The sequence below is a fragment of the Arachis hypogaea genome, chromosome 4 (genome assembly GCF_003086295.3).
Source record: "Arachis hypogaea cultivar Tifrunner chromosome 4, arahy.Tifrunner.gnm2.J5K5, whole genome shotgun sequence".
NCBI lineage: Eukaryota > Viridiplantae > Streptophyta > Magnoliopsida > Fabales > Fabaceae > Arachis > Arachis hypogaea.
In genome coordinates, this window is record NC_092039.1 from 96418297 (window position 1) to 96490385 (window position 72089).

Here is a 72089-nt window from a genome sequence, read left to right on the forward strand (position 1 = left end):
GGGCATATGAATAAACTAGTTTATGATATTAAAATTTTACTCGTTAGCTTACTGGTAATTACTCTAATCAAGAATTTTAAAAATTTTATTTATTTTAAATTTATAAAATTGAATATTAAATTTTAAAATATTCTAATAAAATTTTGAATTCCTTTTATTTTTCAATTATGTATGTGTCATATTGTAGCTATCCACAATGTTTAATTATTCAAAAATTATACAAATTTTCTAAATAATTAAGCTTAAAAAATTTTATTATCTTTATTGAATACTTAAATCATTAAACTAATAAACTTAACTCCTAAATAACTCATAATTATATTACGAAACTTGGAGGTCTTACATAACAATAACACACTAGAAAAATAACATTTTGAGTCTTGCCTGTAACACCCTACCATACAGAGTCTTATGCTTAAGTCATAATTCAGAGATGGTAAGGTATTACGACCTCTAAAATAAAAATTTAGTAAGTATAGTAGTATGAATGATTGATTATAACTAGGAGCCTTTGTCGAAAAAGGGGTAAACAAAAATCGCAACTCAAAAGCGCAACACTCCGATCGATAACGTAACGAATAAGGGTAACCAACGCGAGATTATATATATACAAAGGAGTGTCAAAAACAGGAATATCAAGACTCAAAATCCGGCTGCGAAGATAACCGGTTCGAGCATAGCAATATATACATATGATAAAATAAGGAAAACCCCAAAGGAAACCCAAAGGGACACAAATACAGAAACCTATTCTCCAAAATCTCCCATAAGAGGAGTCATCACAGTTTGTATTATTTAATGGAGATAAAAGTATCTAAGCAAAACATATAAACCAAAACATAGTCCCGAGAACAAAGGATCTTCGCAAATCTAGAAGTCTCCAGCATGCCTCAACGGGAAACCTCACGTCCTGCATCTGAAAACCACAAAAATCCGCATGGGTGAGAACCAGAGGTCCCCAGCATGGTATCAGCTTCCACATATATAATACATAATAATAGAGGAAAGCCGAAGGCAATCCTAGAACTTCCACCAGATAAATCAAAGCTTATAAACAAGCTAAACCATATAAGGGCATCTGACTAAAGATTCTTCAGTCTAACTAATACTTCCCATTCCAATTCCTTCAAACCTCCTAACCACCAGCAGGAGTATAATTTAGCAAACACAGTTATATCAAACAAGGAATACACAAATAGGAACAATTAAGTCATTTAGACAATTAGCAAGTACTATGCAGTCAAATAGGCAATCTCAAACAATTCATATAGTATGCATATGATGAATGCCTGTCCCTAGTGGCTGATGATATCATCTGTCGGTTATAGAGCCAACCCGACAAGTCTTGGCAGTTAACCATTGGGTTGTCCCTCTGTCGTGTCTCCCCAACTTGAGTCATACTCAATATAAACTTGATCATAATCATGATTCATATCCATCACCTTCACTGGTGAATATTTATGGGGGTGAGCTCATCCGGGGCTTTCACAGTGCCCGGCCACCCTGACGACATAGGGTCAAAAGAGCTTCAAGTCTCAACCTGGAGCACGTGGTGGCTAGCCACTGCTTTCTCCCAAGGAAACTCTCATCTCTGATAGTGGAAGTGCAACATTCACAATTCATTCAACAGCATATATATGCATTTATTCTTAGCCATAATCATGGCTTGGCCGTAACACGGCAATAATCCAGCCATCTGGCTCACGGTTAAATCCATAACCAGCCACCTGGCTCACGGTTAAATCCATAACCAGCCGTTTCATTATCAATCACAGCCTTTCGGCCCATGGCATAACAAGCACTTCCACCACCATCCTCCACCTCTCACATAATCATGCTTGATCCTCATTGATCATTCATTTTTCCCTTGCTTCACTCGCAAGTTACCACATTCACTAGCTCCTTTTCTAATAGCTAGGCATATCATAATGATTTAAGACATAAGTGGTGAGATTGGAGGCTTAGAAGTATGAGATTTGGCTTTTAAAACTCAAAAATCAACTTTGGGATGAAAACAGGGCCACGCGTACGCGCACTCCACGCGCACGCGTGGATGGCCTCAAAAACTCATCGACGCGTAAGCGTCATGCACGCTAACGCGTGGATTAAAAAATAGCCAAACGACGCGCACGCGTCAGCCACGCGTACGCGTGGGTGTTCTCGTGCCCCAGGCATAACCCTAGCACAATTCTGGCATAACTCTCTAGAAAGTGGCTGGGCATTAGGTGCAGCACATCGGCGCGCCCGCGCACATCACACGCACGCGTGGATGGCATTTTCGAGAAGAACGGTGCGTACGCGCCAAGTGCGTCTACGCGCGGGGGGTCATTCTGCTAAAAATTTTCTAAGTTAAAAACTGCAGAATTCACAGATCCAACCCCCAATCGTCCGACGGACATAACTTCCTCATTTTAAATCGTTTTTCACCCGTTCTTCGAACGGCGTGGACATCCCGGATCCAATTTCATTTCTAAACAGATTTGGCATAAAACAAAGATCCGTAGTCCAAGTTATGTCCCGTCAAAGTATGCCCAAAAACCATATTTTTCATACAAAACCACAAAGTGCCATTTTTAAAACAAGCCATTTTCAACTCTTTTCAAAATCAATCAAAATATGCCAATTTCATCTCTTTTCTTTGAAATCAATCAAGATATGTCAAATTCAACATCAAGCCTCCTCAACTCACATATTGACACATTACCACAATTTATCAAAATCACTATCTCATCATTTTAACCCACTTCACCCAAGTGGCTCAAACCCAAACACATTGACATATCATATACTCTTCCTCATGCCAATTTTTAACAACACCAATTCTAATAAATCATTATTGTACACAATCAATATCATACTCACCATCAATATGGTTCAACCCACAATTCAACCATAACCAATCATCAAGCATATATCACAACATGCATATTTCTCATACATCATACCACCAAGGCATCAATAATCATTATCACATATATGACCACATCATATATCTCAATCATTCAACAACATCAACCATTCAATACCTATCTTAGGGCCTCTAGCCTAAGTATTTCCTACTACATTACATATTAGATACGGGAAACCGAAACCATACCTTAGCCGATTTTCCAAGCTCAACCGGAGCACTTCTAAACCACTTATCCACAAGCTCTCAAGGCCTCAAAACCTCCAAGAACAGATTTTTCACCACCAAATCCCTTTTTCAAACTTTTCAAAATCACCAATCAAGCTCCAATATTCACATATACACAACCTGAGCCACAATCATCATACCCATACACAACATCTCAATACCCAAACATCATAGAATAACAAATTACACTAGGGTTGAGAATCTTACCACACCCAAGGTCCAAGGAGACAAGATTATCCTTCTCCTTCAAGAGAGTTGGGTCCTATAACATCAAAGAGCCCAAAATCTCAACATTTTTTCTCATAAAACTCGAAAACAAGGCTGGAATTTCGAAGAGCAAAACGTAGCTTACCTCAAGATTAATTGTATGGATTTTGTAGAGCTCTCCACAGTGAACGCGTGGCCGCAAACGGAGCGGCAATCGGAGTTCTAGATCAAAAGTTATGGTGGTTTGAAGATCAAGTGAGAGATAGAAGGTTGAGAGAGTGTTCTTCCCCCATTCTCTCTAACTTTCAGCGTGTTTTGAGTGTTGTGAGGAGAGAGAGTGCTGAAAACTAGGGTTTTGGTCTAGTTATGTTGGGTCAAGGGCCCACTTTGGGTGCGGTTGGCCCGGTTTGGCCTGTTCGATCCAATCTTAGTCCGTTTTCTATAAAATTGGTACCGAAATTCTCGTCTCAATCTCCTCTACCACATTTAGCCATAAAAATCACATTTTAGGCTTTCTAGAATAAATTCTCATTTATAGGTTAATTAGCCGTTAATTAACCAGGTTTTACATTGCCAACCTAATGTATCCTCTCGTTGACCTCTGATAACTGATGAGGATGACAGAATAAAAGGATTTTGTATTCCCAAGTTGATATTTACAAGTTTCAACGGTAGTTAGAGTGCCAACAATTTAAGAGTTTTTCTAATAGTAATAAGTATCTTAAAAATATTAATTAAAATTACTTATTTTAAATATTTTATTATTTTATATATTTTATTTCTTAAAATGTTTTAAATTTTTAAAGTTTGAATTTTGTAATACAAACTTTAATATTTAACGTCTTCGATTATTAGCTAAATTCTAAACTATAACACAAACCTTTATATTTAGTGTTTACTGTTCGCATTATAGATTTTTTTTCTCTTCTCGATCATTTCTTGTCAATATATTTATAATATATAAAGTTCATATTAATTTTTTTTATAATGAATTTAAGCTATTTTTTCTTATTAAAGATGTTACGTTAGTAATTCTAATGATTTAGTAAAAGATAGAAATCAATCAATTATTTTTTAATAATTTTTTTAAAAAATTAAAAAGTCTTATCTATTATATTATTCAATTAAAATATAAAGTACTAATTAAATGTAATAAATATACATTAATAGTACCATAATAATAATTATAAAATTTTTTAGTTATAAATATTCAAATTCTACAATTTATACATATTAAAATTTTTTCATTATACTATTTGATCTATTTATACATATTTCATAAAACTCTTAATACTCCTTTTTTTAATTTCTCATACCAATTATCAAAAAATCTTTCAAATTAAATAATAAATTTAAATTTGACACATCTTTTTATTAAGTACATTTAAATATATTATGATTATAAACCTAAATTTTATATTATATTTTTTACATTTTTCATTCTCGTTCATTCATTTTTCTTTAATTATTTGCATATTAAAAAATCCCGCATGAGAAGACAAAGTATAACGATAAACTAAAGCAGACATAAAAATGAAGAAAACAAAAAAATGAAGATATAACTTTGTATAATTCTAATATAAAAATTTCTATGTCTATTTTAAAAATAAATGAAATCAAATTCTTAAAACAATAAACTAAATTTTAATTTGTTTTATACTTTAATTGAATAATTATATGGAATGGTATATAAATTATTGTTAAATAAATATTCTGCAAAATGATTTTACTATAAAACACTTTAAATTTAATATTAGTTTATATTTACATATTATCTAATCAATCTTTAAATATTATTAGAATATACTATATAGTATAAATAATTTACACTATTCTTTAACACATTTTGAGTAAACTCAGAGAAAAGTAAAGAATTGAATATTAATTGCATTAAATGCAGAGAATCAATAATGTGTTTACAAGGTCAAGTACTTCTGCATTATATAGATGCAAAATCATGTACAATAATAATGGTGTACTTAAAGTAACGACCTCAACAAACACTTCTTGATCTTGATTTTCTAACTACTGTTATCCTACTTCACTTATGTTATCCTACTTCATTTATATCTTTTACACCCCCTCAAACTTTGGGGAAGTAAATTGTTGACTCGAAGTTTGATTTTAAAACCATTAATTAATCTGGTAGATAGTGATTTTGTTAACACATTTGCTATCTGATCATGGACAGGATGCTAAATACATATAATTCTTTATTATTAATCATTTCTCTCACCGAATGTAGATCTAACTCAAGATGTTTGCACCGACTGTAAAGTATTGGATTTGCTGCTACATACAAGCGCTCTAATTGTCGCAATAGACTGTTGGCGATACCAATTGTGGAATTCCAAGCTCAGTAAGAAGTTGTTGCAAAGAGATCAGCTCTGAATGACGCCAAGGTACGATATTCTGCCTTAGTGCTACTATAGCCCACTTTTGATTGCTTGTGACACTTTCATGAGATGAAGTTTGTCCCAAAGTATACATAATAGCCTGTTATAGAATGTCGATCATAGAGATCACTGGCCCGCCTGCATCTACAAACCCCAACAATCTATACTCAGTATATATGGAAAATAAAATTCTATTACTTACCATTCTTTTCAGGTATCATAAGATTCTTTTCACAGCCTTCTAGTGATTGTATGTCGGGTTATGCAGGAATTGTGACACCCTATTCACATAGAATGTAAGGTCAAACTGTGTCATTGTCAAATATTGAAGAGCTCCTACTATAGAGTAATACTGTTGTGGATCATGAAATGGGTCAAACTCATTCTCATATAGCTTCAAGTTTGCCACCATTGGTGTAGGCATCTCGCTTGCATTTTCCATATTTGCTTTCCGAAGAATCTCTAAAGCATATTTCTTTTGTGACAAATGAACTTTGCCACCCTGCAAATGTGTGAATTCTATTCCAAGGAAGAAATTAAGATTGCCATGGTCTTTAAGAGGAAATATTTTGTATAATAATTGTTGTATTAAGGACTTAATTTCACTTGAATTATTTCCTGTTGTCACTATGTCATTGACATATATAAGCATGTAAATGATTGATTTTGTAGTTTTTCTTACAAATAAGGATACATTAGAGCGAATACTTACAAACAGAAACCTTAGCTGCCTGTTTTAAATCATATAATGCTCTATTCAATTTGCAAACAAGGTTAGATTCAAATCCTCATAACCTTGTACTGTGTCATAAAAACCTGCTCCATCAAAACTCCATTTAAAAATGCGTTATTAAAATCAAATTAACGCAAGACCCATCTTTAAGTGATAGCTAAAGTCAAAACAACCCATACTGAAGAGGGTCTTATTACAGGTGAGTAAATTTGCTCATAGTTTATGCTTTCGGTTTGACGAAAACCTTTGTCAACTAGACGAGCTTTGTATCTTACTACCTTTCCTTGTGTATTTCTTTTGATAGCGAATACTGACTTGCTTCCAATTATGGTTGCATTGGGTGGTGGATTAACTGAAGTCCACAATTGCATTGATTTAATGCCCTAAACTCAGCATCCATAGTATCCTTCCAATGAGAAGTTTCACTACAAAAAAACTGGTATAAAATGGCATCAACAAAATGGCAATTTTAAAATACTGCCGTTATATTCATAAATTGAGGCGGTTTGTGTAGCTGCCATAATTTACTGGTGGAAAGCGGTGGTTTTTTAGTGAATTTGGCGGTTTTAAACGTCAGTATCTCATTATCTGCTTCCCTAATATAAAACCTAACTCTTATTTTACTAATAAACGCTATGCTACTCAATCTATCGAAACTCCATGGCAACGTGAGAACCAGGAAAAAACTCCATCGCAGCCTGAGATCTGCGCTCTCATCCACGACGCTCTCCTCTGGCGGCAAGCTCCTCCATCAACACTTTTCTTCCAGCTGCGATCTCCTCCATCAAAGTTTCCTGCTCCATCATGTTGTGTTCTCTGAAGCTTCTCCTTCTCCATCTTCGTTGAACTAGGTTTATATACAAATCCACATTCTCTTCTTTTAATTACTCATATTTTGTATTTGCTAATTGTTACTACTTCTATATCTTTAATGCTAGGTTTTGATTTTCTCTTTGTTAGCAGAAATTGGGGGTAAGGTCTTCATGAAATTCCTTCAATTTTTTTTTCTTACATGCATGTATACAAATTTGCATTCGTTTCGCGGTTTTGATTTGTAAATATGCTTTTGGTTGGTGATTTATTGATTCGCATAGAACGTGTTTGATGAATTGCTTGAATGTTTATCTTTTTTGTTCCAAGGCAATCGAAGATTCTAGAATTTCGATCGTGGTTTTCTCCAAAAGCTATGGGAATTCGACGTGGTGGTTGAAGGAATTGGAGAAGATAATGGAGTGTCGGAGCAGCAAAGGTCAGAAGGTTGTGCCGGTGTTTTACGGTGTTGATCCATCGGAAGCTGGGGCAGCCTTTGCATACCGGGAACCGCTCAAGGAAGCTGCTTGCCTTCCAGTTTTTGTTACATATATCAGCAGGTACTTTTAAGTTTTAAAGCTATTTGATTTGAAGAGAAAATAATGCTGAACTGAAAATCTTTTTTTGTCTATGCATTTATTTAATCATTGTTGTATGCGACATATCTCTTTTTCAGACATATCAACAAATTCTTTTATTAGCTTGAACGATAGCTACATGTATTCAGCAGTCGTCGAATGCTATGAAACTCTCAAGGATATCATTAATAACCTCCTGCAACATGAGGAAGATAAGATGTAAGGGAAAAAAAGATATCACTATCTCGCATGCTTACATATTTAGTTTCTATTTTTATTTCCTGATTTCATTTTTAGTATTCTCTGTTAGGATTTTGCGAAATCAGAAAACATGATTTTCTTGTTTTCAACTTTTTTCTTCTCAAAATGTGAAAACATAAACCAAACAGTAACTTTCTTTCTGCTTTTACCGAAATCCTCTTGATTATTCAACGTCTTCCATGTTCATTTTGCAATTATATGCCTAATTTTGCAAATAATTAACTAATTTATTTTGGCCTATTTAATTAATTTATTAATCCAACAACATACATAAATCAAAGATAATATATTTATTTACCTATTGTCCATATTCATTTTTCTTATAAATTGTAATTTGAGAATAACATATTTGCTCTATTTATTTAATTTTTTTTTGTCTCTTTTTATCTTGTAGAAAAAAATTAATTTGCATATACACAACTACTTGAGAAGGAAAAATTCACAAAGCCACTGTTACGACCACGAAATTATCATTTGAAAGAGGTAATTATAATTTTTTTATAGTTTCTTTTAGAATACTATTTAAATATTTAGAATTAGAAGTAGTTAGAAGCTGTTTAGTTAGTTATACTAGATGAATAGTTAGACTTAGCTAAGTGTAACTCATACATGTCTATTAGCATACCCTGGTAATACAGTGACCGTGCATTGATTAGAAAGCTTGGCTTTGTCATGACTCTAGATTCATTACTGAACTTTCAGTTGTAGAAATCAGTCATATGCTTATTAGTATCCATCAGTTGTAGATCATTTGCTGCTTCCAAGGTTTTTGTCATTACTAACCTTTCTAGCTGATTTATTATGATTTATTATGATTTCTTTAATTCTTTGGATGCTGAGAATGTGATCAAATTAATAACAAGTATTAGAATGCACTGTTACTGTTATAAACAAATTAAAGTTGGTTAAATTTCACTCATTCAACCTTTTAAAATTTGAGTTGTTTTGAGGCTGTGATTCTCAGCTATTTTGAGGTGTTGTGTATCTTGGTGAATATTATAAATCATGGCAAACAAAACTTTCAACTTCAGTGTTCTGATTCTTTTTTTTACAGTTGAATGATTCAAGATGGGATTCAGATTTTGAGAAACTGTGGAAGCCTCATATACAAGCTAGAGTTTGATTACCTAGAGTTTGATTTTGGTTTGTTGATTCAAAATCTGGTATTTGGTCTTGCCTTTAATAACTGAGTTCACTAACATGTGCCATGTTATTGCAAGTTCTTTTTTATTTAAATTACAAGTTCTTTTTTTATTTAAATAAATAGCTAAGCACATAAGACTTCTTTTTGGACAGTGTGAGAATGTGCCTGAGCCAGGAAATAATCCTACCAGTGGGAAGGTATATTAAAGCAAATTCCATTACCTCCAGTATAGTTATTGCTATAATATTCTGCTTAAAAATGGCATGAATTTATAACAAAGATCCATGTAAAGTACTAGATATTTACCGAGCACTGAATATTTAATAGTCTGTATCTGTTTTTTTATTTCAGAATGGATCATTCCTAGGGCTGCTGTCTGCCGTAAGGTATTTATTTATCTAATCAAGGCAAAAGCAAGTTCTCATACCTTTCACTCTCACCTTCCACGAACAAGGCAAAAGCAAGGTATTTATTTATCTGATCTTCTCCCGTTTGAACTAATCATGATTCAGAATCTATATGCAAGTTGATGGTAAGCTTCTCTTAATTTGGTGTTTGCTTTCAGAGTTGTTGATGATACGAATCCAGAAGAGATAGAGATAACAACACCTGCTTTTAACAAAGCAAATTTTGAGAGGGTTGAAAGGCTAATCAAAGGTTGGTGTCTATTTCTTCCCTCATACATATATATAATTTTGAGATTTGTTTCTTGATTTCTTTATGCTTATGATCAAATGAGCGGAATTAAAATAGAGGAAATGTACACAGACAATGAATTAGGAATGAAGGCAATGTTAGTTATTTCTCATGTCACAAAAGAAATATTTTCGGGACTGTAGACTCACTGAAGTCCTAATTCTATTTTTTTATTATTGTCAGGTTGTGCCTAATACATGCAGTAGAAGTCAACTTTGAAGGCAATGCTAGTCTTTTACTTTTTAATTCCTAGTTTGACATTGTTGAAGAGAAGGTGCAGAGAACTCAGCATCAATCGCTGGCCTCATAGGAAAATCAAAAGCTTGCATTTACTCTTACAAAATCTTATACTTATAATTATTGGGCTGATCAATGATTGAGTGAAAACTGATTATTTTAATTGAATGTAAGAGATGAGCTTGGATGATGAAGTTGGAGTGTTGGAGCAAGAAACAAAGATGTTGGAGTAAGTTCCGGGATGGAACTCACACAAGAGACCAAGAAACTAAGGCACTTATTATTTTCTTGTATATTCATATTCTAAGTAGTAAAAACAGCACTTATTAGATGGTTTAAATACATTATTAGATATTAACATAGTTTAGGAAACTCGATGGTAAATTTAACTAATTAGTGCTTATTGCAATGCTTGTATTTTGGTTAGTTTAGTAAGACGAGTTTTTGTATAGGAATTATTACTTTTGATTTCCAATAATAAAAAATTATATATTATATTAATACTTTGTTTATGAGTTATAATATTTCATTTATGGATTATGATTTTTTGTTATTGTGAACTTTTAATCACAAAATTATTTATTTAACGCGATAAAAACGTTAGGAAAAATAGCATTTTTAAACGATAAAAAAATGTCACTGTTAGGGTAAAATGGCGGTTGAAAATGTCATTTTAACCAACTAAAATGCTACTATTAGGGTAAAAATGGCGGTTTAAAAATGCCGTTTTAATCAACTAAAACGTCATTCTGTCAAGGTAATAATGGCGGTTCAAACCGCCATTTTAACCTATTCAAAAACCGCCGGTTTAGCCTATCCAAAAAACCGCCGTTTTAACCTTGGAAATAACGGCGGTTTGAACTGCCGTTTTAACCTATTCAAAAACCGCCATTTTAACCCAGGGAATTGTGGCGGTTTTTAAAAAACCGCCGTAATAACCAGAATGGCGCCCATAATTACGTCGCTTTACAAAACCACCATTCTTGGTAATAATGGCGGTTCAAACCGCCGTAAATACAAAAAGAACTGCCGTTTTTACCAGAATTTTTTTTAGTGTTTGGATTTATTGTGTGATTGTTTTTGGTATTTGTTGTAATAGATCAATCTCATTATGTGCATAATATGCTTTTGGTTTGTAAATATCAAATTTAGACCATGTTACCATCTTGTGTGTGCTTGTGGTGGATTGTTGATGTTGAATTGAGTGGGAATCAAGTCTTTGATCAATAGCCCCCTGAGAAGTACTACCTAAGGCACTATCTTGTGATGTGTGCTCATGATTTATATATTGAGTTGATCCACTTCCACCTAAAGTCTCTTCAATTGGTAGAGAATTAGTTGTCACATCATGTGGTGAACTTTGATTTTGTGAAGTAGACATAAATTAATGTGTGGGAATGGAAGACACACTATAATAAGAATATATAGAATTCATAGATGTAAAATCAATGTTAGTATTGTGGCTAGAGTGATTTAAAAACAACTCATTGTATGAAAAGGTCAATTCATCAAAAATTACATGCCTTAATATATACACCTTTCCATTTTTATTCATGCACTTATATCCACAAAAGTAAGAATCATAACCAAAGAAGAGACATTTTTCAAACCTATATTCAAGTTTATGCTTATTGTATGGTCTTAGATAAGGAAACCAAGAACACCCAAAGACCTTTATCAAACTATAATCTGATTTTCTTTGATATAATTTTTCATATGGAAATATGTGGTTAAGCACAATAGTAGGCAGCTAATTCATGAAGTAAACAGCAATTCCAAAAGCATCCTCCCGAAATTGCATAGTAATGGAGGATGTTTCCAACAAAGAGAAACCAATCTCAATAATACTTCAGTGTCTCCTCTCGGCACTACCCTGTTGTTGGTGTGTATAGAGACAAGAAAGTCTATGTTGTATACCATGCTGAGATAAGAAGGTAGTGAAAGCATTTGACACAAACTCTCCACCATTATCCATTTGTAAGGCTTTAATTTTGTGGCCAGTAAGGGTTTTAATTTGATTTCGAAAAGTTTGAAAGGCAGTAAGTGCTTGTGACTTATTAGTTAGAAAATATAAAAAAGTATACTTAGTTGAAACATCAACAAAACTAATATAATATCTCATACCATCTCTAGAGATGATTGGAGATAGCCCCATATGTCGTGAAAATTAACTCCAAAGGATTGTTATACACAGTATATGAAGCATTAAAGGGCAAAACATGCATTTTAGAGATAGAGCATCTAAAATCTATCTGATAAAGATTAAAAAAATTGATTAATTAAAACTACGTTAATTGAGATTAAGATATGCCTATTTGACTTATCTTCGATGTAAGATTGACAAAGTAGGATTAACTCTTTATAATCATCATGTGTTTATGATCAATGGCTAGGATATGTAACCTTAGCTCTCAATCCATGCCAAGAGGTTTCTTTCATTTGCATTTTCCTTTCCTTGCATTTTATTGCTTTGACTTTTACTTTCTTGCATGTTAAGCTTTTCACACTCTTGGTTGAGAAATTGGGTGTTTGGGTGGAATTGAGTTGTGGTGGTCCATTTTTCATTTTGTAACAGTCCAAACCACCTGCTAGCACGATATTGTCCGTTTTGGCACACAAGGCCTCACGGTTTTACCTTTTATGATAGGGATGCTAGCCGAGGCCTCCCACACTCACTCATCAAAACGCGTCATACTAGGGAGAGGTATCCACACCCTTATAAGGCATGCTTTGTTCCCCTCCCCAACCGATGTGGGACCTTACAATTCACCCCCCTAAGGGAGCCCACGCCTTCGCTGGCACATTGATCCGGGCTCCAGCTCTAATACCATCTGTAATAGCCCAGACCACCCGCTAGCATGATATTACCCGCTTTGGCACACAAGGCCTCACAGTTTTGTCTTTGACGATAGGGATGATAGCCGAAGCCCCCCACACTCACTCGTCAAAACGCGTCATGCTAAGGAGAGGTATCCACACCCTTATAAGGCAAGCTTTGTTCCCCTCCCCAACCGATGTGGGACCTTACAATCGGATAGTGAGGGTGTTACACATTGGATTGATATGCCTCATGGTATGGTTTTTGTTCATAGTGCATTGGTGGAGGTTGTTGCCAAGAGGATTGATCACAAGCATATGGCTCCTCCCACCTTTGATTGTTCCATCCTTAATGCATATTCTCATTGTATCTCCTATTTTCTACAACATAGTTAGAACCAAACTCATAGCCAAAGTGAGAATTCATGGTGAAAATAGAAAATAAAAAACAAGAGCTAATAAGAAATAATGAAACTAAATTCCTAAAACTAGCAAACTAACAAAGAAATAAAAAAACATTATTCACAATATTAACAGATATACAATAACCAATAACAAGCACACATTGCAATTTCCCGGCAACGGTGCCAAAATTTGATGTAGGATTTTATGTCGGTAAAGAATTTCTCAATGAAATCTCATTGCAAGTATAGTTCTAAACCAACAATGAATCCTCACATCAAATTTAATATGGTTGTCACTAGTTTAACCCCAATAAAATAACTGAGAGTATTAATCCCGAGTCGTTCTCCCTAAGAATTACAATGAAGTGCTTTATTATTGGCTATGAAGGAATATTTTTGGGGGATTCTTAATAAGGAACAAGAAATGTAAATAGCAAAAGAAATAAACTAACAACTAAGAAAGCTCTTGGCAAGGGATGAGAACTAGAAGTCCTATCCTCATTATCATCATCAATTGTGCCAAGAATTGTCCATTGCTCCCACTTAGTTAACCTCTAACTATGAAGAAAAGTCAAGTGGATACAATCAACTTGAGTCCATAAGTCCTAGTCAAATCCTAAAGAAAGACTAGCTTTATTGGCATTCAAATAATCAACTTGCAACTTTCAATTATCAATTAACAAGATAGTTTGATAACTCAAGCGTCTCCAATTACTCAACTCAAGCCAAGAGGAGAAAAATCTAACTCATAACTAAAAGAGACATTTCATCAAACACACAGAGGGCAATAAAAGTAAACATCATAAATTGCAAGAATTAAAGGAAGCTATAACTACAAAGGCAAGAGATCAACAATAGGAAACTAAAGCAAATATAAAAAGGCATGGAAATTATAAATTGCATTAAAAGGAAATGAAATAAACAAAAGAGTTCATAAACTAAAACTGACAAAATAAAGGAATTAACAAAAGAAGTAGAATGAACTAAAGTGCTAGAACAATAAAAATTTAAAGGAAAACTAAATTGAAGAAAGATTAAAATCTAGATCTAAGAAGAAATGGAGATGAGAACCCTAAAATCTAGAGAGAGGGTAAGCCTCTCTCTCTAGAACTCTACATCTAAAATATCATAAAACCTAAAACTAACACTACTTGGTTCATCCCCCTTTAATCCTTGGGTTCAATAGCATCAGAAATGAGTTGGATTGGGCCCAAAATGAGCTAGAAATCGCTGACCACGAGTTGCTTAAAATGGCCCACGCTGATCCTGCGACACGTGCGTGTGGATCGACGCGTACGGGTCACTAAACGTCTTGGCAACTATGACAAATTGCATATCATTTTAAAGCCCCGGATGTTAGCTTTCCAACGCAACTGGAACTGCCTCATTTGGACCTCTGTAGCTCAAGTTATGATCGATTTAGTACAAAGAGGTTAGGATTGACAGCTTAGCAATTCCTTCATTTCTTCATGAGTTCTCCATTTTTACATGATTTTTCTTCATTCCCTCAATCCGATCTTTGCCTTCTAAACCTGAAATCACTTAACAAATATATCAAGGCATCGAATGGAATCAAGGTGAATTAAATTTAGCTATTTTAAGATCTAAAAAGCATGTTTTAACACTTAAGCACAAATAAAGGAAAATTTACAAAACCATGCTATTTTAGTGAATAAATGTGGGAAAAGTTGATAAAATCCTCTAAATTTAACATAATATAAACCCTAAAAGTGGGGTTTATCAACCTCTCCACACTTAAACAATAGCATGTCCTCATGCTAAACCAAGAAAGACAAGAAAAAGGGGTATGAAAATTTATTCAATGCAAATAACCTAATAAATACTCCTATCTATATGAATACAACTAAATGCAAAGTGATTCTACCTACTTGATTAAAAGTAAATCAATCTCCAAGAACATATATGAGCAAGTAGGGCTAACGTAGCCTCAAACTTCCAAAGCCTCAAATTAACTCACACCAATGTCCAAGTTCAATTATAATAAATCCACCAAATCAAGCTTCTAATTACTTAATTTAACACCATATCATACAATTTGGTACAATGTCAAAATTAGGGCTCAAATAAATCGATGAATCAAGAGGGACAAAGGGATATTTACCTTTACCCACTGAATTTAATGATGGAAACTACCAAGAACATAAAATAGAGAACTTCTATAACATCAAAATCACCGAAAATCCTTAATACCCAAGCTTAAAATGCAAATTCAGATTTAAATGAGAAAATGGAGTTGGGATTTCGAGTTACTCATCAAAATAATCAGATAGAATTGAAGAGGAAGAGACAAACTTCACATGACAGCAAATGGTGTAGCGATCGGAGCTCCATAGCAAAAGTTATGGTGATTTGAAGGTGGTACAGAAAATTTTAATACCGATACGCATAAACTATGTAAAAAATAAGCCAAGCATTTTATCAAACACTTAGTGTGCATAAAAATAAAATAATATTAAATTACATTAAAATAAAAGCTAACTACCAAAAGCAAGAAAATGATAACAACAATTAAAGGAAGCATTAAAGGAGCATAAAACATAAATTACATTAAATGTAAATTAAATTAACAAGAGTGTGCATAAATATAAAAGGTAGCTAAAATGAGAAACTAAAGAGATAAGCTAAGGAAATTAAGACAAGATAACCAAAAATGTAGAAGAAGATAGATGAAAACAAGAATAAAAGTAGAAATTACAAAGAAATTAACTAAAAACCCTAAGTTCTAGAGAGAAGGGAGAGCTTCTCTCTCTAGAAAATAAACTACATGACAAAAATCTAACCCTAATTGCTCTCTCCTTTCACATGGAAGGAGGCCCTCTTTGATATAGCACTCAATCAACTTCAGAAGGTCCAAAACTGGGCCCTGGATGCCCAAAAATCGCCCCAGTGATTTACATTAAATGAGTCACGCGCTGGGACTTGTGCGTACGCACACTTGCTGATTTTCTTCTTGTGCGTACGCACATGATATTGTGCGTGTACACACATGGCTGTGTGGTTCTTGTGCGTACGCACAGTAGGTTGTGCGTATGCACACGACAGTGTGTGCTTCTCCTTTGATTTCTTCATATTTTCTCTCTCTTGCATGCTCTTCTTCCACTCTTATCAAGCCATTCCAACCTATTACACATGAAATCACTCATCAAAACTATCAAGGTATTGAATGGGATGAAAGTGGGGTAAAATTGACTAAATTAGGCACAAAATAGCATGTTTTCACAATTAGGCTCAAATTAGGGAGAGAACACAAAAGTATGCTATATAGGTGCATAAATATGGGTTTATGTGATGAAATCCACTCAAATCTATCCAAAATATATTGTCAGATTTGGATTCATCAGCCGTCCATCCATATTCACTATTACCACTACCACTGTAAACTCCGTTAAATTAGTAAATAATTAGTCGATAAATTAGTTTTAATAAAAAAGATTGGAAATGCGAATATTATATTAAATTAGGATAGAGCTCATCGAAATGAGAATTTTGACACTAATTTCAAAGAAATCGGCCCAAAATTGGACCGAGCGGATCGAACTGGTTGAACCGGACCCAAACTGGACCGTCGGTCCAACCGGAGCGACCTATTAAATGAACCCATGCCTTTCTTCTCCCTCATTTCAGTAGAAACGAAGCTGAAGCACTCACAGGGGAGAAGAGAAAGAAAAGTTTCCCGAACCCTTACGGTATATTCAATTTGCCGTAACTCCTCCGTCTGAGCTCTACGTTTCTACCAGAACAATTTCATAGGTAAGTCATTAAATACTCCCAGCCACTCCTTTCCCCCAATTCTTGAAAGTATGGTACGGGTATTGAATTTCTTTACTTTTTGATGTTTTAGGATCCAATTAGCTTGAGCAAAACGCTCACTCTTACTTATGCGAAGCTTGGGTAAGGTGAGAAAACCATAATTCCATTTTAATTTCACTGAATTTGAGCTTTGAGTATTAAATTGGGTATATGTATGTTATAAATGTATATTAGGTTGTGAATAAATAATTAGAGCTTGGAATTGTGAATATTGGAACTTGGAGGAACCTGAGCTTAGTGTTTACTGAATTTTGGAAGGGTTGTGTTTGTTTTGGAAGGGCTGTGTTTGTTTTAAATAAGTTTCCTTGATCACTACGAGGGAATCGGCCAAGGTATGGTTTAGGTTTCTTGCATTTAATATTTAAGGTTCTGTGAAAACTTAGGCTAGATGACCATAGGATAGGTTAGAACGAATGTGTATATAATTATTGTTTAGCATATTATTAATCAGTTGATTTGGTTGGATATTTGTGTGAATTGAATAGCTTGATGATTATAGATTTGAGAATGTAAGTTTATAGTTAATAATGCTTGATGAATTAGTGGTGCTTTGGTGAATTTGTTGATGATATGAAATATGATTATGGTGGTGATTATCATGGTGATGAAGAGGGATATGCAGTGTTGATATGGTAGGTTTGAAGGTATATAAAATGAAACTTTGAATTGAAAATGAGGTTTGGATTTGTTTGCAAAACTTTGGTTTTGGACTGAACTTCGCCGGGCTGTAACTCGGCTTACGAAACCCCAAATTGATTTCAACTTGTTTTAAATAAAAATTGAGTTCGTGAAGTTTATGCTATTTGAAGAACGGAGAAAAAACGATTTAAAATCATTAAGTTATGTCCGTCGGAGATTTTGGTATGAATTATGTAATGTTGCAGGTGAGATTTTCATAATTGTGCAGCTCTTTGGTCGATTCCTCTTTTTTTTTTGAAGAACGTACATCCACGTGTACGCGTGGCATGGAACTTTTGGGGATGCGTACGCGACTGATCCCATGCGTATACGTAAGGGTTAGCAAGCACGTCCACGCGCATGCGTGACCCACGCGCACGCGTGACATGAAGTTTCCACCCATGCATATGCATGACAAAGGGACGCGCGTGCGAGCTGCAGCTTCACACTCCCACGCATACGCGTGGCCCTTATTTCAGGAAACATGATTTTCAATGTTTAAAACTGTATTTTAAACCTCTAAACCTCTATTTTCATTCTTTTAGTCATTAATGATAGTATTAAACCTGATATTCGGATGATGTTAGGAAATAGGGTTAACTTGGAGATAAAGTAAAAGTGAAAAGTGATGAAATGACTATGAAATGTTATAGATGATCATGTATGATACTTGACTTGATAATCAAATGAATGATCATGCATGATACTTGACTTGAATGATTAAATGATCTGAGATACAAGATTCCCTAGATAAAGTATCGTGGCTTGCCACCACGTGTACTAGGTTGAAAACTCAATACTCTGTTGACCCTACGATGTAAGGATGACCGGGCACTTATAAATTCCCGGGAATGTTAACCCCATTGAGCAATACTGATTATTTGAGAAAAAGCTATGCATAGACTCTTGGGGATGCACGTCGAGGGACAGTCTAAGGTTTTCGGACTTGTCGGGTTGGCTGGATAATCGACAGATGAGCCTCATCAGCCATAGGATAGGCATGCATCATATGCATACTACTTGATTTACTTATTTGTGCATTAACTGGGTGTGCCTAAGTGTACTTGACATGTTAAATATATATTGTTACCTGCAGTATTTGTAACCTTCTTGTGCTTGTTTTTATCTGTTTATTTGTTTGTGAAGTACTGATGGAGATGGAGGTATGGAGGAATGCCAGTATGGGATTTAAATTTAAGGTTAAGTTAAGTCATGTTTAGATACTCTTAGAAAACCACATTTTTATGGCTTCTGTCTAATACTTTAAGTTCTATAATCTAAGTGTTGGCGTTCTAGGATTGCCTCTGACATTTCCAGGACCTTATATATTATGTGTGTGACACCTTTACCATACTGAGAACCTCCAGTTCTCATTCCAAACTATGTTGTTGTTTTTTAGATGCAGGTCGAGAGGCATCTCGTTAGGCATCTGGACCCCTGAGGCGAAGTGGTTATTGGGTTATTTTGTTGTACAGTGATGTATATATATGTACTTAGCTTTCTCTCTCTCTGCATAACTTATTCTTCTGATCCTCTTAGATGTTTAAGGAGAGGCAGGATTTTGTTTATGTACATTTGGATTTTGGATATGTATGTATATATATATATATGTGTGTGTGTGTGTGTGTGTGTGTGTGTGTAAATATTCTCCGGCTAGTCTTGACTTCGTGGGCTGAGTTAGGAGCTTGTTATTTTGTATCTTTGACACTCTATTCCTACTTTCATAATCTTATGCTTGATGGTTATAACTTTCTTAGCACGCAAGTTAACTCGTTTCTTGAGCGTTGCGCTTTTATTTCGCGATTTTTATTTTTCCTATTCTTCAAAGCTCCTAGTATATTACAATCTTTCTGCTATTAAATGTACACATTTTATTTTAGAGGTCGTAATACCACACCACCTATGTTTTACGACTTAAGCATAAAGCTCAGTGTGGTAGAGTGTTACAACCACACAGTTGCCGCAACCAGTGAAAGACTAGCGAGAATCTTTTCGATTATTCTTCGCTGAGGAACGGATGAGGCTCTCTCTATCCTATTTTTTTGTTATTTTTGTTGTTGTTGAATTTGAAAGAGAAGTTATTTGTTGTTGTTGTTGAATTTGAAAAATTTGAAGTATGATATTATTGGTGGTGATGACCATGGAGAGGGAAGTAGTGGTGTGGTCGTCGATGTGATGCAATTGAAATAAAACAAAGAGGTATTTCTATCATTTAAAAATTATTGTGTTTAAAAACATAATTTAATATTAAACATAATCTTAAAGACTTTTTTGAACGAAAAAAAAGGTAGAAACAATTTTGATTTTTATTACAAGTTCTAGGAATCAAACAGTATTTATTCTTATAAAATAAAATTGTACTAGATCAAATTATTAATATATTTTGTATTTATTTCGAACACACTTGTTGAAAATTCTACCTCTGTGTTTCAACCAGAGTTCTCAAGATCGAATTATTAGTGTTTTCTTTTTATTTTCGTTGTAGTCACACATGTTAATATTATAATACGTTTTAGACTTAAGTTTTATTTGGTTGGAAGAAAATAATTAAATAAAAAAGAAATAAAGAAAAAAAATTAAGTGAATTTTTATGTTTTGATATATTTAATTAATAAAAACATATTATAAAAGATAATTTTTTTATATTATAAAATATATTAAAAAGTAGTATTAAAACAAAATAATATAACAAATTTTCTATCACTTTTTCATCTAACATAAAAGGAGATTAAAATACAGTTATTCCCACAATCTCTTTTATATTATTTGCCTTTTTTTATAATTTTTTTTGTCAAATAAAATATTAAAAATAATAATTTTTTCTTATTTTTCCCTCTTTTTCCTCCCTTCACTCTCTTTCTAAGTATTTATCAGTTTATGTTTATTAAATACTTTTGTTCTGTGTGTGCTGAATTTGTCATGAAAGTAGGTTTATTTCTTTTGCTTATTATGTATGAATAAATGGAATAATAATTTTTTCTTTTTTAATTTTGGGAGGCCATATTTTGTATCTAAAATTGTATTCACGTGATAATGCAAATTTAAATATTAGCATTGAAAAAAAAAGTCAATAATCATTTTTATAAGATAAACAAATTATTTTTCGAGTAAATTAATAATATAATATTTGTTAATATTAAATTTTTATCTTCACTTAAAACAATTTAAAGCATTTTTATTTTAGTTTCCACTTAAAAGAAAATTAAAATTTTACCCCTTAAAAATATTTTAAATCTGTATTAATAACTAATAAGTTCACTGTCCAGCTTTTTTACAGAAAAAATTAAAGAAGGAAGGGCTAAGGATAATGATATACTATCGATACAATAACTATGGTTTTATTTTCTCAACGCAACATCCACCTAAGAAAACTCAAACATTCCTTCATAACTATCTATGATTAACGAGATGAAAATTAAAGATCAGTTGCTTAAAGTTCAAAGATGTAAATATATTTTTGATCACTTAGAAGAACTAAGCGATGGAGCTGACGTCGATGCAGCATTGGAACCAAAAGTCTGAGGTGGTGCTTGTGGAGGCACATGCCTATTGATGAGCTCACGTGCAACTGTTTGGAGATCAACACCACCACCTGCAGTTGGGCCTATTGGGTTGGCAACAGCCATGTATTGGCGTGGGTCCATCATGGCCCGTTGATACACAGCCCAAGAAGCTTGAGCCGTTGCTAGATCAAAGTGGGAAGATGGATCAAAGGTGGCCGGCATTGATAAGGTGGCGGAGGCAACGCCCACAACCATTGGTAAGTCCGCAACTGAGAAAATAGTTGATGTCGGCACTCCTTGCGTTGGAGGAATTGGTGGCGGTTGGCGTATCTCCATTGTAGCAAGATGATTTTGTAAGAATGAGAGTTCGGCTTGTAAAGCCAACACCTACATATAAAAAAAGATATCAGAAAATATCACAAATGAAAAACATTACATTATTAACTAGGTGTTTAATGTTGTTTATATGAAAATTAGTCATGGGAGAAATAGTATGACTAATTAAGAACACAATTCTAAATTCTCTTTACTTTAAGCAAAATAAATAAATAAATAAAATTCCTAATAAACAAAAAATTCACCACGATTTTACTATTTTCTTATTATAATTATATAATCTTTTATTTATACTATTTATTTCTCTCAAAATTTATCTCGATAATACCTAAATAGCTACTTATTTTCGATTTATCCTATTATAAATTCCATCATGATCAATCAAATACTATTATGGTAGGCTGTTTCTAACTTTCTATCATGTTTATTTTAAATTTGCATATACTACCCATAGACTCTGGTTGATTAATATATACACTGAAACATAGACATTGAGACATAAATTAAAAAAAAAACATAAATACAAAATATATGTATACATATTTTATGTTTGGCAAAACAAATACATAAAACACACAAAATCTTAAAAAAATTATAATATCCTCATATTCTATTTTTACTATCATCACTCAAACTTTTCATCTACCACTACCTATTTTTCTCCCTCATCATTCATAACCAAAAATAAATCATCCAATCAAAAGATAAATAAATAATTAAACATCAACTCAAATTATTATTACCAACAAGATCTCTTTCAAAAATCAATTCAATAATTTTTATTTTTTAATTAAAAAAATAATGGAAACAGATAGAGATTTCTTTCCGTGCCACCTCACCCTTGTAAAATCTGGTCAAACTGTAATTAATTAAATAATAAAATAAATAGAAGCGAATATGGTTAGAAAATTTAGCAATCGAAATTTGATAATTTAAATATGATATGTGGACTCAGTGAATTTTTCTGAGTCGAAAAATATAATTTTCTGAATAAATACGCACTGAAAATTTGACCGGCAATACTGGCTGAGATCTATCTGGTAGTGCAGTTGAATAAGTTAATTATAAGTGAAAAAGGTTAGGAAATGAGAAATTATAATTTGGAAAGCTAGAAATATTTAAAATACGATTTAAAACTCTAATCTTAAATATTTTGGCCCAAAGTTGGGCCAACAGACTAAAACAAGTGAGCCCAAGACCCAACATATATAAACATTAGTTATGAGCATTTCAGCTCATTTACCCTAGAGAATGAGAGAGGGGACAGATAGAGAGAAGAGAGAAAGAAAACCTAGCTTTCTAAACTTCAAATCACCATAACTTTCTCTCTGGAACTCGATTGACGAGCTATTTGCTGCCACGCATCGCTCTTCTCATTCTCTACACTTCTATCTAAGTTTTGTGGTGAGTATTACACTGTCCTCTACCCAGTTTTTATTTTTCTCTTTAAATTCAAATTTAATTTGAATTTTGAGGAAATCTTGTGATTTTGGTTGTTTAGGAGTGCTCGAATATGAGTCATGGGTGATATACTGATATTCATCACAAACTTCAGTGGGTTAAGGTAAAAAAACCCTCCAACCCTTGTGATTTATCATTTTTATGAACCCTAGGTTGATTGTAAGTTTGAAATTGGTTATGTTATAGTATTGGTTGATTTTGGTGTACAATTGGAAGATTGATATTGCTTGTGAGACCTTGGTGAGGCTTGGAGCTAAGAGTTGGTGGAGACTTCCAAGAAGAAGCTCAATTATTTTGGCTAAAAGAAGTACGGTTTAAGTTTTATTTAAGTACCGTGTGATGTGATGAGAATTCCTAGGCTAGATGTCCCTAGGATTAAGTTTGGATTGTGTAAATGGTTGGTACTAATATGTATAATTGATATGTAATGTAAATTAATGATTGGGTTGAGAATTGTGTGAATTTGTATGTTTGATATGTTGAGAATTTGATGAATTGGATAATAAATATTATTTTGTGGAATATGCATTTAAATTGTGAATTTGGGCTAGAGGCCAGAAAGAGCTAAGGAAGGTAAGTGATGTGTGTATTGTGTGATGTCATATGAGATTGAATGGAATTGTGATTGTTGTTATTTGGTTACAATGGATTATAGGAACTATGTGGTTATTGGTTTTGAGGGAGGAATTGACGTCTTTATTGATAATGCATGTGAGTTGTATATGATGATATGGATTTATATGTATTAGGGGATTGATGGAATTAGTATTGTTGGAACTTGAGATGTGGAATGAAAAATATGATATGGTATTTTGTTTGAAATTGAGTTATTTGATTGAGATTGGTCAAAATGGTGGATTGGTTGATTGTGAATTTAATGAGAATGTTAAAAATATGAGTTGAAGAGGGTTGAGGTTGATTTTGGTAAGTTTTGGTTGGTTTTGAAAAGGTTTAAAATTGGTTTGTGTTGAAAATTTAGTTTTTGTTGGTTTTTATGAAAGTTGTGATTTTGGTCTACTTTGGCAGAGCATAACTTGGTCTCCGGATCCCTAATTTGTATCAAACTTATTTAGAAATAAAATTGGATCCGAGATGTTTATGCCGTAAGAACGGGTGGAAAATGATTTGAAATGAAAAAGTTATGCCCGTTGGAAGTTTGGGGTTTGAAAATGTAATCCTGTAGCTTTTTAAACTTAGTAAAATTTTTCGTAAAACGTACTCCGACGCGCACGAATGGCCGACGCGCTCGCGTCACTCATGATTTTTACTTTCTCACGCCTGCGCCTAGCCAACGCGTACGCATTGCTGTATTGATGCAGGTGCGTGGTATAAATTCCAGAGATAAGTCAATTTAAGTCAATTTAATACCCTCTTTGAAGAACAACTTTGTTCTACACAAAGATCCGCAAATAAAACCACCTTGAGATAACATAGTCATTTCTTTTGGAGGTATAGTACATGGCTCTGTTTCAAAATCAAAGATATTGATTGGAACAAGAAGAGATACATAACTACACCAATAAAGTAAAGTAGTGAAATGTAAAGAACAATTAGGTAAGTAGAGGCATGGGCTGGTAGGCAAACAATGATTTGAAGCAACTATTCTCCTAAGAGTTAAGTCTCGAAGTGGTCCTCAAAATTATATTCGAGCCTTAAAGTGTCCCTGAAGTTAATAGTTACATATATTCATCCCTTGAGTTGCATTTCAGGACCCAGAATACAAGAATTTATATTTTACTTGTAGTTTTAAAAATGTTGTTGAAGATATTAAACCTGATATATATCCTTTTTATTTATAAATAGATAATCCTCTCTTAGATGAATTCATTACTTTAAATTCTACCTTTATTCTTGTCAATACATTTATCTACTGTTGTTAAAATTATTATTATCTTAATTTGCATATCCTATCTAATGGCTAGTAATATTTGTTTTTTTCTAATAATTTGAAATCATTTATTCCTCATTCAATCATCGATTCATCACAGATTCTGATTGACTTATTATCAAAGTTCTTAATATGTTACTATTACTATTATATGAAACTAAAAATATTATTGATATTTGACTTGGTTTGCTTTTTTGGCAGATAGATTACTGTGTATTTTATTTTCAAGCTATGAAAGTTGAAAATATGTTGAAAATTAAGGAGGATTTTGATTATAAAATCTTGTCTCAAAAGCTTGAGGTACAGTTGGATAAGCTTATTGCAGAAAATTAAAGGCAAGGAAAAGCTTTTGATGATGAATTTGAAAAAGAGGTTGAAATGTCAGATAGGGTACATGGAATTGGTAAAGGAGTTGGAGTAGAAATTACTATTAAATCAAGAAAGACATGCTCCATTTTTTGTGGTTCTCCGAGCATCGCTTCCATTAAAGCGTAAGTTGTTTGATCTCCCAGCTGCGTTATTCCTACTAGCCATTTGAATATGTAGAATAGAAGGTCTGCAAAATAACTACGAAGAAAAGAGAACAATAGGTCTGAAGAAAGAGAAGTCAATTTGGGGATTAGGGATTTTAAAATTGGTTTAGGAACCAAAATGTCATAAAAAAAAGGTTTCATATTCTATCGAAATAATTTGGATTTTATTTCAAGCCACTACCACCTGTCCACCACATGTTTGGCCAAGGTTCTTAGGTTTCTAATGTCGAAACATATCGCAAAGAACTACTATCATTTCTCTAAAGTGTTGGTCATATTATATTGTAAACGTAACGTTCATTAAGAAGGTTGTGTGAAACCCAAGGTAGGTACTTCCCCACCAACTGGGGTAGTATTTTCGCCACCCAGTTGACAACTTGGACTACCTTTTTTGGATTGCATGACAATGCGGCACAGCTGGATGCTTCTGATCAATAGAACAGGAAGATGAGTCAGCCAAAAAGAAAGAACACCAAAAGTAACGACCACTAAGATACGATAATGATTCGATCTTTTGATCACCCATTTTTGGAAAACCATTTTTGGAAGCTTCTGTTTTACACACATAAGATTGGATTGCCTGAATCATGAGTCGACCCTCTTGTGATACATATCCATTCCATATTTTATGAAATCACTTAGATAGAAGCATGTTGGATGATAGAATGATGACTGAGTGCTATACATATGGATTTTTCTCAAGCAAGTAGAAACCTACTTCAAGTAAGTTCTCTCAGACTTCTCCTTGTCAGTCAAGCAAGTGAATACCTATCTTTAACAGTCGAAGTACCATAACCATTCCCTATCGGTGTCAATCCTCTCTCGTAGGCTTGAGAAAATATTTTTTTACACCATAACTAAATCAGATTTGTTTTCTATCCATTCTAGATCCAGATTTGGCAAAAAATAAACATTAAATACATAATAAAAATATATTATATTCACAAAAATCCAGAATAGAACTAAAAGAATGCAAAATAGAACATTTTCATTGTTCTCAAAGATTCTTCTTTCTTTTCCTTCCAAAGAGATGTGAACATCTCAAATACTTGATTAACTAAAAAGATTGAAATTTTGCATAAGAAGAAAGATAGGAAGAAGGAAAGAGAAAAGAAAAAGAAAAAGATTGGCAGAGAAAATGAGATGAAAGAGGGAACAACCAAGACTCGACAATCTACAGGAAGCGACAATTCACAGGCAGCGATGTTGCTGGAAGCGGCGATGAACAATGCGATGTAGAACAACATTGACGATAAGAGTAATGTGGTTGGCTTGAGAAGGAGAAACAGGAAAATGCTGACAAATATGAGGTTGAGGAGATGACAAGATGAGGTTGATGAGTGGAGACTTTGATTTTGTAAGAGTGGAATTGAGAGTAGGTGAATATGTGATTATAGAGATTGAGAGTAAGGGAGGGGCGGTTGCAAGGGTGATGTTGTGAGGCAGATAATAAAATCTAGGGGTTTTTAATTGTATATATATATGGTGTTGTCTCTAATGGCTTGGGAAAAGCCATGGCTTTGGTGGCTATGAGTGATGAACTTGTAATAACATAACACGTGGCGGTTTGACTTTCACAAAAAAATTGAAAAAATAGATGTGAATAATAAACTTTTTCTTGTCTTTTTTGTGTTCGGCTTTGGGCTAAAAACTAGTCCTGAGTGAAACAGATCAGGTTTCGACCCAAATCGAGAGAGCTTACCCAATCCCAACCCATTTCTTCTACTGAACCACCATGGATATACTCCACCTTCTTTGTCGGCCTTTCCTCTACATTTGCTACAAGAACGTATCCACCCATTCCATCCCACCACCGTTGATGCGCCTGGATCCGACCTAGTTCGCCTCAGCAGAAGATGTTGCTGCATGTGTCTATGCTGCTTGTCGCTACCACTTGATCTCTGGTATGCACTAGAGTTTCATGGCTCTGTTGGTGGTTTGGACCGCCACTGCGCTGACGAGGTCCTCAAGCCTCCTCTCTGCCACCCTCGAGCATGATTTGCAGTGCTTGATATTCTCTTCAAATAAAAAGCTTCGCTGTCTCTATCATTCATATGCCTCAGGTGCTTGATGTCCTTGAAGAAGGGAGATGATGCCGCTAGAGTGATTAAGCCCACAAAATTTGACAGCGAAACCACGTGGCCTTCCTCCATCGCGCGTTGATTTTCTCTAACAATGTCCATTGCACATCTCGCCCATTTTTGGTGGTTGCTGGCCATGCCCTCAATATCTAACAGGCTATTCCACTAATGACATCCATATCCCTTGGCTAATAACTTATTTACACCACTAGCCTTACGAAACTAACCAAGATTTACCGAAATTAGAAAATTAATACAAGACTTGAGGACAATATACCACACTCCAACTGTCAGTTTCTCATTGGTTGGTCAACTTATAGCCACTACTAGCCACTGAAACCACGGCCACCAGAGACGCATATATATATATATATATATATATATATATATATATATATATATATATATATATATATATTGGAGATATTATAGTAATTTTATACTAATGGGTATTAAACAAATATCCACGAGGAGGATGCTTCTTCTCCTACCTTCACGACCCCGTTTATTAATCAGATATTCGTCCTTTGTTTCTATGAGTAGAAAATACTCTCCAAATCCATCTCTCGACAGGTAAATCCTCGCAGATACCCACTTCATCGAGAGAAATTATTATTGTTAACCAATACTCATAAGTAGCATAAGCAAGTTTAACAACATTCATTATAGAAAAATCTATCATAGCAATCAATATGCAAGAACGGTTATTGTTCATACTTTGGGTCGAGTTGTACGACTTGGGCTGACCAAAGACACAAGTGACCGACTTCTTCAGGTTGGGTCCCCACCGACCTTTTCTAAAAAGAGTTCGGCCAAATCACCATAGAGGCCCAAGTAGGCCCAAACAAAGGAACCAACCCATTCTAAAGGCGGCAAAGCCAAGAAAGATAAGGTGGTTTCCCTAAAAGATAAGATGACTTCACCCAAAGGATAAGATAGGATAACTAACTTATCTCCAGGAAGATCATTCCACATTATTATAAATATACTGGAGCACCCAGGTATAACTTATACTCTGATTCTACACAAAATCCTACCTAAAGCACGTACTAACTTAAGCATCGAAGTCTCTTGCAGGTACCACCCCCCTCCGATGACGAAGGATCAGCGGTACCACCAAGTGCAACAAGTCGGATACGGCAGCTCCGGCCGCAACAGCAGATCTTGTCCAAGATCGATCTTCAGTTTCAGGTAACCCTCAGAACAGTTATATAAACCAAGATCTTTATACAAGAAAGACACTTTGATAATTGATTGTAATATGATTATAGATGAAAATTTAGGTATAGTTAGAATTGATAGCTGAGAGTTGTTAGATGATAATTTAGTCAAACCTGTTAAATTATTTAATGAATTTTAATTATCAACTTTATATGAAATTAACTGTACCTGAATTTTCACCTAATTATATTATAGAAGAAAAAAAATGAAACTATGAATTTGAATTTTGTATAGTAATAGCTTTTTGATACTCACTAATATTATACTCTTAGAAACTTTTTTCCCTTTACATCTTTTATTATTCTCTCTTCATGATTCATTATTAGAGAGTTTCACTTAATTAAGGTCTCATTATGGAATATGTCTATGTGTCAAACTTGCAATAAGTTTTACGTTTAATTTGATAAATATTTTACTTTTCATAAGAGGTTGATTAAAGTTGATTTTAAAAAAATAATTTTTTTAAATATTAGTATTTATATTTAGTAAATTAAAAATAATTTTCAATAAATATATACAAACAACAATAATGTATTTAGAAAAATGATTTTAAAATTTAAAATAATTATAATAGACATAAATAAAAAATTTAATTGCAAATAAAATTTTACATCAATAATTTAATTAAGAGTAAATCTAAATATTTATTAATATATAAGATTTTATTAACTTTTTAGTTGTAATAAACACAAGTTAATTTAAAAAAATATTTTTTAAATATCTTCAAACAAAATATTATGTACACATAAAAAATTAATTACTAAATTAATATTAGATATTTATATATAAATACATATATTATTTAATTTATTTTTAATATTATTTCATATTTTAATATGTATTTTATACCGATAACTAATTTAATAACTGATTTTTTATGTACACACTTAGAACATCCCAACTTTTCAAAATCATAAAAAAATGTGTTAACTTATAGAATAATAAATTTGAATTATATAACTTTATTCAAAAGAAAATTATTATAAAAAAGACATACATGCTATGAATCATCATTTTCCAAAGTTTAAAGTTTAAACGGATAATTTATAACATGAATAGTCTTATATATTTAGTGCGCTCCTTTTATATAAGAGCTTTTCACATGGATGATTTTGTATCTTTTAAAACCCAACTCAATTTTTGTGGAAAAGAAATTTTAATCTACAGTTAAGCCATCTCATGCAACTCGAGTATGGACAACATTAATTCATGCCATATTTATATGTGTAATATACAATCCATACTAATGTTCATTCAGAAATTGCATAATACATATCTAAAATTTATCAATAACAATTTTTATATCGGATTAATTAATTAATTAATAACAATAATAATAATTTGATCTCTATTTTTTTAAATATTAGATATTCAATTATAAATAAAAATGAAAAAGTAATTAATCTTTAATATTCTTTTTAAAAAAAAGTATATATCCAAATAGTAAGAAATTTTAGATTGGAGAATTTTGTCTCAAAAAAAATGGTAAGTTAGTCAGATTTAGGGGCGGAGCTTAGTAAAAAAATGGGGCCATAGTTCTCCCAAATTTTTTATAAAAAAAATTAGTAATACTTCTTTAAAAAAATAAAAAGTAGTTCAATTGGCTCAAATACTTTATTATGACTTAAAGCATTTAGGTTCACTTGCAGCTTCTCTATTTGCATTTTGCATCTCTTTATTCAACAAGCAGCTCTCTTGATTGATAGATTGATTCGTCTCATATTAACTCTTCCAGTTTGACAGCAAGCAATTATTTTCAGCAATGAAAATAATAAAAAAAGAGATTGAGAAAGAAATTACTGAAAAGTTTAGTTCTGATTTAATTATTGAAGATTTCAAATCACTAAAGATTTGAAGAGTACAATTATAAACTATTTTATTTTTTTATTTGTAAAAGTATTTATTTATTGTCTTATTAATAACAAATTTAAAGAATAATTATATTTATAAATTTTATTTTAATATAAATAATATTATTATTAAATTTTAATGTTAAATTTTTGTCTCTTATAAAATTTTGTTTCAAGTTCTACCACTGACTCAGACCTATTATTTTCAATTGGATAAATAAATTTTTGAAAGTGTGACAAAAAGATTTATATGTCTTATTTTTGTAAAATTTAAGAATCTCAACGTAATAAAATTTTTTTGAGATAAAAATATCGAAAGCAAAAATTTTTAGAGATTTATTTATGTATATACTCTTAAAAGAATTAGTTTTATATTTTTCTAGAAAATAGGAACTGATTAATTAATTTAAAGTATCACCTTAACTGTATTCAAAAGAAAAATTAATTGTTTTAGAAATACAACAAGTTTTTAACTCACTAGGTGGATCTTATTGATTAAGTGAGACTAAAGTTACGTTTGCATATCTGATAATAAAGCTAGAGTTACACATTGATTTCGTAGCTTTGTTCCAAAAAAAATGAATGTGATTAAGAGCCATGAAAGGTAATTAATATTCATTTTTATTTTTATGTTCATTTTAAGAGAAAAAAAATCAGAATACATGTATTTTGATCCTTTAAAAAAAAATAAAAAACAAAAGGAATTAAAGACAGTGACTATAATGTTGTTTAATTAAGCTCTAGAAATTAATCGATGATATATCTCCCTAAAACCAGCAAAAACCAAGAACTAAATTCATATTATATCCGACCACTCATCATTTGATCATTTTTTTCCTGAATTTGTTGTTAACCGATCTAATAATTTAATTAAGAGTTGTGCCTTAATTTCATTGAAATATGTAAAAACTCACTAATAATTTTTAAGATGCGGTTAATTTACATTTTTATTTTTATTTTTATTTTTATTTTTATTTTTAATGTTTTTATTTTTAAAATTTTATAAAAAAATAAAAATAAAAAACAAATTAAAATATTTTTTTTAATGATTTTTTTTATACGGTTATTTTTATTTTTTAAATTTTTAACGGTTGTTAACCGGTGCACACAAAGCACTTCTGATAATAAGGTATTGTGTTGAAGGAATACTAATGCAGAATAGAGAGATCTTTTTATTTACAGATTAGAATTAGGTAAAGATTTATATAAATTATCTTTTTGTGGAATTAATAATTAAGAATTATTAGATGATAATTTATTTAAATTTATTAAATTATTTAATAATTTTTAAATATTAATTTGTACGTGAGTTTTCATCTTAGAATTAAAACATAAATTAAAGTTCGTTTATTAGAGGCTTTCCTAAACAAATTACTATTCATCAACATATACAAAATTAAAAGTAGTAGATTTAATTTCAGTCTCTCCTTTCGTGCTTTCACTTAATTTGTGAAAAAATGGCACGAAAACCATCCAAAAGCGGTGTGAACATCTGAAAATGGGGGTTGTTAATCCATTCTCATTTATTTGCTAACAAACAAATTAAAATGAAAGAAGTTACAAGACTACTATAAATTTGGTTTTGTTTTCGTATTCTTGAAATTTAATGTATATTCAGAAAACTCTTGGTAATTAACAAGCAAGTATTCTAAATTTGAATTCTTGAATAAAAAATATAAATTAATTATAATTTTTTTTAAATTGTTCATGCGTTAAATGTATTATAAAAGTTAATGGATAGTTTGTATTTTTATTTTTTATTTTTAGAAATTTATTTCCTTATTGTAACTCATCATGTCCTTAAAATACTTTTAATTATACTAAAATGAATCGAAATATATAGCATTAAAAATAATATTTTTTATACACTCAATATATTACCTTGTAAATTAAATATAACAATTTTTAATTTGTGTTTTCTATCATAATTATATATTTTGTACGTTAAAAATTTATTTATTCCCGAGTCAAGGGAAAAAAATACATAAAAAGATGAGATTACTAAAACCTAAATATTTATTTAATTAGCTTATTGTAGAATTAAGATAGCTAAAGGAAACAAACAATGAATATTATGGATATATATATATGCATGAACTATGAAAAACACAATCTCAGATGGATCACATAATCATCTTAATTTATGTTATATGATGGGTAATCTCAATTGAAAATTTGAAATACGAAAATGTTTAATAACAAAAAAAAAAATTAACCAAAATCAGTCATAAACCTATTTTATTTAGTATTCATTAATTGTTGTAGCATATAATGAATGCTAAATAAAGTAAGATAAGTAATCATCTTAATTTATGTTATATGACCGGTAATCTCAATTGCAAATTTGAAATAAATAGTACCTGTTGTTGAAGGGTAAAGATTTGACCAACACATCCATAAACAGGATCTCTCATTCGTGCTTGTGCTTCATAACAAATAGTAATAACAGCATCAAGCCTCTTATGAACTGGAATTTTCGAAAGAAGCTTACCAACGTTGCTAGCCCCAAAAACCTTGTGCACCGACGCAAAGTAGGTTGCACCTTGATCTGGATCAAAGTACGGCGCAAAGACGCATCCCGGAGCACATTTCCTCCTCAGAAACTTGCAAGCGCCGCAAGGACCGCCACTGCCACTACCCCTACTTTTGGTACCACTCCCACTAGCGCCACTGCTGCTACCGCCGCCGCCGCGGCTTGTGCTTGCACTCATGTCTAATGGGTAAACGTCCTCACTACTACTCTTTTCTTTTGATGACTATATATATATATAGATACCTCTATGGGAAAAGCTAGGGTTTTAATGCAAGCATAATAATATTTGATAAGGAAAGAGAAGAAGAGAAGAGGGGTATTAATATGTATGAAAATGGGGCTGGTGGGGCTAGAAAATTTATGAGTGGGGGTTTAAATGGAAAAAAAAATGAAGGTGGTTTTATAGCCACGCGAGGGAGAAAAGCCTTAATCTCCAAAGTTGGTCATTTGCGTGAAGGAAAACATGAGTTACATGGCCACCTTACAAACATTTGTATTATGAAAAATATAGGTAAATAATTAATAATTAATAATTTTATATTTTTTAAAAATTAAAATTTAAATAATCATTAATTAATGATAATTAATAAATATGAAGTTAAGTTTAAAAATACTTGTTAGTTTGTTATTGATTAGATTTTTGTTGATTATCTAACGGAATAATTGTTAATTTGTTATATTATATATATACAAAATAAATAATATATAGATTATACATAATAAATAATTTATAATATATAATCTATTATATATCTTCTTATTTATTATATATAGTATATTCTATGATGATTATAATTATAATAATTACAACAGTTATGAAACATTGACAATATTTAAAAAGTATATATTAGCTAAACTTAATAGCATACTTCAATAAAAAATTATTATATTTTTTTTTACTATTTGATAATATTTTTTAATTTAAAATACAAAATGTGATAAAATTAAATTAAAAAATGTTGTTAAAAAGGTAAAAAAATTTACCTTAATTTTATAGTTATATTTTATAAATTGTTCATATACCCTGCCCTAACACTAAGGCTCACGATCAAATAAGACAAAAAGGCCCCATCCATAGATTAGCCTCCCCACGCAACCGACCTCCATCCAAGAGGTCGGATTCTACAAAAACTCCACTAAAAGGAAGTCAGGAGTCAGATTAGCTGGCAGATAACACTTATTCAAATGAGTAACTGCCCCTAAAATCTCTCAACCCACTTCCAGGAGTCAAATCTCAACCTCCCTAAGATAAATGGACGGTTATCCTTCTTAAAAGGTGAAACCACTCCAACGGTGGTTATGGGTTCACCCCTATAAGTACATTGACAACCCTCAGGTATCTCTAAATTCCCATACTCTCTCAACCTGATTAGACCCTTGTTGACTTAGGCATTGGAGTGTCTTTGCAGGTACCACCCCCCATTCTCTCACACACGCAAGTCGGGCGAAGGCCTCAAACGCGAGACCAAGCCTAAAGACCTTCTTCCCCAGACGATTGGGCCAACCTCGCGAGTCCAGTTCATCAATCTCCGGTTACCCAACGTAATATTAGCGCCGTTGCCGGGGACCCGAGAGATCATCAGTCAATGGCGGACAACTCACCCGAAGATGGCCACGCCACGACCGATTCAGAACAAGAAAACCTGAACACAGCAAACAATGAGGCGGACATGACTTTCCACCAGGAATTGAATGACCAACAAAAAGAGGGTACCTCTGGGATAAAAAACCCAAAGGTAAATTTCTCTGAAGGGCGTGAATCAGGAAAGGAAGGACCGCCCCATGCAGCTGAACTAATGGGATTGGTCCACGGCCACCAGGGACGTCTGGAGCAGCTAGAACAGGAATTACAACGACAACGAGAGGCGGAAAAGAACCTAAGGGAAGAAATAGAGCGACGAAAAGAGTTAGAAGAAAAACTCTTGAAGTTAGAATCTTTCCTTAAATACCGAAACTCTCGTAGTGACCGAGAAGATTCACCCTTAGGGGAGGACGATCCGTTTAGTGAGGACATAATGAGGGCAAAAGTTCCCAGGAACTTCAAGAGTCCTGACATGGACCTCTATGACGGGACCACGGATCCAAAGCATCATCTGAGCAACTTCAAGAGTCGGATGTACCTACCGACGCTTCTGATGCCACTCGCTGCAAAGCCTTTCCGACCACCTTGACGAAAGCAGCGATGAAGTGGTTTGATAGCCTCCCTCTAAGGTCGGTCACAAGCTTCGACGACCTCTCATGAAAATTTCTGATGCGGTTTTCCATCCAAAAAGACAAGGTAAAGCACGCACCAAGCCCCCTGGGCGTGAAACAGGAGGTCGGAGAGCCTTTGAGAAACTACATGGAAAGGTTCAACAAAGCGTGCTTGGAAATTCAAGACTTGCCCACAGAGGCAGTAATCTTGCACCTAGTAAATGGACTCAGGGAAGGCTCTTTCTCCCAGTCCATATAAAAAAGGCACCCTACCTCCCTAAACGATATACAGGAAAGAGCTGAAAAGTACATTAACATGGAGGAAAACGCTAGACTATGAGAGCCGAATTGGCAGCCGGGACACCCTCACCTGTTGAAAGAAAAAGAGAGAGAATCCAAGAAGAAAGAGGAGATTGGCATGGAAAAGCCAAGGAGATATCTCTCTTACACTCCTCTGAAAGTTTCCTTAGTCAATGTGTATAGGGAAATTTGCCACCCTGAAAGGCTTCTACCCCCTAGGCCCATCAAGAACAAAAAAGGGGGAAGTCGTAGCGACTACTGCGAATACCACAAGATGTACGGACATCCTACAAACAACTGTTATGACCTCAAAAATATGATAGAAAAGCTGGCCAGAGAAGGTCAGCTCGACAGATATCTCGTAGAGAGGTCGGACAATCATGGAAAAAAGAAGCGAGAGGACAGTGATCGAAGATACCAACCACCACAGACCTCAAAGAGACATGTACACATGATCTCAGGAGGGTTCGAAGGAGGAGGGTTCACCATGTCATCTCGTAAGAGACATCTAAAGCGGGTCTATCAAGTCGGGAATGAGACTCCTGATCTCCCAACCATCTTGTTCACCAAAGAGGATGGGCAAGGGATCATGCCTGGGCACGACGACCCGGTGGTGATAACCATGATTTTGGCGAATGCCAATCTCCACAGAACCTTGGTGGACCAAGGGAGTTCGGCTGACATCCTCTTCAAGCCCGCATTCGACAAGTTAGGGTTGGATGAAAGGGAGCTAAAAGCTTACCCGAACACCCTGTATGGACTAGGAGACATGCCAATAAAGCCACTAGGATACATCCCCCTCCACACGACCTTTGGAAAGGGAAAAAATTCCAAAACTCTAAGCATCGACTTTATCGTCATCGATGTCGGGTTAGCGTAAAATGCCTTGATTGGCAGGATTACGCTAAATCAGCTTGGAGCAGTGGTGTCAACCCCTTACCTTTGCATGAAATTTCCAACACCTAAGGGAATAGCGACGGTACTGGAAGACCAGAAATTGGCAAGAAAATGTTACAACGAAAGCTTGAACCTCCGAGGAAAGAGCAAGGAAGTTCACACCGTAAAGCTCGGAGGGGGGGATAAGAGCTAAGGAAGAGCTGCAGCCACAACCGAGGGAAAAAACTAAAGAGGTTTAAATCAGAAAAGAGGAAGAAAAAATACCAACATAGGAGCCAGTCTAGACGGAGATTTAAAACAAAGGCTGATAAAGCTCCTACGAGATAATTCCGACCTCTTCGCTTGGAAAGCTTCCGACATGCCAGGGATAGACCCCCAACTCATGTCCCACAAGCTTTCAGTACACCCCGGATCACGACCAGTACAGCAGCGCAGGTGTAAGCTCGGACCAGAACGAGCTCAAGTGGTAGAGGAGCAAGTACAAGCCCTTTTGGAGGCCGACTTCATCCAAGAGGTCAAGTATCCGGCATGCTAGCAAATGTAGTGCTAGTCAAAAAGCAAAATGTTCAAGTACACCGACCTGAACAAGGCATGCCCCAAAGACCTGTATCCACTTCCCAGTATTGACACCCTAGTAGATGCGAGCTCAGGGTATCAGTACTTGTTGTTCATGGACGATTACTCGGGATACAACTAAATTTTGATGTATAAACCAGATGAGGAAAAAACCTCATTCATCACACCTAAAGCAAACTACTGCTATGTGGTAATGCCTTTTGGATTAAAAAATGTTGGGGCCACATATCAAAGGTTGATGAATAAAGTGTTCGCTCCCCACCTCAGGAACTTAATGGAGGTCTACGTAGATGACATGCTGGTGAAAACCAAGGAGGAGACCGACCTCTTGACAGATCTCTCACATGTTTTCAACACCGTAAGGGTACATGGGATGAGACTAAATCCCACAAAATGTACCTTCGCAGTGGGGGCGGAAAAGTTTCTAGGATTCATGCTAACACAAAGGGGATCGAAGCAAACCCCGACAAGTGCAAAGCTATTCTAGAAATGAAAAGCCCAACTTGTCTAAGGGAGGTCCAATAATTGAATGGCTGACTCGCTGCCCTTTTCAGATTCCTAGCGGGATCGGCACTAAGATCCCTCCCATTATTCTCTCTACTAAGAAAAGGATGCAAATTCGAATGGACTCCAGAATGCGAAGAAGCATTCCAGGAGTTCAAAAGGTTTTTGAGCCAACCTCCAATCCTGACCCGACCAATAGTCAGGGAAGAGCTCGTCCTGTATCTGTCAGTGGTAGATAAAGCTGTAGCATCAGCTCTAATACGGGAAGATGAGGTCGGCCAGCATCCTGTGTATTTCACCAGCAAAGTTTTACAAGGCCTTAAACTAAAGTATCAAAAACTCAAAAAGTTTGCATACTCCTTAGTAGTAGTCTCACGCTGATTACGACCGTATTTCCAAGCACACAAGATAAAAGTGTGAATGAACCAGCTCATGAAGCAGATCCTTCAGAAGACGGACATTGCGGGCAGGATGGTTCAATGGGCAATAGAGCTCTCCGAATTTGACCTGAAATACCTAATCCAGACGAAAATAAAAGCCCAATGCCTTATCAACTTCCTAGCAGAGTACGCCGGAGATCAAGAGAAAAAACCCACTACATGGGAATTATATGTAGATGGGTCCTCCAACAAGGTTGGAAGCAGTGCAAGCATAATACTGGTCAGCGAAGGGGGAAAGCAAATAGAAGTCTTCCTCAAATTTGAGATCCCAGCTTCCAACAATCAGGCAGAATATGAAGCCTTGATTGCAGGGTCAAAGCTGGCAGAAGAAGTTGGTGCAACCAAAGTGATGGTATTCAGCGATTCTCAGGTGGTGACTTCCCAAATAAACGGAGAGTATCAGGCCAAAGATCCCAACATGAAAAGGTACTTGGACAAAACCTTGGAGCATCGTAGGCGCTTTGAGGAGACCGAGGTGAAGCATATAACTCGGGACCTCAACAGCAGGGCAGACGCCCTCTCCAAGCTTGCAAGTACCAAACCAAGAGGGAACAACAGAAGCCTAATCCAAGAAACGCTCCCCGAACCCTCTGTGGTCAAAACGGAGGCTGTTCAAGATGTCCTTGAAGTCGCCAGGTTAGACCTCGGATGGATAAAGCCCTTGGTTGAATTCCTGAGATTCGACATCCTCCCCAAAGAGGAAAAAGAGGCCAAAAAGATCCGGAGGGAAGCACAAAACTACACACTGTTGAAAAATATCCTCTATAAAAGAGGAATATCAACACCGCTACTAAAGTGCGTCCCGACCTCAAGGACAACCGAGGTGCTAGAAGAGGTACACAATGAAATCTGCGGGAACCATCTTGGGGCTAGGTCATTAGCTAGAAAGGTAATCCGAGTAGGATTCTACTGGCCGATCTTACAAAAAGATTCCACAGAATTTGTGAAAAAATGCCAACCATGCCAAATGCATGCAAACTTCCATGTAGCTCCCCCCGAGGAGCTCATTAGTATAACTTTCCCATGACCTTTCGCAAAATGGGGTTAGAGTTGCTAGGACCATTCCCCCAAGCACTGGGGCAAGTAAAGTATCTAATAGTGGGAGTGGATTATTTCACAAAGTGAATAGAAGCAGAACCATTGGTCACCATCACCGCTCAGAGAAGTCGAAAGTTCCTCTACAAGAACATTATCACCAGATATGGAGTACCTCACTCCATCACTACTGATAATGTCACTCAGTTCACCAACTCAACCTTCAAAAACCTGGTTGCCAGCATGAAAATCAAACATCAGTTCACATCGGTAGAACATCCACAAGCAAATGGACAAGCCGAGGTAGCAAACAAAGTCATACTGGTAGGGTTGAAGAAAAGGTTGCAGGACGCAAAGGGAGCCTGGGCCGAGGAGCTCCCACAAGTACTTTAGGCTTTTCGGACCACACCTCAGTCTGCCACAGGGGAAACACCCTTCCGACTTGCTTACGGTGTAGAAGCCATGATACCAGTCGAAATCAATGAGCAAAGTCCAAGGGTAAGCTTCTACGACGAGGTCAAAAATATACAGGGGCACAAAGAAGAACTTGAGCTACTCCCCGAAGTCCGGGAACGAACCCATATTAGGGAAGCAGTATTGAAACAAAGGATGACAAACAGATATAACAAAAAGGTCATTCGAAGAAGTTTTGCCCCGGACGATTTGGTTTTGATTAGAAACGACATAGGAGTCAACAAGTCTGGGGAAGGAAAGCTTACTGCCAATTGGAAAGGACCATACAAAATTAAAGAGGTCTTAGGAAAAGCCTACTATAAAGTGACCGACCTAAATGGCACCGAGCTACCTAGGTCGTGGCATGCTTGTAATATGAAAATGTACTATAGGTAAAAGCGAACTCCACTCCCTGATGTACTCTTTTCCCAACTTCATGGTTTTTTCTCAAAGAAAGGGTTTTTCTTAAAGGGGGTTTTTAACGAGGCATCAAAGTGGGGACTAAGGGGCAACAAAATTGTCTAAACCCTTAGCAACAAAAAAGGTACCTTTACAAATAAAACAAGATCTTTTTTTCAATATCTCTTTGCAAATTCCTTTTAATATTTTCGTTATATCCACGAAACGCACCGACTTAAGCTCGACAAAACGTGAAAAACCCATGAACTGACCTAGATGGTCGTCAGGATAAAACGACGAGGTACAAGTCGGTGCAAAGAGGTTATAAAAGCTGATCATGTAATAACTCAGAGGCCAGCGGACCTATGAGTCGAAAAACCCGAGAAGAAACGAAATGCGTCGCAAGAATAACCTAAGTTACGAAGACTCAATAAAAAAGAATTGAGTACGCAGAATATCAAAAAGAGATAAGAAAATCCATCGAAAAGCCAAAGGCGGAAACTGTCCCTAAGTCTTAAGAAAAACTTAGACAAAGGACAGTCGGCCAAGGTAAAAGTTTTCCAAAAACAAAGGGTTTTTTCAACGAGAAGAAAAAGATCAAAACAAGGCTTTGAAAAACCTAAAGAAAAAGCATGCAGGTCAACATAAATATAGCCTAAAACCCTTATTCAAAAAAGGGTATTTTTAATTTTGTTTACGGCCACAAAGGGCCAGAAAATGTTAGAAAAAAACCACCACAATAAAAATTGTTTAAAAAACGAGGGACCCACAGGCCGGGCCCCCATATAGCCATCACAAATTAATTGGAAGAAGGAAGGTCACCACCATCAAGAGGAAGATCATCGCCAGAGCCAGGAGGAGGAGCAATCGGAGTGCCATCAGGACTAGGGGAGGAAGTCAGAGTAGCACCAGCAGAGGACGGGGCAGAAGGATTGGAACCCTTCTCGGAAGCCTTCGAGGAACAAGCTCGAATAGCTCTGCTCCACTTTCTCCCTCAGACCCTCTGCCATGGCGCACCGGCCCATCAACTTCCTCTCCTCCTTCCGGAGATTATCCCTCTCCTCTTTCAACCCGGCGACCTCCTCCTTCAAACTCTTATCAGCCTCTTGATATAAAAGAATCCTCACCTCTAGCTCCTCAACCCTCAGGGATGAACCCAAAGAGCTGAAGAAAGTCTTCTAAAAAATATCCAAAAGCTTAGTGCACACCCCCACCGTCCTGACACTCCCCTGAACTAGAAGATTAAGGTGGTTTCAAATGGAAGCATCATCCATACTTATATGAGTATGAGGATAGATGTAATTCCGAACAAACTGAGGCACATCAGACTTTGCCTCACCTTCAAAAGAAGAGCTAGACCCTGAAGTCTTGTGCTTCTTCAGCTCTGGCTCAGGGGAAGATCGAGGAGGAGGGGGAAGAGAAGAGGTGGAAGGGGATATAACAAATATAACAATAGGTCAGGAGGGAGTCCCCAGGTTGTGAGGAGGAGGAGGAGGGGGAGGAGGAGGAGGTCCAGCAGCCCTGGCGCCACCAACTCTGGCATGGGACCTTGTCTTGGCCTCCTGGACTCTCTGGTAAGATTCTATGGAATTCTTCTTCGCCATCTCTGCAAAAGTCATTATTTAAAAAAGTCAATAAACAAGTCAGAGAAAACAACTCGGGTGATCATCAAGTCAGAAAACCCAACAAACAAATATGGTACTGCCTAATTGGGCCTGCACAAAGGTCGGAGACCCCTGGAGAAACTTTTTGGTATCCAGATAAGGGGCTCTCCCCCAAACTTCTCGGAGGAACCCAACGATGGCTGCCTCCACCTCATCCAAATCATCCAAACTATATTTCTCACAAGGAGAGGCCTCTAACCAATACAGGGGAAAGCGAGGAGAAGAATTTTGATCCAGGGAAAAGGGGTGGTGACCCTTTACAACTTGCACTTTGAAAAAGAAATTTTTAAAGTCATGAAAGGATTCATCAAAAAGGGTAAAAACTCTCCGGCCTTGTATGGCCTAGAAAGAAACCCATTGCTGTTTGTTATTTTTTCCACTGAAGGGCTTGGTCATGTGAAAAAGAAAAAAGAAAATCCTCAAAGAAGTCGGAAAATCCAGGGCATGGCTGATAAATTGATAAATTTTAAAAAAAACCCAAGAGTTGGGGTGAAGTTGAGTAGGGGCTATCCGGCAATTAGATAAAACGGCTATCTCAAAGTCAGAAAAAGGAAGAAGAATGCCCAAACGGGTGAAAAAACTCTCATACATAAAAATAAAATGAGGGTCTTCCTCAGAAGCTCTTCCAAAACAAACCCGGTCTTCCGGACCCGGGACTATCAGTTCATATCTGGACTCATCCCCATCAAAAGCACAAATCCTATGGCGCGTACGAAGATCGGTAACATAGTTAGTATCCACAAGGGGTTCTTCCCCAAGAACAGTAACATCTACCCATCGAGTGAGGGATTCTACAGAAGACATATTTTTTCTAAAAAAGAAAAGGATCCCGAAACCTATAAAGGGGAAAGAAAAAAGGATAAAAAACAGGGTCTCTAAGGGGCCTGGGGTTAGATCCTTGACTAAACAGAATCACTAAGTCTACGACCAACACTCCTCTCAAATAAAAAACATGCAAATAAAAGCAGTTATAAAAGAGGAGAAAAAAAACTGACCTTTACTTTCGAAGGGTCAGAGGTGCAACAGCAGTTGATCGAAGAAAAAGGAAGCTTTCTTTTCGGAACAGAGTGTGTAAGTGAGAAAGTTTTCAGACACGAAATAAAGAAAGAGAGAGAAAAGTATTTATAAGCACGTTAGGGGTATAAAGGTAAAACGACGCAACCATTTAAAAGTTGCATCGTTACCAATGTAACTGCCCCCGCGTATAAATGCTCAGACCTCTAAGAGACGCGACGTTTGATTAGACGCGACGATTAAAGAAATTTAAATCACGTCGGTTCCCAAAAATCACGTCGGCAAAAGTCTCGATCTGTATACTCGAGTCCAAACTCACGGAAGGACTTGGACTCCAGTAGGGGCACTGTTCATACCCTGACCCAACACTAAGGCCCAGGACCAAATAAGACAAAGAGGCCCAATCCATAGATTAGCCTCCCCACGCAACCGACCTCCATCCAAGAGGTCAGATTCTACAAAAACTCCACTAAAAGAAAGTCGGGAGTCAGATTAACTGGCAGATAACACTTATTCAAATAAGTAACTGCCCCTAAAATCTCTCAACCCACTTCCAGGAGTCAAATCTCAACCTCTCTAAGATAAAGGGACGGTTATCCTCCTTAAAAGGTGGAACCACTCCAACGGTGGTTATGGGTTCACCCCTATATGTATACTAACAACCCTCAGGTATCTCTAAGTTCTCATACTCTCTCAACCTGATTAGTGCAGGTACCACCCCCCCATTCTCTCACACACGCAAGTCGGGCGAAGGCCTCAAACGCGAGACCAAGCCTAAAGACCTTCTTCCCCAGACGATTGGGCCAACCTCGCGAGTCCAGTCCATCAATCTCCGGTTACCCAACGCAACATGAATATTGTCAGATTTTAAAACTACTATATATATATATATATATATATATATATATATATATATATATATATATATATATGTATATCCACCACAACTATAGTTATCATCAAATTTACTTTATATTATAATAGAAATTATAATTTTTTATTTTAAAATACTTTTTATCACATAACATTCATAAAAGATATTTTTTTGCTATTATTATTATTATTAAATAAAAATATGGAGTATTAGGATAAAATATATATCCTTTTACAGGTCAACTAGCTCTCCCTTTTTTACCCTCAAAATTTCCGTTTGGTCTTACTTATTGTTCATTCCACTTAGACAATTATTTAATGAACATAACTCATACTTCTTTTGCTCTTTCATTGACATATCTCATTTAGAAAAAAGCATACACATCATACATACCATATATAGCTGTATCACATGGTGAGTGCAACGATGCATACGTGGGATTGAAGATTATTACGATTCATAAACTTCTTGGAAATGATGAAAATTGATTATGATCACAAAAAAACTAAAACTAGAAGGAGGTTGCTTTTGGATTTTTGTTCGACAATAAATTGATGATGTATGACGTTTATCATAAAATAGAAATTTATTTATTTATTTGACAAATGATAATAAACTTGAGAGAGACACGTGTAGTGTATACGGAATTGTCACTATGCTTGTTTTAAGCGGTAGGTCCATTTTCCTTTTCTTTTAAGTTTTTTTTTTCAATCTCAGAATTGTTTGTTGAAAGTGATCGATTCATTTTTTTGTCTTTCATCTCTTCAATACAAAATGCCAAAATTTAATTAGAATCATACCTGATTATGAGCTATGGTAATTAGAGACTTTGTTTTTAATTCAATATGCATCTTTTTTTTTCTTAATTTAGATAATTTAATATAAAATAATTTTATCATCAAAAGTTGTGTATGAAAGTTACATGGAGAGTATAATAATAATAATAATAATAATAATAATAATAATAATAATAATAATAATAATAATAATAATAATAATAATTGGTTAAACTAATCTAAACCTAATATATTATTTTATATGTCAAATGAATATTAATTTAATTTATGAGATATTTAATTTGATAATTTTTTGTAAAATACAAAGTTTTTACTAAAGATTTGAGTATATAATTACTATTTTATTCATCTTTTTTAATTTTCTGTCTTTCAATTCTCTTTATCATTTTAAATCAATTGGTTCTAATCTTTTCATTTTTGAAAAAACAATTCACATTTATATAAGAGGAATTACATCTAATTTGTTTCCATTGCTGAAAATATGAAATGAATGTTTATCTAAAAAAAATCATGAAAATTTATTTAAAGATGATGCGATTATAGATCATGATAATCAGAATTCTATGAATGAAGCTCATTCTGATGATCGGAGCCAGCAACAACTGACGTAAATGAAGGACAAAAAGGAAAAGAAAAATTAGAAGGCGAAGAATCTGGATCAATAGAAGGCGAAGAATCTAGATTAGCATTCACACATGGTGCTGTTAATTCTGTTAATGATAATTCTATTTTGTAGAATATGATTAATGGGACTAGCAGCTTTCACAAGACGCAAAATCATAATAATATTCTTGAATTAAAAGGAAGAAAATTTGTATGGACCATGGATGGTTGTTAACAGGCAACAACAAAAAAAAAGCAAAAATTAGGGAAAGTAAATCAGACTGAAAAGAAAGAAAATTATTTCACCATATTTGAAGGCTTAAATGTCATAAATTATGAAGAAAAAAAATAATCTCAACCTAAAAAAAATCGCAGTCCAAAGTTAATATTAAGCAAGCCAAGACTTCAAGTGGAAAAAAAAAGAAAAATCTAAGAAAAGATTTTAACAAATTAAAAATAATAATACAAATAACAATCAAATAGTGAAACAGAACAATTTTGCTAGTATTAAAATTTTTAAAGAAAAAGAGATTAACATTACCTACCATTTGAGCTCAAGGAAGGAAGTTTTAAGTCAAAATCTCAAGAAAATAATTTCGTACTAGCTACTAATCAAAGAATCAATGAGTATCAGAGAAAAAATGTATAGTATATTCTATAATAATAATAATAATAATAATAATAATAATAATAATAATAATAATAATAATAATAATAATAATAAGTGGTTGAATAATAGTTTCTCATTTTTATAGTTTTTCAATTTGAACTAATTTGAATCTAATATATCGTTTTATATGTCAAGCGGATGTTAGTTTAATTTATGAGAGATTTATTCAATAATCTTTTGTAGAATATACAATTCTTTCCAGAGATTTAAGTATATAATTATTATCTCATTCATCTTTTCTAATTTTTGTCTTCAATTATCTATATCTTTTTAAATCAATTGGTTCCAACCTTCTCAGTCTTAAAAAAAGAATTCATATTGATATACGAGGGGGTTATATATAAGTTATTTCAATTGCTGAAAATATAGTTATAATACAGTGAATGTTTGTCCAAAGAAAAATCATAAAAACTTATATAAAGAGGATGCGATTATAGGTGTTGGTAATTAGAAACTTATGAATGGAGCTCATTCTGATGATTGGAGCCAACAACAACTGATGTAAATGAAGGCCAAAAAGAAAAACAATAAATAAAATGCGAAGAATTTGGATCAATAGAAGACAAAGAATCTAGATCAGCATTCACACATGGTGCCATTAATTCAATTAATGATAATTCTATTCTATAGAATATGCTTAATGGGACCAACAGCTTTCACAAGACGCAAAATCAGAATAATATCCCTAAATCAAATGAAGAAAATCAGGGGAGGTAAAACAGACCGAAAAGAAAGAAAATTATTCCATCATATTTGAGGTTTTAAATGTCATAAATAATGAGGAAGAAAAACAGTCTCAGCCTAAAGAGAAATCGCAGTCCAAAATTAATATTCAACATGTCAAGACTTCAAGAGCAAAAAAAAAAAAGGAAATCTAAAAAAATATTCTAACAAATTAAAAATAAAAATGCAAATAACAATCAAAAAGTGAAACAGAAAAATTTTACTAACATTAAAAATTTCAAAGGGAAAGAAGTTGACATTACCAAAGTACAATCACCATTTTAGATCAAGGGAAAAAGTTTTAAGTCAAAATTCCTAGAAAAAATGTCATGCTAGCTACTAATCAAAACACCAATGAGTATAAAAAAAATGTGAAAAATACAAAGAATATTGGAGCTAGTTTAGCAGATTAAACCAAGAAATATACAAAAACAACCAGTATGATAGGATGTACATTCCAAGGGATGGCAATTTAGATAACTAAACCAAACTCATCATTGCTAAAATGATGGGAAGGGGTCCTATAACTCATTATATGAGGTCTCTAAAAGATAAATTTTTAGAACCAGAGGAAAAATAACCAAGACGAGTGCACGAAAGACGAGAGCTGCTCTACCCATAAAGAAGAATCCTCAAGTAGGGAAGAGATGCAGATAGATTTGTCTACCAATATTATGGAAGCTTAACTGCTTCAATAGAAGGCGAAGAATCTAGATAAGCATTCACACATGGTGCCGTTAATTCTGTAAATGATAATTCTATTCTGTAGAATATGCTTAATGGGACTAGCAGTTTCACAAGATGCAAAATCAGAATAATATCCATACATTAAAGGAAGAAAATTTGTATGGACCATGGATGGTTGTTAAGAGGCAACAACAAAAAAATAAGCAAAAATCAGGGGAAGTAAAATAGACCGAAAAAAAAAGAAAATTATTTCACCATATTTGAAGTCTTAAATGTCATAAATTATGAAAAAGAAAAATAATCTCAACCTAAAGAAAAATCGCAGTCCAAAGTTAATATTAAGCAGGTCAAGGCTTCAAGAGGAAAAAAGAAGAAAAATCTAAGAAAAGATTTTAACAAATTAAAAATAATAATGCAAATAACAATCAAATAGTGAAACAGAACAATTTTGCTAGTATTAAAATTTTTAAAGAAAAAAAGGTTAACACTACCTACCATTTCAGTTCAACGAAGGAAGGTTTAAGTCAAAATCTCAAGAAAAAAATGTCGTACTAGCTGCTAATCAAAGAATCAATGAGTATCATGGAAAAATGTATAGTATATTCTATAATAATAATAATAATAATAATAATAATAATAATAATAATAATAATAATAATAATAATAATAATAATTGGTTGAATAATAGTTTTTCATTTTTATAGTTTTTTAATTTAAACTAATCTAAACCTAATATATTATTTTATATGTCAAGTTGGTATTAGTTTAATTTATGAGAGATTTAATTTGATAATTTTTTGTAAAATACAAAATTTTTACTAGAGATTTGAGTATATAATTACTATCTTATTCATCTTTTTTTAATTTTCTATCTTTTAATTCTCTTTATCTTTTTAATAAATTGGTTCTAATCTTCTCAGTTTTGGAAAAAAAAATCATATTAATATACAAGGAACTACATCTAATTTGTTTCAATTGCTGAAAACATGAGATGAATGTTTGTCTAAAAAAATCATAAAAATTTATTTAAAGAAGATACGATTATAGATGTGGTAATCAGAATTCTATGACTGAAGCTTATTCTGATGATCGGAGCCAGCAACAACTGACGTAAATGAAGGGCAAAAAGGAAAAGAAAAATTAGAAGGCGAAGAATCTGGATCAATAGAAGGTGAAGAATCTAGATTAGCATTCACACATGGTGTCGTTAATTCTGTTAATGATAATTCTATTCCATAGAATATGTTTAATGGGACTAGCAGCTTTCACAAGACGTAAAATCAGAATAATATCCCTAAATTGTAACACCCTAACTACCAAACCTCACGCTTCCGGCTGCGCAAACTCTGATAGCTCGGACATTACGACGACACTTATATTATTTAATACTAAAATATAAGCCTGTTTAAAACTTTAAACTGCAATACCGCTCCCAAAAAATACTTTTGCTATACAACGTACATCCATACATACCATACAACTTACAGAAACTCATAAAGAGTACATCCATATATATATACATACATATATATAAATAATATTACAAACATTACCCAATACAATTCCTATCCCTCTTACAGAATATATCAAGATAAATGCGAGGGTACAAAATAATAATCTAAAGCAATACAGAGCATCTTAATAACAATTAAATAAACTCTTTCTTGACTTTTGCACCCACATCCTGAAAGGGGAAAAATGAAGGGGGCTGAGAACATCATCCTCGAAAGGGTTCTCAGTAGGGGATTTTTGGGAATTACTGTAATAGGATACATGAAGATAAACCGTACCAGTGATTAATAACCGTCTTATGCCTCTTTTCAAAAACAATGGTTTACAATAAAAGTAAAGTCAGAAATCTTTTCTGAAAGAGGAACCATTCAATTTTCAAAACATCAAAAGCCTTTCAAAAAGGTTTATCTAAACTGAACCAAAATAGACTTTCATATTTTATTCCAAACCAAAAACACAAAACCGAAATCAACCATCAGTTCATCTCATTCCAACCACGGCCCTAGGCCCAAACAATCCAACTATCAACCAATCACCACAATCCAACAGAGTCCCAGATGCAAACACAGATAGGAAGTTCAAGCACAAATAAACAGTTACAGCAAGTAGAACAATTAGCAGTTAATCACAAAGGCAAACCAAGAACAATATGCACACCCAAACAATGTCACATAGACGCATATGATGCATGCCTGTTCTAGTGGCTGATGATATCATCTGTCGGTTATCAAGCCAACCCGACGTGTCTGGTAGCTAACCCGGGCACAGTCTCTCTGTTGCGCATTAATATCATTAGAGGGTATCTGTGCCCTGTCGCCATTAGAGGGTATCTGCGCCCTGTCGCCATTAGAGGGTATCGGTGCCCTGTCACTCTTACAACCAGAGAGAAAACAGAAGCATATTTGCTTATGGCATTCATTTCAGCCATTCGGCTTAAATTCACAATTCATTCAATTGCATACATGCATTTATATTCAACCATGGATTACCATCCATCTCAGCCATCCAGCTCACGGTTCAATCCATAACCAACTAACTTATCAATAAATACAGCCCTTCGGCTTAAATTTATAATTCATAATCAGCCATACAGCCCATAACTCATTCAGCAATCAGCCATAAATCAATATCATACACAGCCATTCTGGCTCACGGTTCAATCTAGAACCAGCCAATATTCATAATCATACACAGCCATTCCGGCCCATAACAAAACAGCACTTCCACCATTCAACATCATCAAATTCATAAAACCGACATTTAAGCCATAACTCACTTTTCTCAAGCCATTTCACTTTGAAATCAAATTTCAACTCTTTTCAACCTTGGCTTTAAAGATCTCATTTCTCAAATCATCTCAGGCTCATAAGCCAAATTTACTCAAAGTGAGTTCTCTTTTTAAAACAAAGCCACTCTCGGCATTCTCTTTCCAAAACTCCCAAAACCATGGCAAGTTAAGGATTTATTTCAAAGTATTCAAAATCACCCATTCAACAATGGGATTTTATAACCAAAAGTTTCCCGACAGAATCCCAAGTCTTTAGGGGAGAATAACATAACTCATTCCGCCAAATTCATTTAAAATCATTAAAACCTTGGCTTTCTGATTTGAGTAATAAAATAGGATTTAAGCCAAATCGAGTCACGTAATCATTTACTTCTTTCAAAGCAGTTTCCTTTACTTAGGCAAAACCAACTTCAACCCCCATGATAAATTCTAGAACGTTTCAACTTTTCAAAATTGTTTTAGTCTTGCAAGAATTCAAAATTCAAAGAGTACTTAAAACATTTCTCAAAACATTTTAAAATGAAACTTGTTAATAGGCATTCAGGTTCTTTCAAAGTCATTGAAACTTCTTTAATTGAAACCCCCAAGTCAAATTTAAAGGCATAAACCCTTTTCACATTCAAACAGCTTTAAAACACAAGTTTCATCTAAATAATCTTCTCCTGAAAGAGACACAAGGCCTTTCTTAGGAAGCAAGACTAAATCACAATTTTCGCTTTAATAACTCATTTCAAAAGCACGAATCATCCTTTTCTTGATAATTCAAATAAAATAGTTGAAGTCTTTAGCTCATCATTTTTCCAGACAATATTTCAATAAAGACTCAGATATTATAGAAATTTCGGTAGCACCTCCCCTAAAACTTGGACTTTTCCACCCGGTTTGGGTCCCAACTAAATCGTTTCTCATCCCTTTTCAATAGCTCAAAACCAGAAATCAATTCAAAAGCAAGCTAAATCTGACAGTCGCCTCAGTGGCATATCTCAATGTAACCATTTCAAAATCAACTCAATATCAACCGATTTAACTCATTTCCAAAGCTTTTAAAGAATCGGTTTGATAGGCAAAATTGTGACTCATACTTTTCACAACTCGAACAATTCCTAGCAATGACTCCAAAACCTTGGTGCACAATACTATGGTTCACACACATTCTTCACAACTTCCCACAACTAACCAGCAAGTGCACTGGGTCATCCAAGTAATAAACCTTATGTGAGTAAGGGTCGATCCCACGGAGATTGTTGGTATGAAGCAAGCTATGGTCATCTTGTAAATCTCAGTCAGGCGGATTCTAATAGTTATAATGGTTTTCGAATATAAAGATAAATAAAGCATAAAATAAAGATAGAGATACTTATGTAATTCATTGGTGGGAATTTCAGATAAGCGCATGAAGATACTGTGTTCCTTCTGAATCTCTGCTTTCTTACTGCTTCATCCAATCATTCTTACTCCTTTCCATGGCAAGCTGTATGTTGGGGGATCACCATTGTCAATGGCTACCGTCCATCCTCTCAGTGAAAATAGTCTAGGTGCACTGTCACCGCACGGTTAATCATCTGTCGATTCTCGATCATGTAGGAATATGATTTACTATCCTTGTGCGTCTGTCACCACGCCATACAGTCGCGAGTTTGAAACTCGTCACAGTCATTCAATCCCTGAATCCTACTTAGAATACCATGGACAAGGTTTAGACTTTCTGGATTCTCAAGAATGCTGCCAATGGATTCTAGCTTATACCACGAAGATTCTGATTAAGGAATCCAAGAGATATTCATTCAAGCTTATTTGCATGTAGAATGAAAGTGGTTGTCAGGCACACGTTCATAAGTGAGAATGGTGATGAGCGTCACATAATCATCACATTCATCAGGTTCTTGGGTGCGAATGGATATCTTAGAATAAGAATAAGCGTGAATTGAATAGAAGAACAATAGTAATTTGCATTAATACTCGAGGAACAGCAGAGCTCTACACCCTTAATCTATGGTGTGTAGAAACTCCACCGTTGAAAATACACAAGTGATAATGATCCAGGCATGGCCGTGAGGCCATCCCCCAAGGTCTAAGAACTAAACATCCCAAGATGAAAATACAATAGTAAAAGGTCCTATTTATACTAGACTAGTTACTAGGGTTTACAAAAATAAGTCTAAGTGCAGAAATCCACTTCCGGAACCCACTTTGGTGTGTGCTTGGGCTGAGCTTGAGCTTTACACGTACAAAGGCTTCTCTTGGGGTTAAACACCAAGTTGTAACATATTTTTGGCGTTTAACTCTGGTTTGTAACGTGTTTCTGGCGTTTTACTCCAGAAAGCAGCATGGAACTGGCATTGAATGCCAGTTTGCATCATCTAAACTCGAATAAAGTATGGACTATTATATATTACTGGAAAGCCCTGAATGTCTACTTTCCAAAGCAATTGAGAGCGCGCCATTTGGAGTTTTGTAGCTCTAGAAAATCTATTTTGAGTGCAGGGAGGTCAGAATCCAACAGCATCTGTAGTCCTTTTTCAGCCTCCTATCAGATTTTTACTCAGGTCCCTCAATTTCAGCTAGAAAATACCTGAAATCATAGAAAAACACAAAATCTCATAGTAAAGTCCAGAAATGTGAATTTTGTGTAAAACTAATAAAAACTTCCCTAAAAGTAGCTAGATCCTACTAAAAACTACCTAAAAACAATGCCAAAAAGCATATAAATTATCCACTCATCACGGTTCAGCAACAAATCATTTGTCCAAACCAAGTCAATTAAAGTAAACTAGGCTGAATTCAAAAGTGCATTCGACTCTTCACATCATCAAAATAATCAACTCAATTCAAATCAACTCAATCCTCAACGGATTAAACTCAGATTTCAAATCTTTAAAGAATCAGCTTTAAAACATTATATTTTACAAAACCACACAACAATTCAGCCAAACCAACATCCATAAACATTCGAGTCAATCAAATAATATATAAGGCAGATAGAATCACCACATACCCAATATCTCACATCAGTATCCATATGTAATAATTCTAATACATAAAACATAGTTTTTGGAAAGCGCCCCTACCTCAAAACGCAATTCCATAACCCAAACGCTTCATAAGTTCTTTTTGTCCTCAACTCGAAATCACCGGCAACCAAAACCTCGGCTCTGCTTGTTACCCTCAAAATCAGAAACAGCTACAAGCGGGATAAGCAAACCGGATTCTAACTCCTGACACATTAATACCGCAAGACCTTAATATACATAACAAGACATTAACGTGGAGGTTTCGAAACGTAAAATACTCACTAAATTAACAAAACAGCCGCAACTCCATATCAACCTGGCAGCGGCTCTGTCAGCCACCTCAAGCGGCAGTGGCAATGAAAGACTCCGACAACTGCGACTGCACAACAACGTCATGACGATAAAGACCCATGAATATAAAGGAATGAAGACCAAATGTAAGGACCCTTACCGGTAGTAGTTTTTCGGCGACTAAGCTGTATTCTCCGGCGGCAGAGACGGCGGAGCAGCTCGAAACGGCCAGTAGCAGTGGCGGCGCTAACCCAGCCCCAACATCCACTACCATTTTTTGGCAACCAGAGGCGCTGCAGGGTTTCATGGCGGCGGAAACGGCGGTGGCTGGCCGCGGTTCTGCCTCCTCTCCTCTGTACGACCTGGCGGCTTCCCTCTCGACAGCACAGCGGTGACATTGCAGCAATTAGTCACCACTGTTGCGCTCTCACACTCTCTCCGTGGGTCCCTTGGCAGCATCATTTCCTAGCAATGGTGGCAGCCTCGCACAGCAGTGAAAGACCCAGCGGCGGCGGCGCTATGGCTCGGTAATGGTGGCGCAAACCGCTCGCCTCCTCCTTGGCGCCACACCACCTATGTCTCTTTCAAACCCAACGTCGTTTTCCCCCTGCTCCTTCGAGCTCGACGGCAAGGGATCGACGGCGGCACAGCGGGTTGCGCTCCTCGCGTCTCTGGCCCATGTCCCCTTCCTTCATTGTCGCGTAGTCTCTCTTTCTCGGCGCCAGCAATGACGATGGCTTCAACCCACGTCTTTCTCACTCACAAGTCATCCCACTTCTTTGACGTTGGTGGCGAATGGCGAGCAGCTCGGCGATGACGACGAGACCCACTGGTGCTGGCTCGCCCCTCCCTCTTCTCTTCCCCTGGCACGACTCAAACTCCCTCTCCCTTTTCTGTTTCTGTTTTCCTTTTCTATCATGGAAAAGAAACGCTGCTGCTGAGTTAGGAAGAAGGGGGTTTCGGCTGCAGCTGGGACATGGGAAAACAATGGGTTACCGAGTCATGGGTTAGGGTTTCATTTTCAAAAATTAGGGTTAAGGGCATGGGCATTTTAGTAATTTCACTAAAAATAGGGGTAATATAATAATTAGAAATAAATTCTAATCCAACAATAATAATGTCTAAAAATACTATTTGATCATCAATTTCACACTTTATTTTCAATAAAATGTCCCAACCAAATAATTTAGAAATAATATACTTAATTTATTTAATTTCTAAAATAGCAGTATTAATATTCAAAATATTACTTATCTAATCTAAATCATATAAAATCTTCATTATTTCACAGCTACCAACTTTATAATCTAAATATAGAAAATAATCCAATAATTATAAAATTGGATAATAATCATAACTCGTCTCAAATATAATAAATTAAAATTTGCCTTAATTATCTTTAATAAAATGATTTCTGAAATTAAAGCTATAAATAAGTATATGATTTGAGACTTACTCAAAATAAGACTTTTCAAAAGTTTTGGGTCTTACATGAATCAAAGGAAGAAAATTTGTATGGACCTTGGATGGTTGTTAAGAGGCAACAACAAAAAATAAGCAAAAATCAGGGGAAGTAAAATAGACTGAAAATAAAGAAAACTAGAATGAGACCCGCGCAATTAATGATAGTATATAATAATATTAAAAATTGTCATATTTTGTAGAAATAAATTAAATATGTGTAAATTGAAGCTAAATTTAAAAGGTGTTTTATTTTAAATAATTTGTAGTACAAAAGATTTGGATGTTGGAGTTGTACAAAGTGACATTTTTATTTGGTGGTTTAATTTTTGCATTTGTTTTAGTTGATGGACTTAGTCATCTTATGTGGCGCTCGTCCTCCTTTTCTTTTGTTGGTTGTTAGAGTTGGTGCTTTCTTCTTTTTGTCGTAGGTTCTTGTGAAGACATGTTCTTTATGAATTGTTAAGTTTGATGCACTTTCTATTGTGTTATTTGGTTCCATCTTTGTATGTATGTTCTTCTTTAGAAGATGTGTCTTGAATTTGTATGGTTTTCTTTCTCCTTAATCTCTTGATGGGATGGTGCTTTAATGTCATTATTTTTCTGAAATGTCATTAGATTTGAAGCAGTTGTGCCCAATAAATTTTTTGCATCACCATCAAATAGTACAAAAGTTGTTGTAACACTTTGATCTAAAACTTTTAATTGAATTCTGAACCTAAAATAAGTATTGGACTAGCAACTAATAATTTGACAGATGAGATTATGAAAAGTATATAGAGTTACCTTATTGTTGGATATTGTAGTGTTTGATTACATGTGCCACAAATGTAGTTGTTTCTTTTTTTTATATGCTTTCTTCTAACCCTTTTTACATTTAACATAGTTCCATCCTAATTTGTCATCAATTTCGTTTATAGTTGCTAAAATTATGAAGATCTTTTCCTATTCCAATATTTAATTTATGTTATCATTAGGTATATGGTATTTAAGTAAGTATGAATGTATGATGCATGTTGTGATTTTTTTGTCATACCTGATCATCAGATTCTCATTATAGTTCAGAAATAATTTTTTTTTGCTAAATTTGATGTTATGTGAAGGAGTAGTGATAAGAGACTTATATATGTAATTTAAATGGTATGAAATTTAAATACTTATAACGTAAAATTTATTATGATTAATAATATTATTATGACATTTGTAATATGGACGTTTATTACCTTTAGTGAGTTATTTATAAAAATTAATAAATTAATTGTTGCGGTTATAAATTTATTGTATTATTCATAACGGTAAGATATAATAAATATAGGAATATGAATTCAATGTATTTGGAGGTTACAAATTTATTGGATTCTATTTTTTAGTTTTTTATTTGTATCTAATATGAAAATGTATGTCTAATATCATATATTTTTTGGTTTCGTTTTGATACTCTTTTAATAAAATTTTTTTTTTTAGTTTTCAAATATTCTTTTCAAAATTTTTATTGGTAAAATAAAATAGAATTTGTTTTTAATAATAAGTAAAAACTACAATAATAGTTCTTTGTACCTAGTGTTACTTCTAAAAATTAAAATGATTACTCTTTTTACTAAAGATACAGAGACTCAAACTCGCGACCAATTTGGGGAGACTATGCCTTTTGAGGTATAACTCATTGGCAAAAATTAAAATGATTATAATAAATATAATTAAAGTAATAAAATATAATTTTCATTTTTTAAACTTTTAATTTATAAATTAATTTTTGCGGTTATAAATTTATTGTATTGTCTATAACGGTAAAATATAATAAATATAGGAATATGAATTCAATATATTTGGAGGTTACAAATTTATTGGATTCTATTTTTTAGTTTTTTATTTATATATTTTATTTTTTTGCTAATTTGAAAATAATAGTTGATTTGGCAAAAATTGAGTGGTTGATTCTAAAATTGTGCCAAGTAAGCAATATTGCTGATATGGCATTAGTAGGAGAAAAGAAATGTCTCAAAAGTAATGTGGTGCATGCTTATGTATCTACTTTTATATATTAAGAATAGATTATTTCACCATATTTGAAGTCTTAAATGTCATAAATTATGAAGAAGAAAAATAATCTCAACCTAAAGAAAAAATCGCAGTCCAAAGTTAATATTAAGCAGGCTAAGACTTCAAGAGGAAAAAAAGAAGAAAAATCTAATAAAAGATTTTAACAAATTAAAAATAATAATACAAATAACAATCAAATAGTGAAACAAAACAATTTTGTTAGTATTAAAATTTAAACAAAAAAGAGGTTAACACTACCTACCATTTCAGTTCAACGAAGGAAGTTTTAAGTCAAAATTACAAGAAAAAATGTCGTACTAGCTGCTAATCAAAGAATTAATAAGTATTAGAGAAAAATGTATAGTATATTCTATAATAATAAAAATTGGTTGAATAATAGTTTTTCATTTATATAGTTTTTTAATTTAAACTAATCTAAATTTAATATATTATTTTATATGTCAAGTGGATGTTAGTTTAATTTATGAGAGATTTAATTTGATAATTTTTTGTAAACTACAAAATGTTTACTAGAGATTTGAGTATATAATTACTATCTTATTCATCTTTTTTAATTTCCTGTCTTTCAATTCTCTTTATCTTTTTAAATAAATTGGTTCTAATCTTCTCAGTTTTGGAAAAAAATTCATATTAATATATGAGGAACTACATTAAATTTGTTTCAATTGCTGAAAATATGAGATGAAAGTTTGTCTAAAAAAATTATAAAAATTTATTTAAAGAGGATGCAATTATAGATGTTGGTAATCAGAATTCTATGAACAAAGCTCATTCTGATGATCGGAACCAGCAACAACTGACGTAAATGAGGACAAAAATGAAAAAGAAAAATTAGAAGGCGAAGAATCTGGATCAATAGAAGGCAAAGAATCTAGATTAGCATTCACATATGGTGCCGTTAATTTTGTTAATGATAATTCTATTCCGTAGAATATGTTTAATGGGACTAGCAGCTTTCACAAGACGCAAAATCAGAATAATATCCCTGAATCAAAGGAAGAAAATTTGTATGGACTTTGGATGGTTGTTAAGAGGCAACAACAAAAAAATAAGCAAAAATCAGGGAAAGTAAAATAGACCAAAAATAAAAAAATTATTTCACCATATTTGAAGTCTTAAATGTCATAAATTATGAAGAAGAAAAATAATCTCAACCTAAAGAAAAATTGCAGTCCAAAGTTAATATTAAGCAGGCCAAGACTTCAGGAGGAAAAAAAGAAGAAAAATCTAAGAAAAGATTTTAACAAATTAAAAATAATAATGCAAATAACAATCAAATAGTGAAACAGAACAATTTTGCTAGTATTAAAATTTTTAAAGAAAAAGAGGTTAACACTACCTACCATTTCAGTTTAAGGAAGGAAGTTTTAAATCAAAATCTTAAGAAAAAAATGTCGTACTAGCTGCTAATCAAAGAATCAATGAGTATCAGAAAAAAATGTATAATATATTCTATAATAATAATAATAATAATAATAATAATAATAATAATAATAATAATAATAATAATAATAATAATAATAATAAGTGGTTGAATAATAGTTTCTCATTTTTATAGTTTTTCAATTTGAACTAACCTGAATCTAATATATTATTTTATATGTCAAGCGGATGTTAGTTTAATTTATGAGAGATTTATACAATAATCTTTTGTAGAATATAAAATTCTTACCAGAGACTTGAGTATATAATTATTATCTCATTCATCTTTCTAATTTTCTGTCTTCAATTATCTTTATCTTTTTAAATCAATTATTTCCAACCTTTTCAGTCTTGAAAAAGGAATTTATATTGGTATACAAGAGGGTTATATCTAATTTGTTTCAATTGCTGAAAATATGGTTATAATACGGTGAATGTTTGTCCAAAGAAAAATCATGAAAACTTATATAAAGAGGATGTGATTATAGGTGTTGGTAATTAGAATCTTATGAATGGAACTCGTTCTGATGATCGGAACCAACAACAACTGACGTAAATGAATGCCAAAAAGAGAAAGAATAAAGAGAATACGAAGAATTTGGATCAATAGAAGACAAAGAATCTAAATCAGCATTCACACATGGTGCCATTAATTCAATAAATGATAATTCTATTCCATAAAATATGCTGAATGGGACCAACAGCTTTCACAAGACGCAAAATCAGAATAATATCCCTGAATCAAAGAAAGAAAATCAGAAGAAATAAAACAGACTAAAATAAAAAAGAAAATTATTCCATCATATTTGAGGTTTTAAATGTCATAAATGATGAGGAAGGAAAACAATCTCAACCTAAAGAGGAATCGCAGTACAAAATTAGTATTCAATAGGTCAAGGCTTCAAGAGCAAAAAAGAAAGAAATCTAAAAAAAATATTTTAACAAATTAAAAATACTAATGCAAATAACAATCAAAAAGTAAAACAGAAAAATTTTACCAGCATTAAAATTTTCAAAGGGAAAGAAGTTGACATTACCAAAGTACAATCACTATTTCAGATCAAGGAAGGAAGTTTTAAGTCAAAATTCCAAGAAGAAAATGTCATGCTAGCTTCTAACCAAAACACCAATGAGTATCAGAAAAAAAATGTGAAGAAAACAAAGAAAATTGGAGTTTGTTTAGCAGATTAAACAAAAAAATATACAAAAATAACCAGCATGATAGGATGTACATTCTAAGGGACGGCAGTTTAGATAACCAAACCAAATTTATCATTGCTAAAATGATGAAAAGGGGTCCTATGGCTCATTATATGAGGTTTCTAAAAGATAAACTTCTAGAACCAGAGAAAGATGAGAGCTGCTCTACCCATAAAGAAGAATCTTCAAGTAGGAAAGAGATGCAGATAGATTTGTCTACCATTATTATGGAAGCTTGACTGCTTCGATTATGGATAGAGAATTTTTATCCTTAGGATTCTCTTTATTTTATCTTTGCTATTACGAATATTTTTATTTGAAATTGTAGAGGGACTTCGTCAAAAGTCTTTCACACTATTATTAAAGATCTCAGTGTTAAATATAATTTTAAGTTTTGTATGTTACTTGAAACTCACATTTTAGGGATTAAAGCCGAGAATATTATTAGAAAATTAGACTTTGACTCTTGAAGTATTAGTGAGGCAGAAGGTTTTTCAGAAGAAATTTGGTGTCTATAGATAAAAGATTCATGGAATATCAACACCATCGTTATGTATAAATAGTTTATTTAAATGGTAATACAGTAAAAAAGTCAAATCCCTTGAAATTTTATTTCACCATATTTGAAGTCTTAAATGTCATATCAAATTCCTTGAAATTTTATTTCACCATATTTGAAGTCTTAAATATCATAAATGATAAAGAAGAAAAATAATCTCAACCTAAAAAGAAATTGCAGTTCAACCTAAAAAGAAATTGCAGTCCAAAATTAATATTAAGCATGCCAAGACTTCAAGAGAAAAAAAGAAGAAAAATCTAAGAAAAGATTTTAACAAATTAAAAGTAATAATCCAAATAACAATCAAATAGTGAAACAGAAAAATTTTGCTAGTATTAAAATTTTCAAAGAAAAAGAGGTTAACACTACCACCATTTCTGATTAAGGAAGGAAGTTCTAAGTCAAAATCTCAAGAAAAAAACGTCGTACTAATTGCTAATCACAGAATCAATGAGTATCAAAGAAAAAATGTATATTATATAATAATAATAATAATAATAATAATAATAATAATAATAATAATAATAATAATAATAATAATAATAAGCGGTTAAATAATAGTTTTTCATTCTTATAAGTTTTTAATTTGAACTATTCTGAACCTAATATATCTCTTTACATGTAAGCGGATGTTAGTTTAATTTATGAGAGATTTATTCAATAATCTTTTGTAGAATACAAAATTTTTACTAGAGATTTGAGTATATAATTATTATCTCATTCATCTTTTCTAATTTTCTGTCTTCAATTATCTTTATCTTTTTAAATCAATTGGTTCCAACCTTCTCAGTCTTGAAAAAAGAATTCATGTTAGTATACGAGGGGGTTATATCTAATTTGTTTCAATTGTTAAAAATATGGTTATAATAAGTGAATGTTTGCCCAAAGAAAAATCATGAAAATTTATATAAAGAGGATGTGATTATAGGTGTTGGTAATTAGAATCCTATGAATGGTGTAAAACCCGGTTAATTAATGGCTAATTAACGCATAAATGAGGATTTATTCTAGAAAGCCTAAAATGTGATTTTTATGGCTAAATGTGATAGAGGAGATTGAGACGAGAATTTCGGTACCAATTTTATAGAATTCGGACCAAGATTGGACCGAACGGGCCAAACCGGGCCAATTGGACCCAAAGTGGGCCCTTGGCCCAACATAACTTAACCAAAACCCTAGTTTTCAGCACTCTCTCTCCTCATTACACACACAAACACGCTGAATTAGAGGGAAGGGGGGAGAAGAACACTCTCTCAAGTTCTTTCTCTCACTTGATCTTCAAATCAACATAACTTTTGATCTAGAGCTCCGATTGCCGCCCTGTTTGCGGCCACGCGTTCACCGCGGATAGCTCTACAAAACCCATATAATCAATCTTGAGGTAATCCACACCTTGCTGTTCGAAATCTCAGCCCCTATTTTCGAGTTTTATGGGTGAAATGTTGAGATTTTGGGTTCTTTGATGTTATAGGACCCAACTCTCTTGAAGGAGAAGGTTAATCTTGTCTCCTTGGACCTTGGGTGAGGTAAGGTTCTTAATCCTAGTGTAATTTTGTGATTTTATGATGTTTGGGTTTTGAGATGTTGTGTATGGGTATGATGGTTGTGGCTTAGGTTGTGTATGTGTGGATATTGGAGCTTGATTGGTGATTTTGAAAAGCTTAGAAAGGGTTTGGTGGTGCAAAATCTGTTCTTGGAAGTGTTGAGGCCTTGAGAGCTTGTGGATAAGTGGTTTAGAAGTGCTCCGGTGGAGCTTGGGAAAATCGGCTAAGGTATGGTTTCGGTTTCCCGTATCTAATATGTAATGTGGTAGGAAATACTTAGGCTAGAGGCCCTAAGATAGGCATTGAATGGTTGATGTTGTTAAATGATTGAGATATATGATGTGGTCATATATGTGATGATGATTATTGATGCCTTAATGGTATGATGTATGAGAAGTATGCATGTTGTGATATATGCTTGATGATTGGTTATGGTTGAATTGTGGGTTGAACCATGTTGATGGTGAATATGATATTGATTATGCATAATGATGGTAAATTGGAATTGGTGTTGTTGGGAATTGGCATGAGGAATAGTATATGATATGTCAATATGTTTGAGTTTGAGCCACTTGGGTGAAGTGGGCTAAAATGATGAGATAGTGATTTTGTATATTGTGGTAATGTGTCAATGTGTGAGTTGAGGAGGCTTGATGTTGAATTTGATACATTTTGAATTGATTTCAAAGAAAAGGGATGAAATTGACATGTTTTGATTGATTTTGGAAAGAGTTGAAAATGGTTTGTTTTGAAAATGGCATATTGTGGTTTTGAATGAAATTATGGTTTTTGGGCATACTTTGACGGGACATAACTTGGACTACGGATCTCCGTTTTGTACCAAATCTGTTTAGAAATAAAATTGGATCCGGGATGTCCATGCCGTTCGAAGAACGGGCAAAAAACGATTTAAAATGAGGAAGTTATGTCCGTTGGAAGATTGGGGTAAAAATCTGTGAATTCTGCAGCTTTTAACTTAGAAAATTTTTAGCAGAATCACCCCTTGCGCGTGGGCGCACCTGGCGCGTACGCGCCGATCTTCCGAAAAACGCCATCCACGCGTGAGCGTGAGGTGCGCGGGCGCGCCGATGGTGCTGCACCCAATGCCCAGCCATTTTCCAGAGAGTTATGCCAGAACTGTGCCGGTGTTGTGCCTGGGGCACGAGAACACCCGCGCGTACGCGTGGTTGACGCGTGCGCGTCGATGGGCAAGTTTGGAATCCACGCGCTAGCGTGCATGACGCTTACGCGTCGATGAGTTTTTGAGGCCATCCACGCGTGAGCGTAGAGTGCGCGTACGCGCGGCCCTGTTTTCATCTCAAAGCTGATTTTTGAGTTTTAAAAGCCAAATCTCATACTTCTAAGCCTCCGATCTCACCATTTATGTCTTAAATCATTATGGCATGCCTAGCTATTAAAAAGGGGCTAGTGAATGTGATAACTTGCGAGTGAAGCAAGGGAAATATGAATGATCAATGAGGATCAAGATGATTATGTGAGATGTGGAGGATGGTTGAGGAAGTGCTTGTTATACCATGGGCCGAAAGGCTATAATTGTTAATGAAATGGCTGGTTATGGATTTAACCATGAGCCGGAATAGCTGTGTATGCTATGAATATTGGCTGGTTCTGGATTGAACCGTGAGCCGGAATGGCTAGTATGGATGTTGATCCATGGATGAGAATTCATGCATGTTGATGCTGAATTATTGATAATTGTGACATTTGCACTTCCACTATCTGAGTACGAGTTTCCTTGGGTAGTAGCAGTGGCTAGCCACCACGTGCTCCAGGTTGAGACTCGAAGCTCTGTTAACCCTATGTTGTAAGTGTGGCTGGGCACTGTGAAAGGCCCGGATGAGCTCGAACCCCCGTAAATATTCACCAGTGAGGGTGATGTATATGGATCATGTTTATGATCAAGTTTATAACGAGTATAACTCGAATTTGGGGATGCACGACAGAGGGACAGTCCAATGGTTAGCGACCAGGACTTGTCGGGTTGGCTATATAACCGACAAGATGATATCATCGGCCACTAGGGACAGGCATTCATCATATGCATACTATGTGAATTGTTTGAGATTGCCTATTTGACTGCATATTACTTGCTAATTGCCTAAATGTCTTAACTGCTCCTACTTGTATATTCTTTGTCTGATATAACTGTGTTTGCTATAATATACTCCTGCTGGTGGTTGGGAGGTCTGAAGGAATTGGAAAGGGAAGTATTAGTTAGACTGAAGTATCTTTAGTCAGATGCCCTTTATGGTTTAGTTTGTTTATAAGCTTTAATATTATTTGGAGGAAGTTCTAGGATTGCCTTTGGCTTTCCTCCATTATTATGTATTATATATGTGGAAGCTGTTACCTGCTGGGAACCTCTGGTTCTCACCCATGCGGATTTTGTGGTTTTCAGATGCAGGACGTGAGGTTTCCCGCTGATGCATGCTGGAGACTTCTAGATTGCGAAGATTCCTTGTTCTTGGGGACTATGTTTTGGTTTATATGTGTTGCTTAGATACTTTTATCTCCATTTAATAATACAAACTGTGATGACTCCTCTTATGGGAGATTTTGGAGAATAGATTTATGTATTTGTGTCCCTTTGGGTTTCCTTTGGGGTTTTCCTTATTATATCATATGTATATATTGTTATGCTCGGATCGGTTATCTTCGCAGCCGGATCTTGAGTCTTGATATTCCTGTTTTTGACACTCCTTTGTATATATATAATCACGCGTTGGTTATCCTTGTTCGTTACGTTATCGATCGGAGTGTTGCGCTTTGAGTTGCGATTGGTTTTTGTTTACCCCTTTTCTACAAAGGCTCCTAGTTATAATCAATCATTCATACTACTATACGTACTAAATGTTTGTTTTAGAGGTCGTAATACCTTGCCATCTCTGAATTATGACTTAAGCATAATTCTCTGTATGGTAGGGTGTTACATTATGGTATCAGAGCAGTTCGTTCCTATAGAGCCTGAGGAATGGACTGACTATGCTTCTGTGCATTCTCTGTGTGTGTGTTATGTGCTGTTAGTATATCTACTTGATATAATTGGCATAAACGTTCATGAGCATGCATTTGGGACTTGAAGCACTAAACTTCCGATATTGAGACTGATCAACTTAATATCGATTGTTTGGTGTGTATAGGAACCAGATGGCGCCTCGTGGACGCGGTAGAGGTTGTGGTAGAGGTCGTGGTAGAGGCCGTGGTAGAGGTCGTACTAATGCTCGTGCGCCGGAAATTAGCCCTAACGACCCGGTGAACTTTACGACTGCATTAGAGAACATGGCTGCTGCTATGCAAGCCACTGCTGAAGCCCTTGGTCAACAGATGAACAACCATGGCAATGACAGAAATAGAGCTCAGGGACCAATGGAGATTAGAACTTTCGTTGTGTTGGTGAACAAGTGTGGGGTGGCTGAAGAGTGTGCGAAGAGGGCAGCCGCTAAGAGGGCAAGTCACAAAGGATCATTTCCACAGAACCGAGGGGAGAGCATTGCACCTAGAGGTCCGCCTTTCAAGAGGAGAGGTTCCTTTAGGAGGCCCAACAACAACAACTCCCAAGGGAAAAGGTGTGGGAAGCAACCTCAGAATGATCAAGTTTGTACTAGGTGTGGAAGTCACCATCCGAGAAAACCATGCAAGGCCGGATGGGGTTTGTGCTACAATTGTGGAAAGGCAGGACATAAGCTCCCATGGTGTCCGGAGCGGCAGAAGCAAGGTGCTGGGAAAGCACAACAAACTGGTCAGGTGTTCACCACCTCAGCTGTGGGTGCAGAGGGATCCGAGACACTCATTCGAGGTAACTGTGAAATGGCTAGTCAAACTTTAAATGCTTTATTTGATTTGGGAGCATCGCATTCATTTATTGCATTTGAGAAAGCCCATGAGTTAGGATTGAAGATTGTAACTTTAGGTTATGATCTAAGAGTGTACAATGCTACCCATGAAGCCACGGTAACTAGGCTAGGATGCCCGGAAGTTTCCTTTAGGTTCAAGCAGCGTGATTTTGTTCATAATTTAATCTGCTTACCGATGATCGGTCTTGATTCTATCTTGGGATTGGATTGGTTATCTAAGAACCATGTCCTACTTGATTGTTCTACAAAGTCGGTGTACTTTATGCCGGAGGATACAGAAGGGCCGGTCGTGGTAAATAATTATTACTTGAAGTCGATGATGGTGAACTGTTCTGGAATCGAATGTCAGGGTATCATGTTGTTAACCGCGGGCGTCTCAGGTGATGATTAAAGGTTGGAGCAGATTCCGGTTGTGTGTGAGTTTCTGGAAGTGTTTCCCGATGATATTGATGAGTTTCCACCTAACCGAGAGGTTGAGTTTGCTATTGAGTTGGTGCCCGGGGCGGGACCAATCTCAAGTGCTCCTTATAGGATGTCACCGTTAGAGATGAACGAGCTAAAGTCTCAGTTAGAGGATTTGTTGGGAAAGAATTTTATACGGCCAAGTGTCTCTCCGTGGGGTGCTCCAGTGTTACTGGTGAAGAAGAAGGATGGGAGTATGCGGCTCTGTGTGGATTACAGGCAACTGAACAAGATTACAATAAAGAATAAGTACCCATTGCCGAGAATTGATGATCTTATGGATCAGTTACAAGGAGCTGGAGTTTTCTCCAAGATCGATTTGCGATCCGGTTATCACCAGATAAGGGTGAGGGGTGAGGATATCCCTAAGACCGCTTTTAGGACTCGTTATGGTCATTACGAGTACACTGTAATGTCTTTTGGGTTGACGAACGCTCCTGCAGTGTTTATGGATTACATGAATAGAGTTTTCCGTCCGTTTCTGGATAAATTCGTTGTTGTCTTCATTGATGACATATTGATTTATTCCAAGACTGAGGAAGAGCATGCGGAACACTTGAGGACCGTGTTGCAGATTCTAAAGGAGAAGAAACTCTATGCAAAACTGTCTAAGTGTGAGTTTTGGAAGAGTGAGGTGAAGTTTTTGGGCCATGTGGTGAGTAAGAAGGGAATAGCCGTAGATCCAACTAAGGTGGAGACGGTGATGGATTGGAAGCAACCAACCACCATAACAGAGATAAGGAGTTTTCTGGGTTTAGCTGGCTATTACCGAAGGTTTATCAAGGGCTTTTCACAGATAGCGTTACCAATGACAAAGTTAACCCGCAGGGACACTCCGTTTGTTTGGACTACTGAGTGCGAGGAGAGCTTTCATACACTGAAGAAAAAGTTGACCACTGCACCTGTGTTAGTGTTACCCGAGCCGAATGAGCCATTTGAGGTGTATTGTGATGCCTCACTGAAGGGTCTAGGATGCGTGCTAATGCAGCATCGTAATGTGGTGGCGTATGCCTCACGACAGTTGAGACCTCATGAAGTTAATTATCCTACACACGATTTGGAACTCGCTGCGGTTGTGTTTGCCTTGAAGGTGTGGAGGCATTATCTCTATGGGGTTAAGTTCCAAGTTTTCTCTGATCATAAAAGCTTGAAGTATCTCTTTGATCAGAAAGAGCTCAATATGAGGCAGAGGAGGTGGATGGAATTGTTGAAGGACTACGACTTTGAGTTGAATTACCATCCGGGAAAGGCGAACGTAGTGGCGGATGCGTTAAGTCGGAAGTCGTTATATGCGGCTTGGATGATGCTTCAAGAGGAGAAGTTGCTCAAGGGATTTGAGAGTCTGAAAATTGGCGCTCGAGAAGTATCCGGAACTTTGTGTTTGAGCCGATTAGAAATCTCAAGTGATTTTAAGTCCGAACTCCTAAAGGCTCATCAAAATGATGAAGCGTTATGGAAGGTGTTACCGGCTATTGAGCAAGGAAAACAATGGAGAGTGTCGGAAGAAAAAGATGGGTTATGGAGACTCAAGGGTAGGATCATTGTGCCGGATGTTGGCACTTTGAGACAAGATATTTTAAAGGAGGCACACAAAAGCGGATTCTCCATTCACCCGGGAAGTACTAAGATGTACCATGATTTAAAGGCAATGTTTTGGTGGCCGGGTATGAAGAATGATGTGGCGGAATATGTTTCAAAGTGCTTAACTTGTCAAAAGGTAAAGATTGAACATCAAAGACCTTCCGGTATGTTGCAACCTTTAGAGATTCCACAATGGAAGTGGGAAAGTATTGCAATGGACTTTGTGTCTGGATTGCCAAGGACTAGGGCTGGTTTTGATGCTATTTGGGTGATTGTGGACCGACTGACGAAGTCAGCTCACTTTTTGCCCATACGGATGACTTACACCCTTGAGGAGCTAGCACGGTTATACATAAAGGAGATCGTGAGACTTCATGGTGTACCTGCTACTATAATCTCTGATAGAGATCCTCGTTTCACTTCAAGGTTTTGGGGTGCATTTCAGAAAGCTTTTGGAACCCGATTAAGCTTGAGCACGGCTTACCATCCTCAAACAGATGGTCAATCTGAAAGGACGATCCAAACACTAGGAGATATGTTGAGAGCTTGTGTTTTGGACCAACCGGTGAGTTGGGATCGGTATATGCCATTGGTGGAGTTTGCATACAATAATAGCTATCATGCGAGCATTGGGATGGCTCCGTATGAGGCCTTATATGGGAGGAAATGTCAATCTCCGTTATGTTGGTATGAAGCTGGAGAGAAAGGCTTGTTGGGGCCGGAATTGATAGCTGAGACTACTGAACAAGTCAAGAAAATCCGTGATAGGATGCTTACGGCGCAGAGTCGTCAAAAGAGTTACGCCGATCAGAGGCGAAAGCCCTTAGAATTTGAGGAAGGAGATCATGTTTTCCTTAAGGTTACTCCGACTACGGGAGTAGGTAGGGCAATTAAGACAAAGAAGTTGAATCCTCGATACATTGGTCCATTTCAAATCCTGGAAAGGATTGGACCAGTGGCGTATCGGATGGCTCTACCACCTCATCTTTCGAACCTGCACGACGTGTTTCACGTGTCGCAGCTTCGGAAGTACACCCCTGATGCTAGTCATGTGTTGGAACCTGAATCGGTTCAGTTAAGGGAAGATTTGACGCTTCCAGTGGCTCCAGTCAGAATTGATGATACTAGTATCAAACGGTTGCGTGGAAAAGAGGTTTCATTGGTCAAAGTGGCATGGAGTCGAGGCGGTGTTGAGGAACACACTTGGGAACTTGAGTCGGAGATGCGAACGGACTATCCGCATTTATTCTCAGGTAATTGCATTTGAATTTTGTGGGCAAAATTCCCAATTAGGTGGGTAGAATGTAAAACCCGGTTAATTAACGGCTAATTAACCCATAAATGAGGATTTATTCTAGAAAGCCTAAAATGTGATTTTTATGGCTAAATGTGATAGAGGAGATTGAGACGAGAATTTCGGTACCAATTTTATAGAATTCGGACCAAGATTGGACCGAACGGGCCAAACCGGGCCAATTGGACCCAAAGTGGGCCCTTGGCCCAACATAACTTAACCAAAACCCTAGTTTTCAGCACCCTCTCTCCTCATTACACACACAAACACGCTGAATTAGAGGGAAGGGGGGAGAAGAACACTCTCTCAAGTTCTTTCTCTCACTTGATCTTCAAATCAACATAACTTTTGATCTAGAGCTCCGATTGCCGCCCTGTTTGCGGCCACGCGTTCACCGCGGATAGCTCTACAAAACCCATATAATCAATCTTGAGGTAATCCACACCTTGCTGTTCGAAATCTCAGCCCCTATTTTCGAGTTTTATGGGTGAAATGTTGAGATTTTGGGTTCTTTGATGTTATAGGACCCAACTCTCTTGAAGGAGAAGGTTAATCTTGTCTCCTTGGACCTTGGGTGAGGTAAGGTTCTTAATCCTAGTGTAATTTTGTGATTTTATGATGTTTGGGTTTTGAGATGTTGTGTATGGGTATGATGGTTGTGGCTTAGGTTGTGTATGTGTGGATATTGGAGCTTGATTGGTGATTTTGAAAAGCTTAGAAAGGGTTTGGTGGTGCAAAATCTGTTCTTGGAAGTGTTGAGGCCTTGAGAGCTTGTGGATAAGTGGTTTAGAAGTGCTCCGGTGGAGCTTGGGAAAATCGGCTAAGGTATGGTTTCGGTTTCCCGTATCTAATATGTAATGTGGTAGGAAATACTTAGGCTAGAGGCCCTAAGATAGGCATTGAATGGTTGATGTTGTTAAATGATTGAGATATATGATGTGGTCATATATGTGATGATGATTATTGATGCCTTAATGGTATGATGTATGAGAAGTATGCATGTTGTGATATATGCTTGATGATTGGTTATGGTTGAATTGTGGGTTGAACCATGTTGATGGTGAATATGATATTGATTATGCATAATGATGGTAAATTGGAATTGGTGTTGTTGGGAATTGGCATGAGGAATAGTATATGATATGTCAATATGTTTGAGTTTGAGCCACTTGGGTGAAGTGGGCTAAAATGATGAGATAGTGATTTTGTATATTGTGGTAATGTGTCAATGTGTGAGTTGAGGAGGCTTGATGTTGAATTTGATACATTTTGAATTGATTTCAAAGAAAAGGGATGAAATTGACATGTTTTGATTGATTTTGGAAAGAGTTGAAAATGGTTTGTTTTGAAAATGGCATATTGTGGTTTTGAATGAAATTATGGTTTTTGGGCATACTTTGACGGGACATAACTTGGACTACGGATCTCCGTTTTGTACCAAATCTGTTTAGAAATAAAATTGGATCCGGGATGTCCATGCCGTTCGAAGAACGGGCAAAAAACGATTTAAAATGAGGAAGTTATGTCCGTTGGAAGATTGGGGTAAAAATCTGTGAATTCTGCAGCTTTTAACTTAGAAAATTTTTAGCAGAATCACCCCTTGCGCGTGGGCGCACCTGGCGCGTACGCGCCGATCTTCCGAAAAACGCCATCCACGCGTGAGCGTGAGGTGCGCGGGCGCGCCGATGGTGCTGCACCCAATGCCCAGCCATTTTCCAGAGAGTTATGCCAGAACTGTGCCGGTGTTGTGCCTGGGGCACGAGAACACCCGCGCGTACGCGTGGTTGACGCGTGCGCGTCGATGGGCAAGTTTGGAATCCACGCGCTAGCGTGCATGACGCTTACGCGTCGATGAGTTTTTGAGGCCATCCACGCGTGAGCGTAGAGTGCGCGTACGCGCGGCCCTGTTTTCATCTCAAAGCTGATTTTTGAGTTTTAAAAGCCAAATCTCATACTTCTAAGCCTCCGATCTCACCATTTATGTCTTAAATCATTATGGCATGCCTAGTTATTAAAAAGGGGCTAGTGAATGTGATAACTTGCGAGTGAAGCAAGGGAAATATGAATGATCAATGAGGATCAAGATGATTATGTGAGATGTGGAGGATGGTTGAGGAAGTGCTTGTTATACCATGGGCCGAAAGGCTATAATTGTTAATGAAATGGCTGGTTATGGATTTAACCATGAGCCGGAATAGCTGTGTATGCTATGAATATTGGCTGGTTCTGGATTGAACCGTGAGCCGGAATGGCTAGTATGGATGTTGATCCATGGATGAGAATTCATGCATGTTGATGCTGAATTATTGATAATTGTGACATTTGCACTTCCACTATCTGAGTACGAGTTTCCTTGGGTAGTAGCAGTGGCTAGCCACCACGTGCTCCAGGTTGAGACTCGAAGCTCTGTTAACCCTATGTTGTAAGTGTGGCTGGGCACTGTGAAAGGCCCGGATGAGCTCGAACCCCCGTAAATATTCACCAGTGAGGGTGATGTATATGGATCATGTTTATGATCAAGTTTATAACGAGTATAACTCGAATTTGGGGATGCACGACAGAGGGACAGTCCAATGGTTAGCGACCAGGACTTGTCGGGTTGGCTATATAACCGACAAGATGATATCATCGGCCACTAGGGACAGGCATTCATCATATGCATACTATGTGAATTGTTTGAGATTGCCTATTTGACTGCATATTACTTGCTAATTGCCTAAATGTCTTAACTGCTCCTACTTGTATATTCTTTGTCTGATATAACTGTGTTTGCTATAATATACTCCTGCTGGTGGTTGGGAGGTCTGAAGGAATTGGAAAGGGAAGTATTAGTTAGACTGAAGTATCTTTAGTCAGATGCCCTTTATGGTTTAGTTTGTTTATAAGCTTTAATATTATTTGGAGGAAGTTCTAGGATTGCCTTTGGCTTTCCTCCATTATTATGTATTATATATGTGGAAGCTGTTACCTGCTGGGAACCTCTGGTTCTCACCCATGCGGATTTTGTGGTTTTCAGATGCAGGACGTGAGGTTTCCCGCTGATGCATGCTGGAGACTTCTAGATTGCGAAGATTCCTTGTTCTTGGGGACTATGTTTTGGTTTATATGTGTTGCTTAGATACTTTTATCTCCATTTAATAATACAAACTGTGATGACTCCTCTTATGGGAGATTTTGGAGAATAGATTTATGTATTTGTGTCCCTTTGGGTTTCCTTTGGGGTTTTCCTTATTATATCATATGTATATATTGTTATGCTCGGATCGGTTATCTTCGCAGCCGGATCTTGAGTCTTGATATTCCTGTTTTTGACACTCCTTTGTATATATATAATCACGCGTTGGTTATCCTTGTTCGTTACGTTA

The 72089-nt window shown here is 35.2% G+C and overlaps 2 protein-coding genes and 1 long non-coding RNA gene across 3 annotated transcripts; 2 read left to right on the top strand and 1 right to left on the bottom strand.

The window, feature by feature from the left end:
- Window positions 1–8488: 8488 nt before the first annotated feature.
- LOC140184329 (uncharacterized) lies at window positions 8489–10560 on the top strand. Its single transcript, XR_011880774.1, has 4 exons — window positions 8489–8604; window positions 9176–9462; window positions 9617–9922; window positions 10145–10560. It is a non-coding gene; the product is annotated as an uncharacterized lncRNA (long non-coding RNA).
- A 10595-nt stretch (window positions 10561–21155) lies between these two features.
- On the bottom strand, window positions 21156–33660 carry LOC112797003 (LOB domain-containing protein 30). Its single transcript, XM_025839720.3, has 2 exons — window positions 33162–33660; window positions 21156–21818 (listed from the first exon to the last, which is right to left on the bottom strand). Exons 1-2 carry the CDS (start codon window positions 33510–33512, stop codon window positions 21390–21392), a joined length of 780 nt encoding a protein of 259 aa, XP_025695505.1. The 5' UTR covers window positions 33513–33660; the 3' UTR covers window positions 21156–21389.
- Window positions 33661–35945: 2285 nt separating this feature from the next.
- Window positions 35946–36707, top strand: LOC140184174 (uncharacterized). The gene has a single exon (XM_072234473.1). It carries the CDS (start codon window positions 35946–35948, stop codon window positions 36705–36707), a length of 762 nt encoding a protein of 253 aa, XP_072090574.1.
- The last annotated feature ends 35382 nt before the right edge of the window (window positions 36708–72089 follow it).

Coding starts and splice junctions, on each gene's coding strand:
- LOC140184174 (XM_072234473.1), top strand. CDS start 35,946: ATGGAAAAGCCAAGGAGATATCTCTCTTACACTCCTCTGAAAGTTTCC.
- LOC112797003 (XM_025839720.3), bottom strand. CDS start 33,512: ATGAGTGCAAGCACAAGCCGCGGCGGCGGCGGTAGCAGCAGTGGCGCT. Junction 21,819..33,161: donor TCTTTACCCTTCAACAACAG/GTACTATTTATT, acceptor TTTTATATGTAG/GTGTTGGCTTTACAAGCCGA.